The following is a 71,219-nucleotide window of genomic DNA, read 5'->3' on the forward strand; positions in this document are numbered from 1 at the left end:
ACTGAGGGAGCGTTGCACTATCGGAGAATCAGTACTGAGGGAGTGCTGCACTGTCGGAGGGACAGTACTGAGGGAGTGCTGCACTGTCGGAGGGGCTTTACTGAGGGAGCGCTGCACTGTCAGAGAATCAGTACTGAGGGAGCGTTGCACTGTCGGAGAATCAGTACTGAGGGAGTGCTGCACTGTCGGAGGGACAGTACTGAGGGAGTGCTGCACTGTCGGAGGGACAGTACTGAGGGAGCGCTGCACTGTCGGAGGGGCTTTACTGAGGGAGTGCTGCACTGTCGGAGAATCAGTACTGAGGGAGCGATGCACTGTCGGAGTGACAGTGGTGAGGGAGTGCTGCACTGTCAGAGGGGCAGTACTGAGGGAGCACTGCACTGTCGCACAGGCAGTACTGCGGGATCGCTGCACTGTTGGAGTGACAGTAGTGAGGGAGCGCTGCAGTGTTGGACAGGCAGTACTGAGGGAGTGCCGCACTGTCAGAGGGGCAGTACTGAGGGAGTGCTGCACTGTCGGAGGGGCAGTAGTGAGGGAGCGCTGCACTGTTGAGGGGGCCGTACTGTGGGAACACTGCACTGTCAGAGGGGCTTTAGTGAGGGAGCGCTGCACTATCGGAGGGGCAGTAGTGAGGGACGCTGCACTGTCGGAGGGGCAGTACTGAGGGAGCGCCGCACTGTCGGAGGGCAGTACTGAAAGAGCGCTGCACTGTCGGAGGGGCAGTAGTGAGGGACGCTGCACTGTCGGAGGGGCAGTACTGAGGGAGCGCCGCACTGTTGGAGGGTCAGTACTGACGTAGTGCTGCACTGTCGGAGGGGCAGTACTGAGGGAGTGCTGCACTGTCGGAGGGCAGTACTGAAAGAGCGCTGCACTGTCGGAGGGGCATTACTGTGGGAACGCTGCAATGTCGGAGGGGCAGTACGGAGGGAGCGCCGCACTGTTGGAGGGTCAGTACTGAGGGAGCGCTTCACTGTCAGAGGGGCTGCACTGACGGAGCGCTGCACTGTCTCAGGGGCAGTACTGAGGGAGTACAGCACTGTCGGTGGAGCAGTACTGAGGGAGTGCAGCACTGTCAGAGGGGTAGTACTGAGGGAGCACTGCGCTGTTGGAGGGGCAGTACTGAGGGAATGCTGCACTGTCAGAGGGGCAGTACTGAGGGAGCGCTGCACTGTCGGGGGCAGTACTTAGGGAGTGCTGCACTGTCAGATGGTCTGTACTGAGGGAGCGCTGCACTGTTGTAGGGGCTGCACTGAGGGAGTGCTGCACTGTTAGAGGGTAAGTACTGAGGGAGCGCTGCACTGTCAGAGGGGCAATACTGAGGGAGAGCTGCACTGTCAGAGGGGCAGCACTGAGGGAGAGCTGCACTGTCGGAGGGGCAGCACTGAGGGAGCACTGCACTGTCGGAGGGGCAGTACTGAGGGAGCGCTGCACTGTCGGAGGGGCAGTACTGAGGGATAGCCGCATTGTCAGAGGGGCACCTATCATCCCACAGAGTATCAATTTTGTCCGTGAAGATATTGTCTAAAAGCATTTTTGATCTTCCGATAACTGTCGGCAAGACGTGAGGTCTCATTAACTCCTTTCTCTTTCAGACTTTGAGAGTGAGAAGTTGATGAAACATCTGGGAGTGGACAATGATCAGGAAATCTTACTTCCTCCTGTCACTTCTCCAAGGTAATATCATCATCTGCTGGGACATATTTATGGTTAATACTCTTTGCAGAAAATCATTCTTATTGAGCTCTGATTGGGGTCAAATTCAGCAGTGACCCAGTGCACTAACTCACACCAAGTCCCGTTCACCCCTCACCCCTGTGCCCACTGACATACATTGGCTCTCAGTCCAGCAACAATTGGAGCACAGAGATCTCGGAGGGCCACCGGGCTGGAGGAGGTTACAGAGATAGGGAGTGGAGAGAGGCCATGGAGGGATATGAAATCGAAGATGAAGATTTTAAATTCAAGGCGTTGCCAATGAGCACAGGGTGTAATGGGTTGAGGAGAGAACGGGGATAAAACTGGTGGAAGAAATCTCTCCTGATGCTAGAGGTCCAATAACAAAGGCCTGAAATTTGTGTCTTTTGCTGATTTTAGTGAGAATTCACCATGAAGACAACACAGCAGCACTTAGAAAGTCAGGCAGTTCAGCCCTCACCCTTCCTGCCCATTCTCCCCATGATAAGGGGGCAAAAGAACTGGAAGGTAGAAAGAAGGCAAACCAGGAAATGTATCAAGGTTTCAAATAGACAGAGCTTCCCTGTTTGCCTCTGACCTGTTCTGCAGTTAAATTTCACAGAATCATAGAATCTTACAGCACAGGAGGCCATTCAGCCCATCCTGCCTGTGCCGGCTCTGTAGAACTATCCAATTAGTCCCACTCCCCCTGCTCTCTCCCCACAGCCCTGCAAATGTTTTCCCTTCAAGTATTTGTCCAATTCTCTTTTGAAAGTTACTATTGAGTCTTGTTCCACTGCCCTTTCAGGCAGCGCATTCCAGATCACAACAACTCGCTGCGTAAAAAACACTTATGCTGACTGCTTGTTGATGATTAGGCTCCAAGGCAAGGGGAGACAAGGAGAGTTTTTATTACACAGCGAGTTGTTGTGATCTGGAAAGCTCTGCCTGAAAGGGCGGTGGAAGCAGATTCAATAGTAACTTTCAGAAGAGAATTGGAGATGTAATTGTCGGGTAAAAATGTCCCGGACTGTGGGGAAAGAGCGGGGGAGTGGGAGCAATTGGACAGCACTTTCACAGAGCTGGCACAGGCGCGATGGGCCGAATGGCCTCCTTCTGAGCTGGAAGATTCTATGATTTAAGTTCCTTATCAGTAACTCTTTTTCTTTCCTGCTGAAATCAGGAACATTTCAAAAGAACAGGGAACAAGAGGCCTTTGCCATCAGCATTTCATGTGGGGCCCACTTGAGTTTTGACAAACCCGCAGTGAGACTGTCTGTGAATGGCGGGCGGGGGGAGGTGAAGAGTGCAGCCAGTGGCGGAGCCATGAATGACTGACCATAACTTCAGCATTTCCGCCGTTGGACAGCTAATATTATTCCTATATTTAAAAAGGGAGATAGAACATGTCCAGGGAACTATAGAACAGTTAGCGTAACGTCGGGGGTAGGAAAGATAATGGAATCTTTACTCAAAGATGTAATAGAAATACATCTAGAAACTGAAAATAGAATGAAGAAGTCAGCAGGGATTTCAAAAGAGGTCTTGCTTAACCAACCTTATTGACTTCTTTGAAGAAGTAACAGAAGGAGGAGATAAAGGAGTGCAGTAGATGTAATATAGTTGGATCTACTCGCCCATCGCTAGTTCCCGAAGGTGGTGGTGGTGGTGAACCATCTTCTTCAACTGCTACAGTCCATGTGCTGAAGGTGTCCCCACAATGTTTTTAAGAGAATTCCAGGATAATGACCCAGCGACGATGCAGGAATGATGATAAATGTCCAAGGCAGGACGGTGTTTGACCTGGAGGTGATGGGCACCCCATCACATTGCTGCTCTTGTCCTGGGTGGTGGAGGTCTCTGTGGAGGGAGGTGCTGTCAATGTAACCTTGGTGAGTTCCTCGTTAGTCCTGTAGATGGTACACACTGCAGTCACAGTGCACCCGTGGCAGAGGGGCTGGAGATCGAGTCTTGTGGAGCGACCAGCCATCCAATGTTAAATATTGATATTTTTCTCCTCAGCTGTATTGTCACAAGAGTGGAAAGGCGGCAGTCCACGAGATGTGACAGCCCAGGAAGGTTTGTGTGCACAGATTCCATGTCATTACAGTTATCCATCGCGTCTGGCAAACAATCCGCGAGCTGGAGTCTGGTTTAATACCAAGAAACAGAAATCATGGGCTCCCCTAGCCTTTCACTCAAAGAATCACGATTACGAGTCACTACAGTTCCACGGTCGGACCCGGCTGTCTGGAGACCTGAAAGGTGGCGACTGCTCCCTGATTATAAACAACATCACACCGCAAGATGCAGGGCCTTATTTTTTCAGGATAGAATTTGACGACTGGGATAACAATAATTACTACCCTGCAACACAGCTTCATGTTTTTGGTAAGTGCTGTGCTTTAATTACTCAACAATTCACATTCAACAGTCCATGGGAAATAACAAACTGTGGCGGTTACATATTAACACAAAACAAAACTCAGCCTCTGATTATCAATAACCTGGCGATACCTTTCAGTTCAGTCCTAAAGCATCCTCTGATACTCACTTTATTATCAATGACTAAATGTCCATCAATGTTATCAGCTTATCGACTCCCATCTAGCTCTGTACTCGTGTTGAAAAGTCTTACAGATAGACAAAAGAAAACTTGCATTTATTTAGCGCCTTTCAGGACCTCAGAATTTCTCAAAGGGCTTCACAGCCATTGAAGTGCTTTTTTGAAGGGTAGTCATTGTTGTAATGTAGGTAACGCGGCAGCCAATTTATGCACAGCAAGCTCCCACAACCAGCGATGTGATAAATGACCAGATAATCTGTTTTTGTTAGAGCTGTTGGTTGAGGGATAAGTTTTGGCCCCAGGGCACTGGGGAGAACTTCCCGCTTTTCTTTGAAATAGAGGCCATGGGATTTTTTATGTCCACCTGAGAGGGAAGATTTGGTTTAACGTCTCATCTGAAAGATGGCACCTCCGACAGTGCAGCGCTCCCTCAGTACTGCCCCCCGACAGTGCGGCGCTCCCTCAGTACTGCCCCTCCGACAGTGCAGTGCTCTCTCAGTACTGCCCCTCCGACAGTGCAGCGCTCTCTCAGTACTGCCCCTCCGACAGTGCAGCGCTCTCTCAGTACTGCCCCTCCGACAGTGCAGCGCTCGCTCAGTACTGCCCCTCCGACAGTGCAGCACTCCCTCAGTACTGCCCCTCCGACAGTGCAGCGCTCTCTCAGTACTGCCCCTCCGACAGTGCAGCGCTCTCTCAGTACTGCCCCTCCGACAGTGCAGCACTCCCTCAGTACTGCCCCTCCGACAGTGCAGCGCTCTCTCAGTACTGCCCCTCAGACAGTGCAGCACTCCCTCAGTACTGCCCCTCCGACAGTGCGGCGCTCCCTCAGTACTGCCCCTCCGACAGTGCAGCGCTCTCTCAGTACTGCCCCTCAGACAGTGCGGCACTCTCTCAGGACTGCCCATCCGACAGTGCAGCACTCCCTCAGTACTGCCCCTCCGACAGTGAAGCTCTCCTTCAGTACTGCAACTCCAACAGTGCAGCGCACCCTCAGTGCTGCCCCTCCGACAGTGCAGCGCTCCCTCAGTACCGCCCCTCCGACAGTGAAGCTCTCCTTCAGTACTGCCCCTCCGACAGTGCAGCGCACCCTCAGTGCTGCCCCTCCGACAGTGCAGCGCTCCCTCAGTACTGCCCCTCCGACAGTGCAGCGGTCTCTCAGTACTGCCCGTTCGACAGTGCGGCACTCCCTCAGGACTGCCCCTCCGACAGTGCAGCGCTCTCTCAGTACTGCCCCTCCGACAGTGCGGCACTCCCTCAGGACTGCCCCTCCGACAGTGCATCGCTCTCTCAGTACTGACCCTCCGACAGTGCGGCCCTAACTCAGGGCTGCCCCTCTGTCAGTGCAGTGCTCCCTCAGTACAGTCCCTCTGACAGTGCAGCGCACCCACAGTACTGCCACCCAACAGTGCAGCGCTCCCTCAGTACTGCCCCTCCGACAATGCAGCACTGCCTCAGTACTGCCCCTCTGACAGTGCAGCACTCCCTTATTACTGCCCCTCCGACAATGCAGCACTCCCTCAGTATTGCCTCTCTGACAGCGCAGCACTCCCTCAGTACTGCCCGTTCGACAGAGTAGAGATCCATTAGTACTGCCCCTCCGACAGTGAAGCGCTCCCTCAGTACTGCCCCTCTGACAGTGCAGCGCTCTCTCAGTACTGCCCCTCTGACAGTGCAGCGCTCTCTCAGTACTGCCCCTCAGACAGTGCGGCACTCTCTTAGGACTGCCCCTCCGACAGTGCAGCGCTCTCTCATATTGCCCCTCAGACAGTGCGGCACTCCCTCAAGTTTGCCTCTCCGACAGTGCAGCACTCCCTCAGTACTGCCCTTCCGACAGTGCAGTGCTCCCTCAGTACTGCTGCTCCGACAGTGCAGCACTCCCTCAGTACTGCCCTTCCGACAGTGCAGTGCTCCCTCAGTACTGCTGCTCCGACAGTGCAGCACTTCCTCAGTACTACCCCTCTGTCAGTGCAGCACTCCCTCAGTACTGCCCCTCCGACAGTGCAGCGCTCCCTCATTACTGCCCCTCCGATATTGAAGCGTTACCTCAGTACCGCCGCTCCGACAATGCAGCGCTCCCTCAGTACTGCCCGTCCGACAGTGCAGCACTCTCAGTACCACCCCTCCGACAGTGCGGTACTACCACAGGACTGCCCCTCCGACAGTGCAGTGCTCCCTCAGTACTGCCCCTCCGACAGTGCAGCACTCCCTCAGTACTGCCCCTCCAACAGTGCAGTGCTCCCTCAGTACTGCCCCTCCGGCAGTGCAGCGCTCCGTCAGTATTGCCTCTCTGACAGTGCTGCACTCCCTCAGTATTGCCTCTCTGACAGTGCAGCACTCCCTCAGTACTGCCCCTCTGACAGTGCAGCACTCCCTATGTACTGCCCCCCGAGAGTGCAGCACTCCCTCAGTACTGCCCCTCTGTCAGTGCAGCATTCCTTAGTACTGCCCCTCCAACATTGAAGCTCTCCTTCAGTACTGCCCCTCCGACAGTGCAGCGCTCCCTCAGTACTGCCCCACCGACAGTGCAGCGCTCCCTCAGTACTGCCCCTCCGACAGTGCAGCGCTCTCTCAGTACTGCCCCTTCGACAGTGCGGCCCTACCTCAGGGCTGCCCCTCCTACAGTGCAGTGCTCTCTCAGTACAGTCCCTCTGACAGTGCAGCGCACCCTCAGTACTGCCACCCAACAGTGCAGCACTCCCTCAGTACTGCCCCTCCAACATTGCAGCACTACCTCAGTACTGCCCCTCTGACAGTGCAGCGCTCTCTCAGTACGGCCCCTCAGACAGTGCGGCACTCTCTCAGGACAGCCCCTCCGACAGTGCAGTGCTCCCTCAGTACTGCCCTTCCGACAGTGAAGCGCTACCTCAGTACCGCCACTCCGAAGGTGCGGCACTCCCTCAGTACTCCCCCTCCAACAGTGCAGCGCTCCCTCAGCACTGCCCTTCCGACAGTGCAGTGCTCCCTCAGTACTGCTGCTCCGACAGTGCAGCACTCCCTCAGTACTACCCCTCTGTCAGTGCAGCACTCCCTCAGTACTGCCCCTCCGACAGTGCAGCGCTCCCTCATTACTGCCCCTCCGATATTGAAGCGTTACCTCAGTACCGCCGCTCCGACAATGCAGCGCTCCCTCAGTACTGCCCGTCCGACAGTGCAACACTCTCAGTACCACCCCTCCGACAGTGCGGTACTACCACAGGACTGCCCCTCCAACAGTGCAGTGCTCCCTCAGTACTGCCCCTCCGGCAGTGCAGCGCTCCGTCAGTATTGCCTCTCTGACAGTGCTGCACTCCCTCAGTATTGCCTCTCTGACAGTGCAGCACTCCCTCAGTACTGCCCCTCTGACAGTGCAGCACTCCCAATGTACTGCCCCCCGAGAGTGCAGCACTCCCTCAGTACTGCCCCTCCAACATTGAAGCTCTCCTTCAGTACTGCCCTTCCGACAGTGAAGCGCTACCTCAGTACCGCCACTCCGAAGGTGCGGCACTCCCTCAGTACTCTCCCTCCAACAGTGCAGCGCTCCCTCAGCACTGACCCTCTGACAGTGCAGCACTCCCTCAGTACTGCCCCTCCGACAGTGCAGCGCTCCCTCAGTACTGCCCCTCCGACAGCGCAGCACTCCCTCAGTACTTCCCATCCGACAGTGCAGCACTCCCTCAGTACTGCCCCTCCGACAGTGCGGCACTCTCTCAGAACTGCCCCTCCAACAGTGCACTGCTGCCTCACTACTGCCCCTCCGACAGTGCAGCACTCCCTCAGCACTGCCCCTCCGACAGTGCAGCGCTCCCTCTGTACTGCCCCTCTGACAGTGCAGCACTCTCTCAGGACTGCCCCTCCGACAGTGCAGCGCTGCTTCAGTACTGCCCCTCCGACAGTGCAGAGCTCCCTCAGTACTGCTGCCCCGACAGTGCAGCACTCCCTCAGTACTGCGGCTCTGACAGTGCAGCACTCCCTCAGTACTGACCCTCTGACAGCGCAGCACTCCCTCAGTATTGCCCCTCCAACAGTGCAGCCCTCCCTCAGTACTGACCCTCTGACAGCGCAGCACTCCCTCAGTACTGCCCGTCCGACAGTGGAGCTCTCCTTTAGTACTGCCCCTCCGGCAGTGCAGCGTTCCCTCAGTACCGCCTCTCCAACAGTGCGGCACTCTCTCAGGACTGCCACTCCGACAGTGCAGCGCTATCTCAGTACTGCCCGTCCGACAGTGCAGGACTCCCTCAGTACTGCTGCCCCGACAGTGCAGCACTCCCTCAGTACTGCGGCTCTGACAGTGCAGCACTCCCGCAGAACTGCCCGTCCGACAGTGCAGGACTCCCTCAGTACTGCCCGTCCGACAGTGCTGGACTCCCTCAGTACTGCCCCTCCGACAGGGCAGCACTCCCTCAGTACTGCCCGTCCGACAGTGCAGGACTCCCTCAGTACTGCCTCTCTGTCAGTGCAGCGCTCCGTCAGTAGTGCCCCTCTGACAGTGCAGCAGTCCCTCAGTACTGCCCCCTGTCAGTGCAGCACTCCCTCAGTACTGCCCCTCCGACAGTGCAGCACTCCCTCAGTACAGCCCCTCTGACAGTGCAGCACTCCCTCTGTACTGCCCCCCGAGAGTGCAGTAGTCCCTCAGTACTGCTGCTCCGACAGTGAAGCTCTCCTTCAGTACTGCCCCTCCGACAGTGCAGCACTTCCTCAGTATTGTCCATCCGACAGTGAACTCTCCCTCAGTACTGCCTCTCCGACAGTGTAGCGCTCCCTCAGTACCGCACCTCCGACAGTGCAGCGCTCCCTCAGTGCTGCCCCTCCGACAGTGAAGCGCTCCCTCAGTACCGCCCCTCCGAAAGTGCAGCGCTCCCTCAGTACCGCCCCTCCGACAGTGCAGCGCTCCCTCAGTACTGCCCCTCCGAAAGTGCAGCGCTCTCTCAGTACTGCCCCTCCGACAGTGTGGCGCTCTTTCAGTACTGACGCTCCGACAGTGCAGCACTCCTTCATTACTGCCCCTCCGACAGTGCAGCACTCCCTCAGTATTGCCCCGCTGAGAGTGCAGCACTCCATCAGTACTGGCTCTGACAGCGCAGCACTCCCTCAGTACTGCCCATCCGACAGTGCAGCACTCCCTCAGTACTGCCCCGCTGAGAGTGCAGCACTCCGTCAGTACTGCCGCTCTGTCTGTGCAGCACACCCTCAGTACTGCCCTCCGACAGAGTAGAGATCCTTTAGTACTGCCCCTCCGACAGTGAAGCGCTCCCTCAGTACCGCCCCTCCGACAGTGAAGCGCTCCCTCAGTACTGCCCGTCCGACAGTGCAGCACTCCCTCAGTACTGCCCCTTCGACAGGGCAGCACTCACTCAGTACTGCTGCTCCGACATTGCGGCTCTCCCTCAGTACTGCTCCTCCGATAGTGCGGCGCTCCCTCAGGACTGCCCTTCCGACAGTGCAGCACTCCCTCAATACTGCCCCTCCTTCAGTGCAGCACTCCCTCAGTACTGCCCCTCCGACAGTGCAGCACTCCCTCAGTACTGCCCCCTTTCAGTGCAGCACTCCCTCAGTACTGCCCCTCCGACAGGGCAGCACTCCCTCAGTACTGCCCGTCCGACAGTGCAGCACTCCCTCAGTACTGCCCCCTTTCAGTGCAGCACTCCCTCAGTACTGCCCATCCGACAGTGCAGCACTCCCTCAGTACTGCTCCTCCGACAGTGCAGCGATCCGTTAGTCCTGCCCAACCGACAGTGCAAGGCTCCCTCGGGACTGCCCCTCCGACAGTGCAGCGCTCCCTCAGTACTGCCCCTGCAACAGTGAAGCGGGGATCTCAGTACCGCCGCTCCGACAGTGCAGCACTCCCTCAGTACTGCCCCTCCGACAGTGCAGCGCTCCCTCAGTACTGCCCCTCCAACAGTGCAGTGCTCCCTCAGTACTGCTCCTCCGACAGTGCTGCACTCCCTCAGTACTGCCCCTCCGACAGTGCAGTACTCCCTCAGTACTGCTTCTCTGTCAGTGCAGCACTCCCTCAGTACTGCTCCTCCGACAGTGGAGCTCTCCTTTAGTACTGCCCCTCCGGCAGTGCAGCACTCCCTCAGTACTGCCCCCCCGACAGTGCGGCAATCCCTCAGGACTGCCCCTCCGACATTGCAGCGCTCTCTCAGAACTGACCCTCCAACTGTGCGGCCCTCCCTCAGGACTGCCCCTCTGACAGTGCATCGCTCTCTCAGTACTGCCCCTCTGACAGTGCAGCACTCCCTCAGTACTGCCCCTCTGTCACTGCAGCGCTCCGTCAGTATTGCCTCTCTGACAGTACTGCACTCCCTCAGTATTGCCTCTCTGACAGTGCAGCACTCCCTCAGTACTGCCCGTCCGACAGTGCAGCACTCCCTCAGTACTGCCTCTCCGACAGTGCAGCGCTCCCTCAGTACTGCCCCTCCGACAGTGCAGCGCTCTCTCAGTACTGCCCCTTCGACAGTGCGGCAATCCCTCAGGACTGCCCCTCCGACAGTGCAGCGCTCTCTCAGTACTGCCCCTCCGACAGTGCGGCACTCCCTCAGTACTGCCCCTCCAACATTGCAGCACTGCCTCAGTACTGCCCCTCTGACAGTGCAGCACTCCCTCAGTATTGCCTCTCTGACAGTGCAGCACGTCCTCAGTACTGACCCTGACAGCGCAGCACTCCCTCAGTACTGCCCGTTTGACAGTGCAGCACTCCCTCAGTCCTGCCCCTCCGACAGATTAGAGATGCATTAGTACTGCCCCTCCGACAGTGCAGGGCTCCCTCAGTACCGCCTCTCCAACAGTGCGGCACTCTCTCAGGACTGCCACTCCGACAGTGCAGGACTCCCTCAGTACTGCCTCTCTGTCAGTGCAGCGCTCCGTCAGTAGTGCCCCTCTGACAGTGCAGCACTCCCTCAGTACTGCCCCCTGTCAGTGCAGCACTCCCTCAGTACTGCCCCTCCGACAGTGCAGCAGACCCTCAGTACTGCCCCTCTGACAGTGCAGCACTCCCTCAGTACTGCCCCTCTGTCAGTGCAGCACTCCCTCAGTACTGCCCCTCTGACAGTGCAGCACTCCCTCTGTACTGCCCTCCGAGAGTGCAGTAGTCCCTCAGTACTGCTGCTCCGACAGTGCAGCACTCCCTCAGTACTGCCCCTCTGTCAGTGCAGCACTCCCTCAGTATTGCCCATCCGACAGTGAACTCTCCCTCAGTACCGCCTCTCCGACAGTGTAGCGCTCCCTCAGTACCGCACCTCCGACAGTGCAGCGCTCCCTCAGTGCTGCCCCTCCGACAGTGAAGCGCTCCCTCAGTACCGCCCCTCCGACAGTGCAGCGCTCCCTCAGTACCGCCCCTCCGACAGTGCAGCGCTCCCTCAGTATTGCCCCTCCGAAAGTGCAGCGCTCTCTCAGTACTGCGCCTCCGACAGTGTGGCGCTCTTTCAGTACTGACGCTCCGACAGTGCAGCACTCCTTCATTACTGCCCCTCCGACAGTGCAGCACTCCCTCAGTATTGCCTCTCTGACAGTGCAGCACTTCCTCAGTACTGCCCATCCGACAGTGCAGCACTCCCTCAGTACTGCCCCGCTGAGAGTGCAGCACTCCGTCAGTACTGCCCCTCTGTCTGTGCAGCACACCCTCAGTACTGCCCTCCGACAGAGTAGAGATCCATTAGTACTGCCCCTCCGACAGTGAAGCTCTCCCTCAGTACCGCCCCTCCGACAGTGAAGCGCTCCCTCAGTACTGCCCGTCCGACAGTGCAGCACTCCCTCAGTACTGCCCGTCCGACAGTGCAGCACTCCCTCAGTACTGCCCCATTTCAGTGCAGCACTCCCTCAGTACTGCCCCTCCGACAGGGCAGCACTCACTCAGTACTGCTGCTCCGACATTGCGGCTCTCCCTCAGTACTGCGGCGCTCCCTCAGTACTGCCCCTCCGACAGTGCAGCACTCCCTCAATACTGCCCCTCCTTCAGTGCAGCACTCCCTCAGTACTGCCCCCTTTCAGTGCAGCACTCCCTCAGTACTGCCCCTCCGACAGGGCAGCACTCCCTCAGTACTGCCCGTCCGACAGTGCGGCGCTCCCTCAGTACTGCTCCTGTGACGGTGCAGCACTCCCTCAGTACTGCCGCTCCGACAGTGCAGCACTCCCTCAGTACTGCCCCTCCGACAGTGCAGCGCTCCCTCAGTACTGCCCCTCCGACAGTGCGGCACTCCCTCCGTACTGCCCCTGTGATGGTGCAGCTCTCCCTCAGTACTGCCCCTCTGTCAGTGCAGCACTCCCTCTCTGACAGTGCAGCACTCCCTCAGTACTGCCCCTCCGACAGTGCAGTGTTCCCTCAGTACTGCTCCTCCGACCGTGCAGCACTCCCTCAGTACTGCCCCTCCGACAGTGCAGCGCTCCCTCAGTACTGCTCCTCCGACCGTGCAGCTCTCCCTCAGTACTGCCCCTCCGACAGGGCAGCACTCCCTCAGTACTGCCCGTCCGACAGTGCAGCACTCCCTCAGTACTGCCGCCTTTCAGTGCAGCACTCCCTCAGGACTGCCCGTCCGACAGTGCAGGACTCCCTCAGTACTGCCTCTCTGTCAGTGCAGCGCTCCATCAGTAGTGCCCCCCTGTCAGTGCAGCACTCCCTCAGTACTGCCCCTCCGACAGTGCAGCACTCCCTCAGTACTGCCCCTCTGTCAGTAAAGCTCTCCTTCAGTACTGCCCCTCCGACAGTGCAGCACTCCCTCAGTATTGCCCATCCGACAGTGAACTCTCCCTCAGTACTGCCTCTCCGACAGTGTAGCGCTCGCTCAGCACTGCACCTCCGACAGTGCAGCGCTCCCTCAGTACCGCCCCTCCGACAGTGCAGCACTCCCTCAGTACTGCCCCTCCGAAAGTGCAGCGCTCTCTCAGTACTGCCCCTCCGACAGTGTGGCGCTCTTTCAATACTGACGCTCCGACAGTGCAGCACTCCTTCATTACTGCCCCTCCGACAGTGCAGCACTCCCTCAGTATTGCCTCTCTGACAGCGCAGCACTCCCTCAGTACTGCCCATCCGACAGTGCAGCACTCCCTCAGTACTGCCCCGCTGAGAGTGCAGCACTCCGTCAGTACTGCCCCTCTGTCTGTGCAGCACACCCTCAGTACTGCCCTCCGACAGAGTAGAGATCCAATAGTACTGATCCTCCGACAGTGAAGCGCTCCCTCAGTACCGCCCCTCCGACAGTGAAGCGCTCCCTCAGTACTGCCCGTCCGACAGTGCAGCACTCCCTCAGTACTGCCCCATTTCAGTGCAGCACTCCCTCAGTACTGCCCCTCCGACAGGGCAGCACTCACTCAGTACTGCTGCTCCGACATTGCGGCTCTCCCTCAGTACTGCTCCTCCGATAGTGCGGCGCTCCCTCAGTACTGCCCCTCCGACAGTGCAGCACTCCCTCAGTACTGCCCCTCCGACAGTGCAGCACTCCCTCAGTACTGCCCCCTTTCAGTGCAGCACTCCCTCAGTACTGCCCCTCCGACAGGGCAGCACTCCCTCAGTACTGCCCATCCGACAGGGCAGCACTCCCTCAGTACTGCCCGTCCGACAGTGCAGCACTCCCTCAGTACTGCCCCCTTTCAGTGCAGCACTCCCTCAGTGCTGCCTCTCTGTCAGTGCAGCACTCCATCAGTACTGCTCCTCCGACAGTGCAGCGATCCGTTAGTCCTGCCCCACCCACAGTGCAGGGCTCCCTCGGGACTGCCCCTCCGACAGTGCAGCGCTCCCTCAGTACTGCCCCTGCAACAGTGAAGCGGGGATCTCAGTACCGCCGCTCCGACAGTGCAGCACTCCCTCAGTACTGCCCCTCCAACAGTGCAGTGCTCCCTCAGTACTGCTCCTCCGACAGTGCTGCACTCCCTCAGTACTGCCCCTCCGACAGTGCAGCGCTCCCTCAGTATTGCCGCCCCGACAGTGCTGCACTCCCTCAGTACTGGGCGGCGCTCCCTCAGTACTGCCCCACCGACATTGCGGAGCTCCCTCAGTACTGACCCTCTGACAGCGCAGCACTCCCTCAGTATTGCCCCTCCAACAGTGCAGCCCTCCCTCAGTACTGACCCTCTGACAGCGCAGCACTCCCTCAGTACTGCCCGTCCGACAGTGCAGTACCCCCTCAGTACTGCTTCTCTGTCAGTGCAGCACTCCCTCAGTACTGCTCCTCCGACAGTGGAGCTCTCCTTTAGTACTGCCCCTCCGGCAGTGCAGCACTCCCTCAGTACTGGCCCTCTGTCAGTGCAGCACTCCCTCAGTACTGCCCCTCCGACAGTGAAGCTCTCCCTCAGTACTGCCCCTCCGACAGTGCATCGCTCTCTCAGTACTGCCCCTCTGACAGTGCAGCACTCCCTCAGTACTGCCCCTCTGTCACTGCAGCGCTCCGTCAGTATTGCCTCTCTGACAGTACTGCACTCCCTCAGTATTGCCTCTCTGACAGTGCAGCACTCCCTCAGTACTGCCCGTCCGACAGTGCAGCACTCCCTCAGTACTGCCCCTCCGACAGTGCAGCGCACCCTCAGTACTGCCCCTACGACAGTGAAGCTCTCCCTCAGTACTGCCTCTCCGACAGTGCAGCGCTCCCTCAGTACTGCCCCTCCGACAGTGCAGCGCTCTCTCAGTACTGCCCCTTCGACAGTGCGGCAATCCCTCAGGACTGCCCCTCCGACAGTGCAGCGCTCTCTCAGTACTGCCCCTCCGACAGTGCGGCACTCCCTCAGGACTGCCCCTCCGACAGTGCAGCGCTCTCTCAGTACTGCCACCCAACAGTGCAGCACTCCCTCAGTACTGCCCCTCCAACATTGCAGCACTGCCTCAGTACTGCCCCTCTGACAGTGCAGCACTCCCTCAGTATTGCCTCTCTGACAGTGCAGCACTTCCTCAGTACTGACCCTGACAGCGCAGCACTCCCTCAGTACTGCCCGTTCGACAGTGCAGCACTCCCTCAGTCCTGCCCCTCCGACAGATTAGAGATGCATTAGTACTGCCCCTCCGACAGTGCAGGGCTCCCTCAGGACTGCCACTCCAACAATGTAGCGCTCCCTCGGTACTACCCCTCCGACAGTGAAGCGCTCCCTCAGTACCGCCTCTCCAACAGTGCGGCACTCTCTCAGGACTGCCACTCCGACAGTGCAGCGCTCCGTCAGTAGTGCCCCTCTGACAGTGCAGCACTCCCTCAGTACTGCCCCCTGTCAGTGCAGCACTCCCTCAGTACTGCCCCTCCGACAGTGCAGCAGACCCTCAGTACTGCCCCTCTGACAGTGCAGCACTCCCTCAGTACTGCCCCTCTGACAGTGCAGCACTCCCTCTGTACTGCCCCCCGAGAGTGCCGTAGTCCCTCAGTAGTGCTGCTCCGACAGTGCAGCACTCCCTCAGTACTGCCCCTCTGTCAGTGCAGCACTCCCTCAGTATTGCCCATCCGACAGTGAACTCTCCCTCAGTACTGCCTCTCCGACAGTGTAGCGCTCCCTCAGTACCGCACCTCCGACAGTGCAGCGCTCCCTCAGTACTGCCCCTCCGAAAGTGCAGCGCTCTCTCAGTACTGCCCCTCCGACAGTGCAGCGCTCTCTCAGTACTGCCCCTTCGACAGTGCGGCAATCCCTCAGGACTGCCCCTCCGACAGTGCAGCGCTCTCTCAGTACTGCCCCTCCGACAGTGCGGCACTCCCTCAGGACTGCCCCTCCGACAGTGCATCGCTCTCTCAGTACTGCCACCCAACAGTGCAGCACTCCCTCAGTACTGCCCCTCCAACATTGCAGCACTGCCTCAGTACTGCCCCTCTGACAGTGCAGCACTCCCTCAGTATTGCCTCTCTGACAGTGCAGCACTTCCTCAGTACTGACCCTGACAGCGCAGCACTCCCTCAGTACTGCCCGTTCGACAGTGCAGCACTCCCTCAGTCCTGCCCCTCCGACAGATTAGAGATGCATTAGTACTGCCCCTCCGACAGTGCAGGGCTCCCTCAGGACTGCCACTCCAACAATGTAGCGCTCCCTCGGTACTACCCCTCCGACAGTGAAGCGCTCTCTCAGTACCGCCTCTCCAACAGTGCGGCACTCTCTCAGGACTGCCACTCCGACAGTGCAGCGCTCCGTCAGTAGTGCCCCTCTGACAGTGCAGCACTCCCTCAGTACTGCCCCCTGTCAGTGCAGCACTCCCTCAGTACTGCCCCTCCGACAGTGCAGCAGACCCTCAGTACTGCCCCTCTGACAGTGCAGCACTCCCTCAGTACTGCCCCTCTGACAGTGCAGCACTCCCTCTGTACTGCCCCCCGAGAGTGCCGTAGTCCCTCAGTACTGCTGCTCCGACAGTGCAGCACTCCCTCAGTACTGCCCCTCTGTCAGTGCAGCACTCCCTCAGTATTGCCCATCCGACAGTGAACTCTCCCTCAGTACTGCCTCTCCGACAGTGTAGCGCTCCCTCAGTACCGCACCTCCGACAGTGCAGCGCTCCCTCAGTACTGCCCCTCCGAAAGTGCAGCGCTCTCTCAGTACTGCCCCTCCGACATTGCGGCGCTCTTTCAGTACTGACGCTCCGACAGTGCAGCACTCCTTCATTACTGCCACTCCGACAGTGCAGCACTCCCTCAGTATTGCCTCTCTGACAGTGCAGCACTTCCTCAGTACTGCCCATCCGACAGTGCAGCACTCCCTCAGTACTGCCCCGCTGAGAGTGCAGCACTCCGTCAGTACTGCCCCTCTGTCTGTGCAGCACACCCTCAGTACTGCCCTCCGACAGAGTAGAGATCCATTAGTACTGCCCCTCCGACAGTGAAGCGCTCCCTCAGTACCGCCCCTCCGACAGTGAAGCGCTCCCTCAGTACTGCCCGTCCGACAGTGCAGCACTCCCTCAGTACTGCCCCTCCGACAGGGCAGCACTCACTCAGTACTGCTGCTCCGACATTGCGGCTCTCCCTCAGTACTGCGGCGCTCCCTCAGTACTGCCCCTCCGACAGTGCAGCACTCCCTCAATACTGCCCCTCCTTCAGTGCAGCACTCCCTCAGTACTGCCCCCTTTCAGTGCAGCACTCCCTCAGTACTGCCCCTCCGACAGGGCAGCACTCCCTCAGTACTGCCCGTCCGACAGTGCAGCACTCCCTCAGTACTGCCCCCTTTCAGTGCAGCACTCCCTCAGTACTGCCCCTCCGACAGTGCAGCATTCCCTCAGTATTGCCTCTCTGACAGTGCAGCACTCCCTCAGTACTGCCCCTCTGTCAGTGCAGCACTCCATCAGTACTGCTCCTCCGACAGTGCAGCGATCCGTTAGTCCTGCCCCACCGACAGTGCAGGGCTCCCTTCGGACTGCCCCTCCGACAGTGCAGCGCTCCCTCAGTATTGCCGCCCCGACAGTTCAGCACTCCCTCAGTACTCCCCCTCCAACAGTGTGACGCTCCCTCAGTACTGACCCTCTGACAGCGCAGCACTCCCTCAGTACTGCCCGTCCGACAGTGCAGCACTCCCTCAGTACTGCCCCACCGACATTGCGGAGCTCCCTCAGTACTGCCACTACGACAGTGCAGCGCTCCCTCAGTACTGCCCGTCCGACTGTGCAGCACTCCCTCAGTACTGCCCGTCCGACAGTGCAGCACTCCCTCAGTACTGCCCCTCTGTCTGGGCGGCGCTCCCTCAGTACTGCCCCCCCGACATTGCGGAGCTCCCTCAGTACTGCCACTCCGACAGTGCAGCACTCACTCAGTACTGCTCCTCCGATAGTGCGGCGCTCCCTCAGTACTGCCCCTCCAACAGTGCAGCACTCCCTCAATACTGCCCCTCCGACAGTGCAGCACTCCCTCAGTACTGCCCCTCCGACAGTGCAGCACTCCCTCAGTACTGCCCCTCCAACAGTGCAGCACTCCCTCAATACTGCCCCTCCGACAGTGCAGCACTCCCTCAGTACTGCCCCTCCAACAGTGCAGCACTCCCTCAATACTGCCCCTCCGACAGTGCAGCACTCCCTCAGTACTGCCCCTCCGACAGTGCAGCGCTCCCTCAGTACTGCTCCTCCGACAGTGAAGCTCTCCCTCAGTACTGCCTCTCCGACAGTGCAGCGCTCCCTCAGTACTGCTCCTCCGACAGTGCAGCACTCCCTCAGTAGTGCCCCTCCGACAGTGCAGCGCTCCCTCAGTACTGCTACTCCGACCGTGCAGCACTCCCTCAGTACTGACCCTCCGACAGTGCAGCGCTCCCTCAGTACTGCTCCTCCGACCGTGCAGCTCTCCCTCAGTACTGCCCGTCCGACAGTGCAGCACTCCCTCAGTACTGCCGCCTTTCAGTGCAGCACTCCCTCAGTACTCCCCCTCCAACAGTGTGGCGCTCCCTCGGTACTGACCCTCTGACAGCGCAGCAATCCCTCAGTACTGCCCGTCCGACAGTGCAGCACTCCCTCAGTACTGCCCCCTTTCAGTGCAGCACTCCCTCAGTACTGCCCCTCAGACAGGGCAGCACTCCCTCAGTACTGCCCGTCCGACAGTGCAGCACTCCCTCAGTACTGCCACTCTGTCTGGGCGGCGCTCCCTCAGTACTGCCCCCCCGACATTGCGGAGCTCCCTCAGTACTGCCACTCCGACAGTGCAGCGCTCCCTCAGTACTGACCGTCTGACAGTGCAGCGCTCCCTCAGTACTTCCACTCCGACAGTGCAGCGCTCCCTCAGTACTGACCCTCTGACAGTGCAGCGCTCCCTCAGTACTGCCCCTCCGACAGTGCAGCACTCCCTCAATACTGCCCCTCCGACAGTGCAGCACTCCCTCAGTACTGCCCCTCCGACAGTGCAGCACTCCCTCAGTACTGCCCCCTTTCAGTGCAGCACTCCCTCAGTACTGGCCCTCCGACAGGGCAGCACTCCCTCAGTACTGCCGCTCTGTCTGGGCGGCGCTCCCTCAGTACTGCCCCCCCGACATTGCGGAGATCCCTCAGTACTTCCACTTCGACAGTGCAGCGCTCCCTCAGTGCTGACTCTCCGACAGTGCAGCACTCCCTCAGTACTGCCCGTCCGACAGTGCAGCACTCCCTCAGTACTGTCCCTCCGACAGTGCAGCACTCCCTCAGTACTGCCCCTCCGACAGTGCAGCGCTCACTCAGTACTGCCCCTCCGACAGTGCGGCGCTCCCTCATTACTGTCTCTCTGACAGTGCAGCACTCACTCAGTACTGCCCCTCCGACAGTGCAGCACTCCCTCAGTACTGTCTCTCTGACAGTGCAGCACTCACTCAGTACTGCCCCTCCGACAGTGCAGCGCTACCTCAGTACTGCTCCTCCGACCGTGCAGCTCTCCCTCAGTACTGCCCGTCCGACATTGCAGCACTCCCTCAGTACTGCCCCTCCGACAGTGCAGCACTCCCTCAGTACTGCCCCTCCGACAGTGCAGCACTCCCTCAGTACTGCCGCTCTGTCTGGGCGGCGCTCCCTCAGTACTGCCCCTCCGACAGTGCAGCACTCCCTCAGTACTGCCGCTCTGTCTGGGCGGCGCTCCCTCAGTACTGACCCACCGACAGTGCAGCACTCCCTCAGTACTGCCCGTCCGACAGTGCAGCGCTCCCTCAGTACTGTCCCTCCGACAGTGCAGCACTCCCTCAGTACTGCCCCTCCGACAGTGCAGCACTCACTCAATACTGCCCCTCCGACAGTGCAGCGCTACCTCAGTATTGCTCCTCCGACCGTGCAGCACTCCCTCAGTACTGCCGCTCTGTCTGGGCGGCGCTCCCTCAGTACTGACCCACCGACAGTGCAGCACTCCCTCAGTACTGCCCGTCCGACAGTGCAGCGCTCCCTCAGTACTGTCCCTCCGACAGTGCAGCACTCCCTCAGTACTGCCCCTCCGACAGTGCAGCACTCACTCAATACTGCCCCTCCGACAGTGCAGCGCTACCTCAGTACTGCTCCTCCGACCGTGCAGCTCTCCCTCAGTACTGCCCGTCCGACATTGCAGCACTCCCTCAGTACTGCCCCTCCGACAGTGCAGCACTCCCTCAGTACTGCCCCTCCGACAGTGCAGCACTCCCTCAGTACTGCCGCTCTGTCTGGGCGGCGCTCCCTCAGTACTGCCCCTCCGACAGTGCAGCACTCCCTCAGTACTGCCGCTCTGTCTGGGCGGCGCTCCCTCAGTACTGACCCACCGACAGTGCAGCACTCCCTCAGTACTGCCCGTCCGACAGTGCAGCGCTCCCTCAGTACTGTCCCTCCGACAGTGCAGCACTCCCTCAGTACTGCCCCTCCGACATTGCAGCACTCGCTCAGTACTGCCCCCTTTCAGTGCAGCACTCCCTCAGTACTGCCCCTGCGACAGTGAAGCGGGGACCTCAGTACCGCCGCTCCGACAGTGCAGCACTCCCTCAGTACTCCCCCTCCAACAGTGCAGCGCTCCCTCAGTACTGACCCTCTGACAGTGCAGCGCTCCCTCAGTACTTCCACTCCGACAGTGCAGCGCTCCCTCAGTACTGACCCTCTGACAGTGCAGCGCTCCCTCAGTACTGTCCCTCCGACATTGCAGCACTCACTCAGTACTGCCCCTCGGACAGTGCAGCACTCCCTCAGTACTGCCCCTCCGAAAGTGCAGCACTCCCTCAGAACTGCCCCCTTTCAGTGCAGCACTCCCTCAGTACTGCCGCTCTGTCTGGGCGGCGCTCCCTCAGTACTGCCCCACCGACATTGCGGAGCTCCCTCAGTACTGCCACTCCGACAGTGCAGCGCTCCCTCAGTACTGACCCTCCGACTGCGCAGCACTCCCTCAGTACTGCCCGTCCGACAGTGCAGCACTCCCTCAGTATTGCGCCTCCGACAGTGCAGCACTCCCTCAGTACTGCACCTCTGTCTGGGCGGCGCTTCCTCAGTACTGCCCCCCCCCCGACATTGCGGAGCTCCCTCAGTACTGCCACTCCGACAGTGCAGCGCTCCCTCAGTACTGACCGTCTGACAGTGCAGCGCTCCATCAGTACTGTCCCTCCGACAGTGCAGCACTCACTCAGTACTGCTCCTCCGACAGTGCAGCACTCACTCAGTACCGCCACTCTGTCAGTGCAGCACTCCCTCAGTACTGCCACTCCGACAGTGCAGCACTCCCTCAGTACTGCCCCTCCGACAGGGCAGCACTCCCTCAATACTGCCCGTCTGACAGTGCAGCACTCCCTCAGTACGGCCCCCTTTCAGTGCAGCACTCCCTCAGTTCTGCCCCTGACAGTGCAGCACTCCCTCAGTTCTGCCCGTCCGACAGTGCAGCACTCCCTCAGTACAGCCCCTCTGTCAGTGCAGCATTCCTTAGTACTGCCCCTACGACAGTGCAGTGCACCCTCAGTACTGCCTCTCCGACAGTGCAGCGCTCCCTCAGTATTGCCCCTACGACAGTGAAGCTCTCCCTCAGTACTGCCTCTCCGACAGTGCAGCGCTCCCTCAGTATTGCCCCTCCGAAAGTGCAGCGCTCCCTCAGTACTGCCCCTCCGACAGTGAAGCGCTCCTGCAGTATCGCCCCTCCAACAGTTCAGCGCTCCCTCAGTACGGCCCTTCGACAGTGCAGCGCTCTCTCAGTACTGCCCCTTCGACAGTGCGGCAATCCCTCAGGACTGCCCCTCCGACAGTGCAGCGCTCGCTCAGTACTGCCCCTCCGGCAGTGCGGCACTCCCTCAGGACTGCCCCTCCGACAGTGCAGCGCTCCCTCAGTACTGACCGTCTGACAGTGCAGGGCTCCCTCAGGACTGCCCCTCCGACAGTGCAGCGCTCCCTCAGTACTGCCCCTCCGACAGTGAAGCGGGACCTCAGTACCGCCGCTCCGACAGTGCAGCACTCCCTCAGTACTGCCCCTCCGACAGTGCAGCGCTCTCTCAGTACTGCCCCTCCGACAGCGCGGCACTCCCGCAGGGCTGCCCCTCCAACAGTGCAGCACTCCCTCAGTACTGCCCCTCCGACAGTGCAGCACTCCCTCAGTACTGCCCCTCTGTCTGGGCGGCGCTCCCTCAGTACTGCCCCCCCGACATTGCGGAGCTCCCTCAGTACTGCCACTCCGACAGTGCAGCGCTCCCTCAGTACTGACCGTCTGACAGTGCAGCGCTCCCTCAGTACTTCCTCTCCGACAGTGCAGCGCTCCCTCAGTACTGACCCTCTGACAGTGCAGCGCTCCCTCAGTACTGTCCCTCCGACATTGCAGCACTCACTCAGTACTGCTCCTCCGACAGTGCGGACATCCCTCAGTACTGATCCTCCGATAGTGCGGCACTCCCTCAGTACTGCCCCTCCGACAGTGCAGCACTCACTCAATACTGCCCCTCGGACAGTGCAGCACTCCCTCAGTACTGCCCCTCCGACAGTGCAGCACTCCCTCAGTACTGCTCCCTTTCAGTGCAGCACTCCCTTAGTACTGCCCCTCCGACAGGGCAGCACTCCCTCAGTCCTGCCCGTCCGACAGTGCAGCACTCCCTCAGTACTGCCCCTCCGACAGTGCAGCACTCCCTCAGTACTGCCTCTCTGACAGTGCAGCACTCCCTCAGTACTGCCCATCCGACAGTGCGGCACTCCCTCAGGACTGCCCCTCCAACAGTGCAGTGCTCCCTTAGTACTGCTCCTCCGACAGTGCTGCACTCCCTCAGTACTGCCCGTCCGACAGTGCAGCACTCCCTCAGTACTGCCACTCCGACAGTGCAGCACTCCCTCAGTACTGACCCTCCGACAGTGCAGCACTCCCTCAGTACTGCCCGTCCGACAGTGCAGCGCTCCCTCAGTACTGCTCCTCCAACCTGCAGCACTCCCTCAGTACTGCCCCTCCGACAGTGCAGCGCTCCCTCAGTACTGCTCCTCCGACAGTGCAGCGCTCCCTCAGTAGTGCTCCTCCGACAGTGCAGCGCTCCCTCAGTAGTGCTCCTCCGACAGTGCAGCACTCCCTCAGTACTGCCCCTCCGACAGTGCAGCGCTCCCTCAGTACTGTCCCTCTGACAGTGCGGCACTCCCTCAGTACTGTCCCTCCGACAGTGCAGCACTCCCTCAGTACTGCCCCTCCGACAGTGCAGCACTCCCTCAGTACTGCCCCTCCGACAGTGCAGCGCTCCCTCAGTACTGCTCCTCCGACAGTGCAGCGCTCCCTCAGTACTGACCCTCCGACAGTGCGGCACTCCCTCAGTACTGCTCCTCCGACAATGCAGCGCTCCCTCAGTAGTGCTCCTCCGACAGTGCAGCACTCCCTCAGTACTGCCCCTCCGACAGCGCAGCGCTCCCTCAGTACTGTCCCTCCGACAGTGCAGCACTCCCTCAGTACTGTCCCTCCGACAGTGCGGCACTCCCTCAGTACTGCCCCTCCGACAGTGCAGCGCTCCCTCAGTACTGTCCCTCCGACAGTGCGGCACTCCCTCAGTACTGTCCCTCCGACAGTGCAGTGCTCCCTCAGTACTGTCCCTCCGACAGTGCAGCACTCCCTCAGTACTGCCCCTCCGACAGTGCAGCACTCCCTCAGTACTGCCCCTCCGACAGTGCAGCGCTCCCTCAGTACTGCCCCTCCGACAGCGCAGCGCTCCCTCAGTACTGTCCCTCCGACAGTGCGGCACTCCCTCAGTACTGTCCCTCCGACAGTGCAGTGCTCCCTCAGTACTGTCCCTCCGACAGTGCAGCACTCCCTCAGTACTGCCCCTCCGACAGTGCAGCACTCCCTCAGTACTGCCCCTCCGACAGTGCAGCGCTCCCTCAGTACTGCTCCTCCGACAGTGCAGCGCTCCCTCAGTACTGTCCCTCCGACAGTGCGGCACTCCCTCAGTACTGTCCCTCCGACAGTGCAGTGCTCCCTCAGTACTGTCCCTCCGACAGTGCAGCACTCCCTCAGTACTGCCCCTCCGACAGTGCAGCACTCCCTCAGTACTGCCCCTCCGACAGTGCAGCGCTCCCTCAGTACTGCCCCTCCGACAGCGCAGCGCTCCCTCAGTACTGTCCCTCCGACAGTGCGGCACTCCCTCAGTACTGTCCCTCCGACAGTGCAGTGCTCCCTCAGTACTGTCCCTCCGACAGTGCAGCACTCCCTCAGTACTGCCCCTCCGACAGTGCAGCACTCCCTCAGTACTGCCCCTCCGACAGTGCAGCGCTCCCTCAGTACTGCTCCTCCGACAGTGCAGCGCTCCCTCAGTACTGTCCCTCCGACAGTGCGGCACTCCCTCAGTACTGCTCCTCCGACAGTGCAGCGCTCCCTCAGTACTGCTCCTCCGACAGTGCAGCTCTCCCTCAGTACTGACACTCCGACAGTGCAGCACTCCCTTAGTACCGCCCCCCCCCCCCCCGACAGTGCAGCACTCCCTCAGTACTGCTCCTCCGACAGTGCAGCGCTCCCTCAGTACTGCCCCCCCGACAGTGCAGCACTCCCCTGGAGTGTCGGCCTGGACTATTGGGTTTGAGTCTCTGGAGTGGGACTGGAACCCACAACCTTCTGTCTCAGCGGGACAGTCTAGTCACTGTTGTAATGTAGTAGACGCAGCAGCCAATTTGCACAGAGCAAGCTCCCACAAAGAGCAATGAGGTAACTGAGGAGATTTAATGTAACGTTGGCGGAGATCTCCGAGAACATGACGAGCCAGTGCTCCCTGAGCTACCCAATACTGTTAATTCACGGGTTTTTAAGTGAAAGTGCATTAAGCGCAGTGACAGACACGCCACCAGGCCTGAAAATAGGGAGGTACTTTCTCTTACCTAGTTACCCACAGTTCTCGTATGATCCTTGTAAAAGCACTTTCTCTCGCGGGCTGTGAATTCTATTTGAACTGATCTAATAGGATCCATTCTCTGTGTGTTAGGTTTCACAGATAAACCCACGATATTGCCGGCTGAATTTATTGCAGGAAAGCGTGTGAACGTAAGCTGCACCTTCAACACCACGTGCAAGGGCACAGCGCCTGCCTTAACCTGGGTCAATCCCACTGACATACCCGGGTCAGTCTCAAACAGTGTAACTCAGCACGGCGTCACTCTGACATATACTACTGTCCTGAGCCTGATCCCATCACTCAAACACCACGGACAAACTCTCACCTGCAGAGTCAGTTATCCATCTGTTTCATCAGAGCGGACCCTCGCACTAACTGTGCAATGTAAGTACGGACATTATTAATTCTACATTACCCGTAATAGTCTACATTGCACACAGCAAGATCCCACAAACAGCAATGAGGACCAGATCATCTGTTATTTACTGATAAATATTGGCCAGGACAACGGGGAGAACTCTTCTTTCAATAATGCCAGGGGATCTTTTACATCCACCTGAGAAAGACGCGGAGTACTGCCCCTCCGACAGTGCGGCGCTCCCTCAGTACTGCCCCTCCGACAGTGCGGCACTCCCTCAGTACTGCCCCTCCGACAGTGCGGCACTCCCTCAGTACTGCCACTCCGACAGTGCGGCACTCCCTCAGTACTGCCCCTCCGACAGTGCGGCACTCCCTTAGTACTGCCCCTCCGACAGTGCGGCACTCCCTCAGTACTGCCCCTCCGACAGTGCGGCACTCCGTCAGTACTGCCCCTCCGACAGTGCGGCACTCCCTCAGTACTGCCCCTCCGACAGTGCGGCACTCCCTCAGTACTGCCCCTCCGACAGTGCGGCACTCCCTCAGTACTGCCCCTCCGACAGTGCGGCACTCCCTCAGTACTGCCCCTCCGACAGTGCGGCACTCCCTCAGTACTGCCCCTCCGACAGTGCGGCACTCCCTCAGTACTGCCCCTCCGACAGTGCAGCTCTCCCTCAATACTGCCCCTCCAACAGTCAGCACTCCCTCAGTACTGCCCCTTCGACAGTGCGGCTCTCCCTCAATACACCCCCTCCGACTGTGCAGCGCTCCCTCGGTACTGCCCTTCCGACAGTGCGGCTCTCCCTCAATACTGCCCCTTCGACAGTCAGCACTCCCTCCGTACTGCCCCTCCGACAGTGCAGCTCTCCCTCAGTACTGCCCCTTCGACAGTCAGCACTCCCTCAGTACTGCCCCTCCGACAGTGCAGAGCTCCCTCTGTACTGCCTCTTCGACAGTGCAGCGCTCCCTCAGTACTGCCCCTCGACAGTGCAGAGCTCCCTCAGTACTGCCCCTCCAACAGTGCAGTGCTCCCTCAGTACTGCCCCTCCGACAGTGCAGAGCTCCCTCAGTACTGACCCTGTGACAGTCAGCACTCCCTCAGTGCTGCCCCTTCGACAGTCAACACTCCCTCAGTACTGCCCCTCCGACAGTGCAGAGCTCCCTCAGTACTGCCCCTCTGACAGTCAGCGCTCCCTCAGTATTGCCCCTCCGACAGTGCAGAGCTCCCTCAGTACTGCCCCTTTGACAGTCAGCACTCCCTCAGTACTGACTCTCCGACAGTGCAGAGCAGCACGGTGGCATAGTGGTTAGCACTGTTGCCTCACAGCGCCAGGGACCCGGGTTCGAATCCGGCCTTGGGTGACTGTCTGTGTGGAGTTTGCACATTCTCCCCGTGTTTGCGTGGGTTTTCTCCAGGTGCTCCAGTTTCCTCCCACAGTCCAAAGATGTGCGGGGTTAGGTTGATTGGCTATGATAAAAATTGACCCTTAGTGTTAGGGGGATTAAATACGTGGGGTTACGGGGATAGGGTGGGATATGTGTTGGTGTAGGGGTTACGGGGATCGGGTGGGATATGTGTCGGTGCAGGCTCGATGGGCTGAAATGGCCTCTATCTGTACTGTGAGGTTTCTGTGATTCTGTGATTCTGTGATACTGCCCCTTTGACAGTCAGCACTCCCTCAGTACTGACTCTCCGACAGTGCAGCGCTCCCGCAGTACTGACCCTCCGACAGTGCAGCACTCCCTCAGTACTGCCCTCCGACAGTGCAGAGCTCCCTCAGTACTGCCCCTCCGACAGTGCAGAGCTCCCTCAGTACTGTCCCTTCGACAGTCAACACTCCCTCAGTACTGCCCCTCCGACAGTGCAGAGCTCCCTCAGTACTGTCCCTTCGACAGTCAGCACTCCCTCAGTACTGACCCTCCGACAGTGCAGAGCTCCCTCAGTACTGTCCCTTCGACAGTCAGCACTCCCTCAGTACTGACCCTCCGACAGTGCAGAGCTCCCTCAGTACTGTCCCTTCGACAGTGCGGCGCTCCCTCAGTACTGCAGTAAAGTGTCGGCCTGGATTACGTGCTTTGTGATGAAGGAATTAATATCACACCTTTCACGGTCTCAGGATCTCTCAAAATGCTTCTCAGCCAATGTAAGTTAAATGACCTTTATTTGTTTTTAGATGCACCACAGAATCTCTCAATTACTTCTCTTAATATGAGTAACGATTCAGCGATCAATATAAAGGAAGGGAATTCTACCACCATACTCTGCTCTGTCGAGAGCTTCCCAGCTTCTAACCTGACGTGGCGACATCTTGGTGTCACAATGAACAGAACAAGTTCCAACAACGAGCTGTGGTTGGACTTTCCTCATGTTACATCCAGGGTCACTGGAGACTATCAGTGTGTGGCGGAGAATGAACATGGAGCTGTGGAGAGGACCATAACCATCACTGTGGAATGTGCGTTTACAGATACTTCTACATCTCTCCAACTACAAACAAATGAATATCCATGGGAGACTGTGGAAGTTACCATGTCTGTGCCACACATCCTGCACACGCCCAAACACACACATACACGCTCTGCCTCTCTACCACTCGCTCCTCCTGTTAGACGCCTCTTGAACCTACCTCTTTGACCAAGTTTTGGCCACCTGTCCTAATATCTCCTTATATGGTGTCAAATGTTGTCTGAGCATCTTAAGGAGGAGAGAGAGTGGAGAGGTTTATGGAGGGAATTTCAGGGCTCAGGGCCCAGGTGGCTGAAGGCCCGGCTGCCAATGGTGGAGTGAAGGCAATAAGGGATGGGCAAGAGGCCAGAATTGGCGGAACGCAGAGATCTCGGAAGGTTGTACGGCTGGAGGTGATTACAGAGATAGGGAGAGGGGCGAGGGCCGTGGAGGGGTTTGAACACGAGGATTAGAATTTTAAATTCGAACCATTGCTGGAGCCAATTGAAGTCAGCGAGAACAGGGGGTGATGGGTGAGTGGGACTTTGTATATGGGGCAGCAGATTAGGACAAGCTACAGTTTACGGAGGATGGAAGATTGTAGGGCCGGCCGGAATAGCATCCGAATTACCGGCTGACTATTCTCTGGTCTTGTTCCAGATCCACCCAAAGAGACGAAAGTGGCCATCAGTGGAGTCACGGGCGGAATAAGAGAGGGAAGCAACATCACGTTAACCTGCTCCAGCGAAAGCATCCCCCCAGCATCGAGTTACACCTGGTTCAGGATCGACAGAACCACGATCGTCCAGTTAAACACAATTGCTCGGTCCATCTACCTCAGTCACGTAACACGGGAGAATGATGCCTGCTTCTACTGTACAGCGAGGAACCAACTGGGTATCGGCAAGTCCACCATTGTACACCTGAGTGTGGAATGTAAGTAGTTTACTCTATCAGTCTCTTATTAAAGCTCAGGCACTTCCTGTCTGTAAAAAGCTTATTTCCTGTCATCACATTTCCAGTGTCCAATTTTCTAATAATAACTGCCTGTGTAAACGTCACGCTGTAATTACACACTCCCACCAGTAAGCAATTAAAGTCGACGATGCTCAGGAGGCCAGAATTGGAGGAGATCAAAGAGGAGGTTACAGAGATAGGGAGGGGCGAGGTCATGGAGGGATTTGAAAACAAGGATGAGAATTTTAAAATCGAGGCGCCCGGACAGCTCACCTGGCACCTCCCTCTTGCCAACGTCAGTGGCAACCAAACACGCGGCAACTTCGTGGCGAGGCAGATCAGTGACGGTCAACTGGTGACTGGCTCCCTGATCCTGAGGGTGAGGAGGGTGAAGAGGGTGAGGAGGGTGAGGAGGGATCGTGAGGGTGAGGAGGGTGAGGAAGGTGAGGAGGAAGCGATGATCTTCTACTCACTTAGAAACCGGCACCGAGAAGCCATGTTCAAGGTGTACCTGTGGGTCAAAGGTGGGAGCATTTTTCGGGATCGCTTTCCATTCTGCCGGTTAAGGGGAGATTTAATAGAGGTGTTCAAAATCATGAAGAGTAGATAGGGAGAAACTGGAGGTCGATTAATATTACATCTTTAGATATTACACATATAGGAATAACATATATAAATGTTATATCTATAAATGTTACATAGAAAAGGAAGATTGCATTTATATGATGCTTATATAGTCCCAAAGCACTTTACAGTCAATGATGTACTTTTGAACCTTAGTCACTGTTGTAATGTAGCAAACATAGGGAAAAATTCGGTTGTTTGCGCCACCCATTAGCACCTAAAGAGGTCGAGAAGTGGGGCGCTAACCAACTAGCGCCCGGGCGTAGCAAACCCTGCGCCTCTTCCCAAATTGAGCGGACATTTAGCGCCGGCGCTAAACCGTTGCACCCGCTCACCGGCGCACGCAGATCATGACGTCATTTCAGTGTGCAACGCCGTTGGTGCGCCCCAGACCGGAAATTCAGTGGCGCCCCCCTCCGTTCCACCTGGCACTACCAAAGACAGGTTACCTGGAACGTTCCCCAGTCGCTGTCGGGCTGGGGGGGTGCTATTTAAAGGGGACTCTTCCTGGATTATTAGTGTTAGCCATTTTTGGACCACACCTTCTGTGAGAGAGAGAGAGAGAGAGAGTTGCTCAGAGACAAACGGAGAGCCATTCCTGCAGTGAGCCAGCGCTAGCTGAGGAACTTTAGCCTTCTGAACATAACTTTGCAGTTGGTAAGCTTCTCAACCGGCATAACTTTCAGTGCACACTTACTATGGGGGCTGCATTGCATGGGAACGTCATCCTTCTCAATCATATTGACAGGGCACAGAGACACAGGGATAGCGTGGCAGGCATGGCCAGACGGAGGAGGGCCAACAGACGTCGCCACACGAGACCTTACGTTGCCAGGGTTTTCCGCCAACAGTTTTCGTATATCAACATGTCTGAGGAGCAGTGTTTCCGAAGGATTCGCTTCAGTAAGGAGGTGGTCACTGAGCTCTGCCACCTGCTTCAGCCAGATCTGCAGCCTCAACTAAGGTGCAGGACATCTCTGTCGGTGGCTGTGAAGATCACTGTGGCTCTAAACTTCTATGCCAGCGGCTCCTTTCAGGCCGCTACTGTGGAAATTGCCAATATCTCACAGTTCGCGGTGCATTGCTGCATCCGTCAAGTGACTAATGCCCTCTTTAAAAGGAGACGGCAGTACATCTCTTTCCCAATGACCCCGGACAAGCAGCAAGAGCGCGCAGAGGGCTTCGCAAGGATAGCGGGCTTCCCCATGGTGCAGGGCGCCATTGACTGCACGCATGTGGCTTTGCGGGCGCCTCTAGAGAATGTGGAGGATTTCTGCAACCGAAAGGGGTTCCATTCTATGACTGTGCAGCTGGTCTGTGACCACCGACAGCTGATACTCGCTGTCAATGTCCCCTTTCCAGGCAGCAGCCACGACGCCTTCATCCTGCGCCAGACTTCTGTGGCAGACCTTTTCGAAGTCCCGGCTCACCCAGGAGGCTGGATCTCAGGGACAAGGGATATCCTCTGTGCCCCTGGCTGATGACCCCGCTCCATTCGCCCAGCACCCCTGCTGAAGAACGTTACAATGAGAGCCATCAAGTGACCAGGAACATCATTGAGCACACAATCGGCGTGCTGAAGCAACGGTTCTGCTGTCTGGACCATTCCGGAGGAGCCCTTCAGTACTCACCTGAGCGAGTCTCCCACTTCGTGGTTGTGTGTTGCATGCTGCATAACCTGGCAATCCTCAGGACCCAGCCAATGCCACCAGACATTGAAGCACCAGCAGTGGAGGAGGAGGAAAAGGAGGAGGAGCACCAAGACGGGAGGGAGGCACAAACTGCAAGGGCCGCCCGTCAGAGGCTTATAGCAAGTCGCTTCTAGGCCCCGCTGAGGGAATGCTTTCTGCCATTCCAAGAACATGAATGGAACCGTTCTGCTACCCCTAAGCTGGTTAAGGCAACAATTTGTGCAAAGAACAGACATGGACATTGTGAATAAATAAACTTCTTTATTTAACAAAATGTGTATCCTTCCTACATGACAAAGCAATGGAAACAAACAGCAAAACAAACAGACTGCCACATAACTGTCTCTCACACCCTGGAGACAATGTCCAAAACATAACCAACATTCAGACCAGCATCCTCGGCCTTGAATGAAAGAAATAACATAATTTAGCAGCGCCTCCTACTTTTTGCCCCTCGATGGTGATCTGCTTCCCTTGCAGAATTGCCCCCTTCCCGCCCTGTAGCTCCTCCGTAATGGGACCCCAGTGGCTGCAACAAGGCTGGGGGAGGCCTGCTGACTGTCCAAAACTGAGACCGCAGATGCCCTTGAGGTATGGCCTGGACCAGCTCTGGGCCTGGAGGGCCTGGCTGCTGACTGCTCCAACCCCGCATGGGCGGAAGCAGTCTGTCCTACAGGTGGTGGCAGCTGCAGTGGAGAAGTGCCAGTGGTGGCATCAGGAATGCTGTCATCCTGAGAGCGGACAGCAGCTCCCTGGTTGGCCGACACACTGGCACTCTGACGGGGCAGCACCGCAGCATGCGCAGCAATCGGCTGGTGCACAGATTGCTGGCCTGCTGTGGCACGGCGAGGGCCCCGGGGAATCCTGCCTGATCCAGCGAGGGTGGCAGGAATCAGTGCTCGCATGGCCTCAATCTGCGTCTGCATGAGACCAGCCACTGACTGCGTGGCAGCACTCAGCACTTGCGTGGCAGGTGCCAGTGCTTCACCAAAGTCCTGGAGAATGCTTGCCAGTGCTGCGCCGAAGTCCTGGATACTCCTTGCCAGTGTCTCGGTGGAATTGGGCATCCTTGCCACTGCAGCCATGAGCTCAGTGTGCCTCAGCCCAGCCTGGGCACTCATTTCTGCGAGGGCACGCACCTCTTCTGCGTTCTGTGCAGCAGCACTCGCGGCCCGACTCGCCCTCCGGGGAGATGGCCCCCGAGCTTCCCTACCCCCCTCGCGTTGCTGCAGGCCGCTGGGTCCTGGAGCTGCATCCTCCTCAGACCATTCGCCCCCGCTCCCCTCCAGGGACGGTGTCTCTCTAGTCTGGACATGGGCTGGCTCGCCTGAGGGTGGTACGGATGGTCCGGCTTCCTCCTCCTCCTCGCCTCCAGAGTCACTCGCGCTGGCAGCTTGAGGGCCCGCCTCCCGAGCTGGTGATGCAGCATCTGAAAGCAGGGAGGTTCAAGAGTGGCTTTAGCGAAAGGACAGGGTGGCAGCAAGGGATGCATGAGTGCTGCAATGCTCTGAGTTGGCTCGAGAGTGAAAAAGCATGCTGGTGTGGGGAACAAGTGGAAGGAGAGAGGTCAAAAAGTTGATGACCTTACCATTGCTGTCCACAATGGGGTCGGCATCTCCAGAGGCGACGGGGCCAATCATCCGGCTTGCCACAATCCGATGGACTCGCTCCTCCAGGTCTGTGAGGGTCTGCAGGTGAGGCCGGCCTCCTCCGGTCCGATGCTGTTGCCTTCTATTATGGGCCAGCTTGGCCTGCAAGAGAAAGGACGGGGTGTAATGAAACCTGGAGCCCTGATCTGGGGTGACATGCCTCCCATGGTCGATTACCCCTTACATTATGCTGCCCTGATCTGGGATGACATGCCTCCCATGGCCGATTACCCCTTACATTATGCTGCCCTGATCTGGGATGACATGCCTCCCATGGTCGATTACCCCTTACATTATGCTGCCCTGATCTGGGATGACATGCCTCCCATGGTCGATTAGCCCTTACATTATGCACAGAGTTGAATGTGCGTGTGTGTTTCCAGAGAGGGCCATGGGTGCTGGATGACAGCTGGCCATTGGGGCTTTGCACGCCCTCTGGCCATAAAGTGAGGTCCAGATGGAGGGATGAAGATGATTCTGAAAAAGGCACTCACTCTGACAACCCGAGTGAGGTCGTTGAACTGCTTCCTGCATTGCACAGGAGTCCTGGGAACCATGCTGCTGGAGGTGGCTCTGTGGGAAACCTCCCTCCAAGCTCTGCGATAGTCGCTGTGTTGAGGCCTCCTGCCATTCTCTGGGTAGAGTACAGATCGCCTGCGCTCCACCGCGCCAACCAGAGCATCCAATGCCCCCTCGCTGAAGCGCTGTGCTCTCTCCCTGGCCCTCTCCATGTTCAGGCAGTTGTCGATGCCACAGGTAGGTTACCGCCGAGTTTGAGGCCTACGAGGCGCAGGGTGCAGCTGGAGATGATAATCGATCCGCCCCTTTAAGAGCTGGCCGGCACCAGCGTGTCTGGCTGAACTCGATAATTGACAGCACCTGCGCTGCGCCCGCCCGCGGAGAAATTGCGTCGCGCCGCCGGGTTAGCGCCTTAAGACTGTCGTGCAGCGCCTGACTTAGCGCCGCAATCACCTTCAGGGGTGCAGCTACCCAATATCGCTCAAAGTGGTGATAAATTGCGCCTGGCGCTAAACTTTGCGCACCGCCAATACTAGCGCCCCAAACGGGGCGATACCGAATTTCTCCCCCATAGAGTCATAACAGCACAGGAGGATGATATTCGGCCCATCGAGTCCGTGCCGGCTCTCTGTAGAGCAATCCAGTCAGTCCCATTCCCTCGCTCTATCCCCGTAGCCCTGCAAGTTTATTTCCCTCAAATGCCTATCCAGTCTCCCCTTGAAAACATTGAGTGTCTCCGCCTCCACCACTTGTCGGCAGTGAATTCCAGGTCCTCACCACTCGCTGCGTAAAAAAGTTTTTCCTCACATCCCCCCTGTATCTCTTGCCCAAAACCTTAAATCTGTGTCCCCTAGTCCTTGTACCATCAACTACTGGGAACAGCCTTTCTCTGTCTAGCCTATCCAAACCCATCATAATCTTGTACACCTCGATCAAATCACCCCTCAACCTCCTTTGCTCCAAGGAGAACAACCTCAGCTTCTCCAACCTGTCCTGGTAGCTAAAATCCCTCATCCCTGAACCATTCTGGTAAATCTCCTCTGCACCCTCTCAAGGACCTACACATCCTTCCTAAAGTGTGGTGACCAGAACTGGACGCAATACTCTAGTTGTAGCCTAACCAGAGCTTTATAAAGGTTCAGCATAATGTCCCTGCTTTTGTACTCAATACCTTGATTTGGGCTTCAGCACAAGATCCCATATGCTTTGCTGACCACTCTCTCAATATGTCCTGCCACCTTCAGGGACCTATGCACATTAACTCCCAGGTCCCTCTGTCCCCGAACACTCTGTAAAACTGTGCCATTAAGTGTATATTGCCTCTCCCTGTGCCTTCTGCCAAAATGCATCACCTCACACTTCTCTGTATTAAATTCCATCTGCCACTTGTCTGCCCATTCTGCTAGCCTTTCTATGTCCTGTTGCAGTCGATTGGTATCATCCTCACTGTGTGCCACACCCTCAAGTTTGGTGTCATTGGCAAATTTAGAAATTCTACTCTGTATTCCAATATCCTGGTCATTTATATATATCAAAAAAAGCAGTGGTCCTAGCACTGACCCTTGGGGAACACCACTGTCTACCATCCTCCAGTCTGAAAAACAACCATTTACCACAACTCGCTGTTTTCTGTCCTTAAGCCAATTCCTTATCCACTGCCACTGACCCACCTATTCCATGAGCCTCAATTTTGTTAACCAGCCTTCTATGTGGTACTTTGTCAAATGCCTTCCTAAAATCCATGTAGACAACATCCATTGCATTCCCTTCATCAATCCTCTCTGTTACTTCATCAAAAAATTCAATTAGATTAGTCAAACATGATCTGCCTTTTGCAAACCCATGCTGGCTCTCCTTAATTAGTTTAAACCTCTCCGAGTGCCTGTTAATTCTTTCCCTGATTATTGTTTCTAAAACCTTACCCACCACTGATGTTAAACTGATTGGCCTGTAGTTACTAGGATTGTCCTTACACCCTTTCTTGAACAAGGGTGTCACAGCACGGTGGCGTAGTGGTTAGCACTGTTGCTTCACAGCGCCAGGGACCCGGGTTCAAATCCGGCCTCGGGTGACCATCTGTGTGGAGTTTGCACATTCTCCCCGTGTTTGCGTGGGTTTCCTCCGGGTGCTCCGGTTTCCTCCCACAGTCCAAAGATGTGTGGTTAGATTGATTGGCTATGATAAATTGACCCTTAGTGTTAGGGGGATTAAATACGTGGGGATAGGGTGGGACATGTGTAGGGGTTACGGGTATCGGGTGGGATATGTGTCGGTGCAGGCTCGATGGGCCGCAATGGCCTCTATCTGCACTGTGGGGTTTCTGTGATTTCTGAGTTGCCACTTTCCAATCCTCTGGCACCTCCCCTGTACCTATGGAAGATTGGAAGATTATGGCAAGCCCTTCTGCTATCTCCACTCCCACTTCCCTTAGCAACCTGGGATGCAAGCCATCCAGACCAGGTGACTTATCCACTCTAAGCAGATCCAGCCTTTCCAGTACATCCTGCCCATCAATTTTCACCTCATCCATTACCTCTACCATCTCCGCTTCAGCATCCTCTACCTTAGTAAACACCGATGCAAAGTACTGATTAAGTATTCTAGCCTTGCCCTACGCTTCTAAGCATGCATCGCTTTCTTTGTCCCTAATAGGCCCCACCCTGCCTCTTCCTACCCGCTTACTATTTACATGCCTGTAGAAGATTTTTGGGTTCCCTTTAGGTTAATTGCCATTCTACTCTGATATTCTCTATTTGCCAATCTTATTTTCATCTTCACTTCCCCTCTCAATTTATTGTAATTGGCCTGGTTCTCACTTAAAGAATTCACCTGACATGCATCATACACTCTTTTTTTGTTTCATCATCTTCTCTATCTCCCTCGTCATCCAAGGAGCCCTTGCTTTGGTTCCGCTACCTTTCCCTCTCATTGGAATGTACCTAACCTGTACCTGAAACATCTCCTCCTTAAAGATAACCCATTGTTCCGTTACAGCTTTTCCTGTTGATCTTTGGTTCCATTTTACCCTGGCTAGATCCCCTTTCATCCCATTGAAGTTAGCCCTCTTCCAATTTAGAAGTTCTACTTTAGATTGTTCTTTGCTCTTCTCCATTACTAATCTAAACCTTATGATACGATGATCAGTCTTACCCAAGTGTTCTCCCAGACACTTGGTCCTTGGCCCACCTCATTCCCCAGCACCAGAACCAGCAATGCCTCCTTCCTAGTTGGGCTGAGAACATACTGGTCAAGGAAGTTCTCCTGAACATATTTCAGAAATTCTCCCCCCTCCTTTCCCTTTACCCTAACATTATCCCAATCGATATTTGGGTAATTAAAGTCCCCCAATATCACCACTCTATAGCTCTTGCATATCTCTGCGATTTCCCTGCAGATTTGCTCCTCTACCTCCCCCTCACTATTTGAAGGCCTATAGAATACCCCCAATAGCATGATCAGACCCTTTTTGCTCCTCAACTCTAACCAAATGGATTCTGTCCTTGTCCCCTCAACAACATCCTCCCTTTCCAACACTACAATGTCTTCCTTAATAAAGAATGCCACCCCACCTCCCTTTTTCCCTTCTCTATCTTTTCTGAACACCATTATCCGTGAATATTAAGTGCCCAGTCCTCACCATTTTTAAGTCACGTTTCCGTTATTGCCACAACATCATATTCCCACATGGCTAATTGTGCTTGAACTGCCCAATAAATCATTACACAACACTTATATACCGGTGTGGTCACCACCGGTATTACAGTATACAGCAGCCAAGATAAAGTAGTGCATCTCTTAAAATAGTTCTCTTAAAGGTGGAACGGTTACATACACCACACTCTCCATGATGTCCTTTACCCTGGCACCAGGGAGGCAACGCACCATGCAAGACTCACAGTGACACTTACAGAAACGCCTGTCTGTTCCCCTAACCATGAAATCTCCTATAACGACTGCATTTCTACACTTTGCTGCTCCCCCCTGTGCAGGCCCTTGCCCATTGGTGCCATGGTCTGGACTGCACTCCTTCACGGTGTCGTCATTCCCAGCAGTCTCCAATGCGTACAACACCCCGAAGACTCCTGCACTTCCAGCCTCTTCCTACTCTTTCAGATGGCCACCCATTTACTATCCTGAACTCTCTGTGCCTGTGGGGTGGCCACCTCCTGGAACATACGGTCCAGGAAACTCTCAGCCTCCTGGATGCGCTGCAGCAACTCCATATCCTCAAATTTGCACACAGCAAGATCCCACAAGCAGCAATGTGATAATGATCAGATAATCTATTATTTTAGTGATGTTGGTTCATACATAGATATTACGTATATAAGGTGGTTTACTAGTATCCCTTGAGGGAAAGAAACATAGATACATAGATACATAGAAGATAGGAGCAGGAGTAGGCCATTCGGCCCTTCGTGCCTGCTCCGCCATTTAATGAGATCATGGCTGATCCTTTAATTCAGTATCCCGTCCCCGCCTTCTCTCCGTAACCCTTAACCCCTTTTGCCCGTAGAAATATATCTAATTCCCTCTTAAATATATTTAATGAGCTGGCATACACTGCCCTCTGTGGCAATGAGTTCCACAGGTTCACCACTCTCTGAGTGAAGAAATTCCCCCTCATCTCTGTCCTAAATGGTTTAGCCCTTATCCTTAAATTATGTCCTCTAGTTCTGTTCTCACCCGCCAAGGGAAACATTCCTTCTGCATCCAGTCTGTCTAGACCTGTCAGAATTTTATACACTTCTATGAGGTCCCCTCTCAATCTTCTAAACTCCAGTGTGTACATCCCTAAACTACATAGTCTCTCCTCATAGGTCATTCCCGCCATTCCTGGTATCAGCCTGGTGAATCGCCGCTGCACCCCCTCCATGGCAAGAACATCCTTCCTCAGATGAGGCGACCAAAACTGTACACAGTACTCGAGGTGTGGTCTCACCAGTGCCCTGTACAGCTGCAGCAAGGTATCCCTGTTCCTGTATTCTAACCCTTTTGCTATGAAGGCCAGCATACCGTTTGCCTTCTTGACCGCCTGTTGCACCTGCATGCTCGCCTTCAGTGACTGGTGTACAAGAACACCCAGGTCTCTCTGTACTTCCCCCTCTCCCAATCTATTGCCATTTAAATAATAATTTGCCCTCCCGTTCCTGCACCCAAGGTGGATAACTTCGCACTTGTCCACATTATAGTGCATCTGCCATTTATCCGCCCAATCGCCCAGTCTGTCCAAATCGCTCTGGAGCTTCCTGGTCTCTTCCTCTGAGCCCACCCCCCCTCCTAGTTTAGTGTCGTCTGCAAATTTGGAAATGCTGCATCCGACTCCCTGATCCAGGTCATTAATGTAAATTGTGAACAGCTGGGGGCCCAGGACAGATCCCTGTGGTACCCCACTTGTTACTGCCTGCCATTCAGAAAATGAGCCGTTTATTCCAACTCTCTGTTTTCTATCTGACAGCCAGTTCCCTATCCACGCCAAAACTTTCCCCTTTATCCCATGAGCCTCAATTTTCCATGCTAATCTTTTATGTGGGACCTTATCGAAGGCCTTTTGGAAGTCCAGGTACACCACATCTACTGGCTCTCCCCCATCTATTCTACCAGTTACTCCCTCAAAAAATTCCAATAGATTAGTCAAGCACGATTTACCCTTTGTAAATCCATGTTGACTCTGTCCTATCCTGTCCCCATTTGCTAAGTGCTCCGCTATTTCATCCTTAATGATGGACTCCAGCATTTTGCCCACAACTGATGTAAGGCTTACAGGTCTGTAATTACCTGCTTTTTCCCTACCCCCCTTTTTGAATAGTGGGGTAACGTTAGCTACCCTCCAATCCATCGGCACTGTTCCCGAGTCTAATGAATTCTGAAAAATCATCCTTAGTGCATCCGCTATCTCTAGGGCCACCTCCTTCAGTACCCTAGGATGCATGTTATCAGGCCCTGGGGATTTGTCCACCTTCAATCCCTTTAGCTTCCTTAACACCATATCCTTAGAGATATTGATTTGCGTCAGTTCCTCCTTTGCCAATGTCCCTATTTTTCCCGATATCCCAGGGAGGTTTTTTGTGTCTTCCTTCGTAAAGACTGACCCAAAGTATGCATTTAGTTGATCTGCCATTTCCTTATTTCCCATTATATATTCCCCCGTATCTGACTGCAATGGACCAACTTTGGTTTTCACCAGTCTTTTCCTTTTGATATACTTATAAAAGCTTTTGGAGTTAGTTTTTATATTTTCCGCCAGCTTGTTTTCGTAAGCTATTTTGCCCCTCTTGATTATGCCCTTTGCCCTCCTTTGCTCTATCTTAAACTGTTCCCAATCTTCCGCTCTGGCGCTTTTTTTGGCTATTTTATACGCCCTATCTTTGGATTTTATGCTGTCTCTAATTTCCCCTGTTATCCACGGTTGAGTCACCTTTTTAGATTTCCTTTTATGCCAGATTGGTATAAACAATTTTTGCAATTTTGTCATTCTATCTTTAAATGTTTGCCATTGTTTATCTACCTCCAGTCCTCCCAGGAACGTTGTCCAATCAGACCTACTCAGTTCCTGCCATCTTTACCCAGTCTGGGCCTATATGTGACTCCTGTCCCACACCAATGCGCCTGACTCTTAACTACCCTCTGAAGTAGCCACTCAGTGTGTATCAACCCAACTAGCAGTGGTTCAAGAAGAAGTTCCACCACCACCTTCTCAAGGGGCAACCATGGATGGGCAATAGATGCTGGCCTTGCCAGAGGCGCCCACATCCCAAGAATAAACAGTCAAAAATTGAGCGAGTGTATCACTTCTTGAGGTACATCAGACCTCCGTCAACCTCCGTTGCCTCCAGTCTAGATCGAAGCTCATTCCATCCTCTGTCGTTGAATTACAGTATGCAGACGACGCTTGCGTCTGCGCTCACTCGGAGGTCGAACTCCAAACCATCGTCAACACCTTCACCGAAACGTACGAGAGCATGGGCCTTACACTAAACATCCGTAAGACAAAGGTCCTCTACCAACCTGCCCCCGCCACACAGTACTGCCCACTGATTATCAAAATCCACGACAAGGCCTTGGACAACGTGGACCACTTTCCATACCTCGGGAGCCTACTGTCAACAAGGGCAGACGTCGACGACGAAGTCCAACACCGCCTTCAGTGTGCCAGTGCAGCCTTCGGTCGCCTGAGGAAGACAGTGTTTGAAGACCAGGACCTCAAACCCGGCACTAAGCTCATGGTCTACAGGGTAGCAGTGATACCTGCCCTGCTGTATGCCTCAGAGACATAGATCATGTACAGCAGGTACCCCAAAACACTGGAGAGGTACCACCAATGCTGCCTCTGCAAGATCCTGCAAATCCATTGGCAGGATAGGCGCACCAACGTCGGTGTTCTTGCATCTCCAGCATCGAAGCTTTGACCACGCTCGATCAGCTCCGATGGACGGGTCACATTGTCCGCATGCCCGATACGAGACTCCCAAAACAAGCGCTCTACTCAGAGCTCCGGCACGGCAAGAGAGCCCCAGGTGGGCAGAGGAAACGCTTCAAGGACACCCTCAAAGCCTCCTTGAAAAAGTGCAACATCCCCACCGACACCTGGGAATCCCTGGCCCAAGGCCACACAAAGTGGAGGAGAAGCATCCGGGAAGGAGCTGAACACCTCGAGTCTCTTCGCCGGGAGCAAGCGGAAGCCAAGCGCAGGCAGCGCAAGGAACGCACGTCAACCCAAGCACCCGACCCACCCGCCCCTTCAACCACCGTCTGCCCCACCTGTGACAGAGACTGTAGGTCCCACATTGGACTCATCAGTCACCTGAGAACTCATTTTTAGTGTAGAAGCAAGTCATCTTCGGTTCCGAGGGACTGCCTAAGACATCAGAGCACCATTCCAAAACTGTACTGCAGTAATTAATGGCTGTTTTTACAGGTAGAGACGCCAATGAATGGAAAGTAGGATTGCTTGTGGCTGGGATCATGTTGAGTGTTGAACTGGCTGGATTCCTAATCTTCAAGTACGTGAGAAAGTAAGTGTGAAGGTTTAACTTTGTTTTTTTATCAAAGTCTTTACTTCAATCTTCTCTTCTTAAATCAATGACTGATTCCCACTGGTTCAGCGCCTGACGCCACTCATGTAAGTGGTCCCTGTGTCCCCTATGATCTGGAGTGCGTCTTTCACGACCTAGTATCTAGGAGAATGCTAATGAGACTCAGAGATCCCTCACTATGCATGCTAGCTGCTGGACTGCATCAGGTCACCTTGTGATTCGATAAAACCACGGTGAATACACTCTGATAAACAATTGTCTGTGGAGCACTTTGGGGTTTCCCAAGAATGTGAATAAATAACGACACATTTGTATGTTCTATCTTTCACTCTCTGATTTAGATTCACAGGGATGATACCAGAACTGAGAGGTTATAATGATCAGAAAGGACTGAACGGGCTTGAAAAGTGATGGCTAAGGGGTGATCTGATAGAGGTCTTTAAGATTAGGAAGGGACTCGATAGGGTTGGCGTAGAGAAGATGTTTCCATTTGTGGTGGAGTCTTTAGATTAGAGGTCATAGAAACATAGAAACATAGAAACATAGAAGATAGGAGCAGGAGTAGGCCATTCGGCCCCTCGAGCCTGCTCCACCATTCAATGAGATCATGGCTGATCATCCAAATTCAGTACCCTGTCCCTGCCTTCTCTCCATATCCCTTGATCCCTTTAGCCTTAAGAAATATATCCAACTCCTTCTTGAATATATTTAATGAAGTGGCCTCTACTGCCTTCTTTGGCAGAGAATTCCACAGGTTCACCACTCTCTGAGTGAAGAAATTCCTCCTTATCTCTGTCCTAAATGGCTTACCCCTTATCCTTAGACTGTGACCCCTGGTTCTGGACTCACCGACCATCGGGAAAATCCTTCCAGCATCTAGTCTGTCTAGTCCTGTTAGAATTTTATAAGTTTCGATGAGATCCCCTCTCATTCTTCTAAACTCCAGCGAGCACAAGCCCAATCGACCCAATCTCTCCTCATACGTCATTCCTGCCATCCCAGGTATCAGCCTGATGAATCTTCGCTGCACTCCTTCCATGGCAAGAATATCCTTCCTCAGATAAGGCGACCAAAACTGCACACGATACTCAAGATGTGGCCTCACCAAGGCCCTGTACAACTGCAGCAAGACATCCTTGTTCCTGTACTCGAACCCTCTTGCTATGAAGGCCAACATACCATTTGCCTTCTTAACCGCCTGCTGCACCTGCATGCTTACCTTCAGCGACTGGTGCACAAGGATGCCCAGGTCTCGTTGCACTTCCCCTTCTCCCAATCTATTGCCATTTAGATAATAATCTGCCTTCCTGTTTTTGACACCAAAGTGGATAACCTCGCATTTATCCACGTTATATTGCATCTGCCATGCTTCTGCCCAATCACCCAACCTGTCCAAATCATACTGGAGTTTCTCGGCATCCTCCTCACAGCCCACCCAGCTTTGTGTCGTCTGCAAACTTGGAGATATTACATCTAGTTCTCTCGTCCAGATCATTAATATATATTGTGAATAGCTGGGGTCCAAGGACCGATCCCTGCGGTACCCCACTAGTCACTGCCTGCCACTCGGAAAAAGAGCTGTTTATTCCAACTCTTTGCTTTCTGTCTGCCAACCAGTCATCAATATAAGATAGTCACTAATAAATCCAAGAGGAAATTCAGGAGAAACTTCTTTACCCAGAGAGTGGTGAGGATGTGGAACTCGTTACCACAGGGAGTGTTTGAGGCGAATAACACAGACACATTTAAGGGGAAACCAGATAAACACATGATGGAGAAAGGCGGTTAAGAAGGCAAATGGTATGTTGGCCTTCATAGCAAGAGGGTTCAAGTACAGGAACAAGGATGTCTTGCTACAGTTGTACAGGGCCTTGGTGAGACCGCACCTTGAATATTGTGTGCAGTTTTGGTCGCCTTACCTGAGGAAGGACGTTCTTGCCATGGAAGGAGTGCAGCAAAGATTCACCAGGCTGATACCTGGGATGGCAGGAATGACGTATGAGGAGAGATTGTGTCGATTGGTCTTATACTCACTGGAGTTTAGAAGATTGAGAGGGGATTTCATCGAAACCTATAAAATTCTGTCAGGCCTGGACAGACTAGATGCAGGAAGGATGTTTCTGATGGCCGGGGAGTCCAGAACCAGGGGTCATAGTCTAAGGATAAGGGGTAAGCCATTTAGGACTGAAATGAGGAGGAATTTCTTCACCCAGAGAGTGGTGAACCTGTGGAATTCTCTGCCACAGAGGGTGGTGGAGGCCAGTTCATTAAATATATTCAAGAAAGAGTTGGATATATTTCTTAAGGCTAAAGGGATCAAGGGGTATGGGGAGAAAGCAGGGACTGGGTACTGAATTTGGATGATCAGCCATGATCTCATTGAATGGCGGAGCAGGCTCGAAGGGCCGAATGGCCTACTCCTGCTCCTATCTTCTATGTTTCTATGAATAGAAGGATATGTTGATAGGGTTAAATGAAAGAGGGGCGGGAGGAGACTCTTGTGGAGCATAAACACTGACATGGACCAATTGGGTCAGTTAAAGGGAGATTTAACAGAGGTGCTCAAAATCAAGAGGGGTTTTGACAGAGTAAATAAGGAGAAACTGTTTCCACTGGCAGGAGGGCCGGTAACCAGAGGACACAGGTTTATGGTCATTGGCAAAAAGCCAGCGGGGTCGATGAGGAGCAATATTTTTACGTTGTGAGTTGTTATGATCTGGAATGGACCACCTGAAAGGGCGGTGGATGCAGATTCAATACTAACTTTCACAAAGGGATTTGGATAAATACTTGAAGAGGAAAAGGTTGCAGGGCTATGGGGAAAGAGCAGAGGGGAATTTGGACTAATTGGAGAGCTCTTTCAAAGAGCAGGCACAGGCACGATGGGTCGAATGGCCTCATTCTGTGCTGTGTGATCCGATGACTCAATGTATGTGGACAGAAGTGATTTAAAGAGAGAGTCCAGTAGTTGTTGTAGCGTTACAGTGGGGTCTGGGCCTGCCCTGCACTGACAGTCTGATATATGATAATCACAACACGATATTCTGCTATTTCAGGAGAAAGGCAGCGACTGAGGAGAGAGCTTCAGGGACCAGTGACATTGCAATGGCCTCCAGTCCACTCCCCGAGAAGCACCAGGTACAGCAGCTGTTTGCACTTAGTCCAAAGCCTCAATCTCAGCGTGCAGACAAAACGTGTCGGAGATTCCCAGTTAGGTTGTCAATGAATTGCTGCCTATGGTGTCAGCCGTGGCTCCGTGGGTTTAGCTTTCTCTCTCTCTCTCTCTCTCTCTCTCTTTTGCCTCTGAGTCTGAAGGTCGTGGGTTCGAGTCCCACTCCAGAGACTTGTGCCCCATAACCCAGGCCGACACTCCCAGTGGCTGTACAGAAGTAGTGCTGCACTGTCGGAGAGGCAGTACTGAGGGAGCGCTGCACTGTCGGAGGGGCAGTACTGAGGGAGCGCTGCACTGTCGGAGGGGCAGTACTGAGGGAGCGCTGCACTGTCGGAGGGGCAGTACTGAGGGAGTGCTGCACTGTCGGAGGGGCAGTACTGAGGGAGTGCTGCACTGTCGGAAGGGCAGTACTGAGGGAACGCTGCACTGTCGGAGGGGCAGTACTGAGGGCGAGCTGCACTGTCGGAGGGGTAGTACTGAGGGAGCGTTGCACTGTCAGATGGGCAGTACTGAGGGAGCACTGCACTGTCGGAGGGGCAGTACTGAGGGCGAGCTGCACTGTCGGAGGGGTAGCACTGAGGGAGCGTTGCACTGTCAGATGGGCAGTACTGAGGGAGCACTGCACTGTCGGAGGGGCAGTACTGAGGGCGAGCTGCACTGTCGGATGGGCAGTACTGAGGGAGACTCCGAGGCGAGAGAGGGCTACCCACTGAGCCATGGCTGACACTAGCAGGTCTATGCAACAATTTAACCTTATCAGCCCCGAGATATGATGTGAGAATGTCTTGTGCTTCCATTTTCTTTGTAGGGTTCGCAGAGCGCCGTGGTTGTTGACACCTGGAACACAACCAGTGACGTAACTAGCAAGCCGAAGACACCAGCTCCCCAGAATCTCTCTGAAGGTGCGGCGGGAGGAGATGCTGGACATGGACAACCCGCCAAGTACGAGGACCTTCTGTATGCCAACATCAACTTCTTGAAGCTGCCCAGTGGTGACAGGACTGTCCACAGTGGCGAGGACACGGAATACGCAGAGATTAAATTCCAGTGAAACTAATTGTGAAACGGGGAGAGGGGTCAGAGGTGAGGAGGTGAGGGGTGAGGGAGGGTTTGAGTTTCATTGCTGGGGGAGATGTTGGGAGGAGGGAAGGGACTGAAAGGCTTTGCACTTGGTTTGATTGGGAAGAAATGCTTGACCAGGGATAACTTGATGCTGACCCATTGGGGCAAGAGATTCAAAGGTTCGCCTCTCTCCGCACAAACACCTCTCACGTACAAACATCAAATGTGATTGGTGGAGATGGTGATATGAGCTCACTGCGAACAGATAGGGAATTCTATAGCACAGGAGGAGGCCATTTGGCCCATCGCAACTGAAAGAGCCATTCCCTTAGTCATATTCCAACACCCTTTCCCCCATTCAGACCCCCTGCCCTGTACTGCCCGTCCGACAGTGCAGTGCTCCCTCAGTGCTGCCCCTCCAACAGTGCAGCGCTCCCTCAATACTGCCCCTCCGACAGTGCAGCGCTCCCTCAGTACTGCCCCTCCGACAGTGCAGCGCTCCCTCAGTACTGCCCCTCCGACAATGCAGCGCTCCTTCAGTATTGCCCCCCCCCGACAGTGCAGTGCTCCCTCAGTACTGCCCCTCCAACAGTGCAGCGCTCCCTCTGTATTGCCTCTCCAACAGTGCAGTGCTCCCTCAGTACTGCCCCTCCGACAATGCAGCGCTCCTTCAGTATTGCCCCCCCGACAGTGCAGCGCTCCCTCAGTACTGCCCCTCCGACAGGGCTGCGCTCACTCAGTATTGCCCCCCCCCCGACAGTGCAGTGCTCCCTCAGTACTGCCCCTCCGACAGGGCTGCGCTCCCTCAGTATTGCCCCCCCCCTGACAGTGCAGCTCTCCCTCAGTACTGCCCCTCCGACAGGGCAGCGCTCACTCAGTACCGTCCCTCCGATAGTGCAGTGCTCCCTCAGTACTGCCCCTCCGACAGGGCAGCACTCCCTCAGTACTGCCTCTCCAACAGTGCAGCTCTCCCTCAGTACTGCCCCTCCGGCAGTGCAGCACTCCCTCAGTACTGCCCCTCCGACAGTGCGGCACTCCCTCAGTACTGCCCCTCCGACAGTGCAGCGCTCCCTCAGTATTGCCTCTCCAACAGTGCAGTGCTCCCTCAGTACTGCCACTCCGACAGTGCAGCGCTCCTTCAGTATTGCCCCCCCGACAGTGCAGCGCTCCCTCAGTACTGCCCCTCCGATAGTGCAGCTCTCTGAAAGAACTCTCCCCAGTCCCTTCCCCCACTTGGCCCCTCTCCCTGAACATCTGGTCAGTGTGCATTGTACAAAGCGAAGTACAGATGAGAGAGGCCATTCGACCCATCTAGCTAAACATTCCACATAATCCTGGGATCCTCCGTCACCCAATCCCTCCACCTCATGAATGACTGCAAGGTTTTTGACACCAGACGTTGACCTGGAACCAATCCCAGATTTTGATCGCTCTCCCTGATTTACTTCAGTCCTGAACTCGCCGATTTCCTTTGCTCTGTCATTTGCATCCGTGCCTTCAACTGCCTCGGCCCTAAGCTCTGGAATTCCCTCCCTAAACCTATCCGCCTCCCTCTCTCTACCTCCTTTAAGATGTTCCTTAAAACCTAGCTCTTAGACCAAGCTTTTGGTCACCTGTCCTAATATCTCCCTCTGTGACTAGGCGATCTTTTTTTTGCCTGATTAACGCTCCTGTAAAGCACCTTGGGACGTTTTACTATGTGAAAGGCGCTATATAAATGCAAGTCCTGTTGTAACTTTGGTCTGAGCAGAGTCATAATGGAACCAAGGAGGGTCCTTCAACAGGACGTACAGCGTGCGAGCAATAAAAGCGTTGCAAGCCAACAAATAAACATGCCCTTTGAACCTGGTGTGCCCCAGCCCTGCTGTGTGGCCACATCTCAACTGAGGCACTGCCCCACTGCGTGCAGCGAACATGGCCAAATAGTAATGAACAGAAATGTGGCGCCACTCAACTTTGATATTTGATGTGAACGTACCTTCTGATTATTGCATATTTTTTATGCTGTGAAAGATTGCAAGAAGCATATGAGTTATAGATATTACATTTATTAACACAAGGGATTAAAATGCTACGACAGTTATGTACAGATGTATCTATATTAAACATTGCACATCTGTGCACAATTTGTCCAAAACATTGCTTCCTGTTGTTGTATTTACCTCCCCCTCCCATTATGTAAATTCCTGTGTCCACCCTCCTAGCAGTAGTGGTGCTGTAATTTTGCAGTTTTGCATTTCAGTGGAAATCTTCCCACTTTGTTCATGATATTCTTAACACACAGCGACCAGGGGGAACCTTTCTGCTGTGTTTACGATGTTCTGAAGACACAGGGACCAGGGTGGGGCGGGTCTTCTTCCGACAGTGTTTCCGAGGTTGTTAAGGCACAGTAACCGGTGGAAATTGTCCGGCTGTGTTTACAATTTTGTTAAGACAGATGATTGGGGAAATCTTCCCTCCCCTGCAACTGGCAGGCAGGGCCAGGCCTGGCTGTGAGGCCGCCCCCACCCTCCCTGGCCCTGCTCAAACTTGCGAGCCTTATGCTGAAGAGCGGGCACATAGGACAACTATTGAAGGGCTGCCCAGTCTCGCTGGAGCCAAAAAAACCGGCAGGAGAGTCGCAGGAGAGAATTGGGGAACAGCGGAGTAAATATCCTCCTTTTCCCGAAACCGCCATTGCTGTCTCTACCGAGAGGGAACAGCAGTCTCGAGTCAGAGGCCAGAGTGCTGCCAACTGAGCCAAGCTGACACTGAACCCAGCACCAAATTGTCTGCTCACACACAGTATAGTAACACAGACTGTGGGCCAACATTTGCAATCGAAAGCTTCCCGCGGGCGGACGCCTCCGACCTGCAAAATGTCTAGGAAAGTACCTGGTGGCCTGGGAGGTACGGCGGCTTGTGCTCCTGGGCCTCTCCGGGTCCGCGCGGGCAGAGCCCCACGTATCCCAGGGGCGCATGTGGTTTGTAGGCGCTCCTGGGATCACGTGGACCGGCCCAACCAAAGAAGGGAATCCCCATTCATACTTTTCACAGTTCCATACGTACGGAATGGTCATAAGTATGAATGGGGATCACTTAAAAAATACACCAACACATGAAATAATTTTTTTTTATTACATGTTTAAAATTAATTGAAGTGCCATGTAATTAAATATTTTAAACAAATATTTAAATTTAATGTTTTTACTGGGCTAAAAATAAGCTTACCTTTTTGAAGAGTATTTTTAATTTATAAATGAGTGATGAAATTTAATTTTTCTATTTTTTAAACTCTTATGCTGGTAACAGCTGGCCGTATGTCTGCATTTACCGGGCATAAGAATTTCACAGGCATTCAGCGGGCGGAAGTTGTGCAAATAGCGCAACTCTCCACCCACGATGGCCCATCTCCCGGCGATGTGGAGGATCTGTCAAGAGGATTTTTGACAGATCGCAAGTGCCTGATTTCAGCACATGCGCCTCGCACGCCTAAACCCGGAAATTGCGCGGCCCCTACGGGCGCGTAAACACCTCGTATGCACCCGTGGGGGCCGCAAAATATGGCCCATTGTCTCAGTGCTCACACAGCTACTGCTAGAGAACCAAGCAAGACATTGTGAAGCCAGCACTCTAAAAGTGGCTTTTGACCTGTTTTATTCCCCGCCATGGTCTTGGAATTAGGATTGCACGCAGTGCTGTCTGTCTGTTTCCCTTCTTCTTTCACTCTCTCATTCACCCTCTCCTTTCTCCCCTTATCCTCTCTCTCTCTCCGTCTTTCACATTCTCCAGTCTCTCACATTCCCCATTCCTCTTGTCTCAGAGAGAAAACACGATTGAGAGTGTGTGGGTGTAAGTAGGGAGATGTGAGAGTGCAGGAACCGAGGTTCCTATCAGAAAGACTGAGTTCGACTCAGGCAATTAAATTAATGAACTTTAATGAAATGAACGAGTTTAAACTGGAAACTGCTAGAACACATCAGTAACAGGTCGACTCTCCTTGAGGGCTCCACCAGGACTGATCCTCTGGTCACAAGACTGACGTCATGACGTCATCACGTTCTTCCCGGCATTGGGGCATCACGTGATTAACGGCATGATGTCATCACGTTGAAACCGCGCTGTAAAGGTAACTAGACATTGTACAGTCAAACAGTGTCATTAAAGGGACAGGCACAGACAGTAACTACATTGCTGTTAAAGGAATTATGTACAACCGCTCTGGGTCCTTTGGTGGCTCCGCCACAAGAGAAGGATGATGAGTGTGAATGAATGGGTGTGTTACAGTGCGCAAAAAATAGTGAGTGTGAGTAAGTGGATGTGTTACAGAGCGAGAAAGATGATGTGTGTGAATCAGAATCTGTGTTAAGGAAAGTGAGAGGGTAGTAACTGTATGAATGAGATTATAGAATCAAAGACATTTACGGCTCAGAAGGAGGCCATTTTGCCCATCTTGTCCGGGCCGGCCGACAAAGAGCTCTCCAGCCTAATCCTACTTTCCAGCTCTTGGTCCGTAGCCCTGTAGGTTCCGGCACTTCAAGTGCACATCCAAGTACTTTTTAAATGCGATGAGGATTTCTGCCTCTCCCACCCTTTCAGGCAGTGAGTTCCAGACCCCCACCACCCTCTGGGTGAAAAAAGTTCCCCTCAACTCCCCTCTAATCCTTCTACCAATTACATTAAATCTCTGCCCCCTGGTGATTGATCTCTCTGCTCGGGGAATAGGTCCTTCCTATCCACTCTATCTGGGCCCCTCATCATTTTATACACCTCAATTAAATCTCCCCTCAGCCTCCTCTGTTCCAAAGAAAACAACCCCAGCTGATCCAATCTTTCCTCATAGCTAAAATTCCCCAGTCCCGGCAACATCCTCGTAAATCTTCTCTGTACCCTCTCTAGTGCAATCACATCCTTCCTGTAATTGCGTGTGTGAAAGACTGAGGACAGTGAGAGCGTGTGCTTGTGAGTGAGAGTGTCTGTGCACAAGTGCGTGTGCATGCGGGAGTACCCATGCATCAGATTAGTGTTTGCACCAGATTTCTCCGTTTTATGTGTAAAGGTTTGAATGTCCCAGGGAGTCGAGCCCTGGGCACCATCTGTTCCTTCAGGTGGAGAGAGAGGGTCCCCACAGTAGGACCCATCCCCTCGTGACTCAGCATTCAATATCAACCTGCATTTATTTAGCGCCTTTCACAGCCTCAGCGCGTCCCAAAGCGCTCCACAGCCAATGAAGTACTTTTGAAGTGGAGTCACTGTTGTCGCAAACAGAAATGTGATAATGAGCAGATCATCTGCTTTTTAGTGATGTTGATTGATGGATCAATAAATATTGGCCCCAAGACACCGGTGATAACTTTTTCTTCACCTGAGAGGGCAGACTCAGTTTAACTTCTCATTTGAAAGACGGCACTTCCGACAGTGCAGCACTCCCTCAGCACTGCACTGGAGTGTCAGCCTAGATTATGGGGCTCAAGTCTCTGGGGTGGGACTTAGAACCCACGACCTTCTGACTCAGAGGTGAGAGAGAGAGAGAGAGCTAAACCCAGTGAGCCACAGTTGAAAATCCACATCAACGGCTGCCCAGCTTTGAGCAGAATTATCGTCACAGTGTCAGGACTCAAAGGGTTAACAGCAAACAAGGCAGCACAAAGTGACATTCTCTCAGTTGTTCCCCATTTCCACATATAGAAATGCAAGTTTTTCTTTGCTTTTCTTTCTTAAAGCCTTGTAACTCACTGCAGAGCATCTATCACCCCACAGAAAATCAAATTAGTCCATGAAGACATTATTTAATAGCAGATCGGACCAGGGAGCAGTGAGGCGGAGCCCGGTATAAAAACCGGCGACCAGCGAGGCCCGAGACCAGATCGGACCAGGGAGCAGTGAGGCGGAGCCCGGTATAAAAACCGGCGACCAGCGAGGCCCGAGACCAGATCGGACCAGGGAGCAGTGAGGCGGAGCCCGGTATAAAGACCAGCGACCAGCGAGGCCCGAGACCAGATCGGACCAGGGAGCAGTGAGGCGGAGCCCGGTATAAAAACCGGCGACCAGCGAGGCCCGAGACCAGTTCGGACCAGGGAGCAGTGAGGCGGAGCCCGGTATAAAAACCGGCGACCAGCGAGGCCCGAGACCAGATCGGACCAGGGAGCAGTGAGGCGGAGCCCGGTATAAAGACCGGCGACCAGCGAGGCCCGAGACCAGATCGGACCAGGGAGCAGTGAGGCGGAGCCCGGTATAAAAACCGGCGACCAGCGAGGCCCGAGACCAGATCGGACCAGGGAGCAGTGAGGCGGAGCCCGGTATAAAAACCGGCGACCAGCGAGGCCCGAGACCAGATCGGACCAGGGAGCAGTGAGGCGGAGCCCGGTATAAAAACCGGCGACCAGCGAGGCCCGAGACCAGTTCGGACCAGGGAGCAGTGAGGCGGAGCCCGGTATAAAGACCAGCGAGGCCCAAGACCAGTTCGGACCAGGGAGCAGTGAGGCGGAGCCCGGTATAAAAACCGGCGACCAGCGAGGCCCGAGACCAGATCGGACCAGGGAGCAGTGAGGCGGAGCCCGGTATAAAGACCAGCGAGGCCTGAGACCAGTTCGGACCAGGGAGCAGTGAGGCGGAGCCCGGTATAAAGACCAGCGAGGCCCGAGACCAGTTCGGACCAGGGAGCAGTGAGGCGGAGCCCGGTATAAAAACCGGCGACCAGCGAGGCCCGAGACCAGATCGGACCAGGGAGCAGTGAGGCGGAGCCCGGTATAAAGACCAGCGAGGCCTGAGACCAGTTCGGACCAGGGAGCAGTGAGGCGGAGCCCGGTATAAAAACCGGCGACCAGCGAGGCCCGAGACCAGATCGGACCAGGGAGCAGTGAGGCGGAGCCCGGTATAAAAACCGGCGACCAGCGAGGCCCGAGACCAGATCGGACCAGGGAGCAGTGAGGCGGAGCCCGGTATAAAGACCAGCGAGGCCTGAGACCAGTTCGGACCAGGGAGCAGTGAGGCGGAGCCCGGTATAAAAACCGGCGACCAGCGAGGCCCGAGACCAGATCGGACCAGGGAGCAGTGAGGCGGAGCCCGGTATAAAAACCGGCGACCAGCGAGGCCCGAGACCAGATCGGACCAGGGAGCAGTGAGGCGGAGCCCGGTATAAAAACCGGCGACCAGCGAGGCCCGAGACCAGATCGGACCAGGGAGCAGTGAGGCGGAGCCCGGTATAAAAACCGGCGACCAGCGAGGCCCGAGACCAGTTCGGACCAGGGAGCAGTGAGGCGGAGCCCGGTATAAAGACCAGCGAGGCCCGAGACCAGTTCGGACCAGGGAGCAGTGAGGCGGAGCCCGGTATAAAAACCGGCGACCAGCGAGGCCCGAGACCAGATCGGACCAGGGAGCAGTGAGGCGGAGCCCGGTATAAAGACCAGCGAGGCCTGAGACCAGTTCGGACCAGGGAGCAGTGAGGCGGAGCCCGGTATAAAAACCGGCGACCAGCGAGGCCCGAGACCAGATCGGGCCAGGGAGGAGTGAGGCGGAGCCCGGTATAAAAACCGGCGACCAGCGAGGCCCGAGACCAGATCGGACCAGGGAGGAGTGAGGCGGAGCCCGGTATAAAAACCAGCGAGGCCCGAGACCAGATCGGACCAGGGAGCAGTGAGGCGGAGCCCGGTATAAAAACCGGCGACCAGTGAGGCCCGAGACCACTCGGACCAGGGAGCAGTGAGGCGGAGCCCGGTATAAAGACCAGTGAGGCCCGAGACCAGTTCGGACCAGGGAGCAGTGAGGCGGAGCCCGGTATAAAGACCAGCGAGGCCCGAGACCAGATCGGACCAGGGAGCAGTGAGGCGGAGCCCGGTATAAAAACCGGCGACCAGCGAGGCCCGAGACCAGATCGGACCAGGGAGCAGTGAGGCGGAGCCCGGTATAAAAACCGGCGACCAGTGAGGCCCGAGACCACTCGGACCAGGGAGCAGTGAGGCGGAGCCCGGTATAAAGACCAGTGAGGCCCGAGACCACTCGGACCAGGGGGCAGTGAGGCGGAGCAAATCAACAGCAGAGGAGAGAGGTAAAAAGTAATCAGAGTGTGACGTCATCAGGGAGCAGGTAAGTGATTGGTTGGCGAGTATTTCTCTTTTTTAAACTTTAACTCTGTAGTTTATAGTTACTCGGGTCTTTTCTGGTATAGCAGGGACTGTTGGTAGACTATACAAGCGCCTTAGTGATATCTTTAATTGGTGATAGTAAATTAATTTAAATTAATTAAAGGGAAGGTCATGCCAGGAGAGCCCAGCCCCGTGATATGCTCCTCTTGCTCTATGTGGGAATTCAGGGACACTGCCGGTGCCCCTGATGACCACGTGTGCCGGAGATGCATCCATCTGCAGCTACTAGCAGACCGCATTGAGGCGCTGGAGCTGCGGGTGGATGGGTTGTTGAGCATTCACGATGCTGAGAGGGTCGTGGATAACACGTTTAGTGAGTTGGTCACACCGCAGGGTAGGGCTGCACAGGAAGAAAGGAAATGGGTGACCACCAGGCGGAGCAATAGAAACAGGTAGGTAGTGCAGGAGACCCCTGTGACCATTCCCCTCTCAAACAGGTATACCGCTTTGGATACTGTTGAGGGGGATGACTCACCAGGGGAAGGCAGCAGCAGCCAACTTCCTGGCACTGGGGGTGCTCCTGCTGCCCAGGAAGGGAGGAAAAAGAGTGGGAGAGCAATAGTGGTAGGGGATTCTATAGTAAGGGGAACAGATAGGCGTTTCTGTGGCCGTAGACGTGAATCCAGGATGGTTTGTTGCCTCCCTGGTGCCAGGGTCAAGGATGTCACTGAGCGGCTGCAGGGCATTCTGGAGGGGGAGGGTGAACAGCCAGATCGTGGTCCACATTGGTACCAACGACATAGGTAAAAAGAGGGATGAGGTCCTGCAGCAAGAATTTAGGGAGCTAGGTGGAAGATTAAAGAGCAGGACCTCAAAGGTTGTAACCTCTGGATTACTCCCGGTGCCACGCGCTAGTGAGTGTCGGAATAGGAAGATAGAACAGATGAATGCATGGCTAAAGGGATGGTGCAGGGGGGAGGGCTTTAGTTTCCTGGATCACTGGGTCTGCTTCTGGGAAAGGTGGGACTTGTACAAGTCGGACGGTTTACACCTGAACCAGAGGGGGACCAATATCCTTGCGGGGAGGTTTGCTAGCACTGTTAGGGGGGGTTTAAACTAACTTGGCAGGGGGATGGGATACAGAGTGGAGCTATAGTAGGGGGTGATTTACAGCCAAATACGGAGGAAAAAACAAGTCAGCTGGGAAGGCAGAGCAAATATGTGAAGGCAAAAGGGAATATGGCAGGGCTGGAAGGCATTTATTTTAATGCAAGGAGTCTTGCAAATAAGGTGGATGAACTGAAGTTGTTGTTGAACACATGGGAGTACGATATTGTTGCTATCACGGAGACATGGTTGAGGGAGGGTCAGGACTGGCAGCTCAATATTCCGGGGTATAGAATCTTCAGGCGAGACAGAGGGGGGTGTAAAAGGGGAGGGGGTGTTGCAATATTAATTAAGGAGTCAATTACTGCTGTAAGGAGGGACGATATATTAGCGGGTTCCTCTAATGAGGCCATATGGGTAGAACTTAAAAACAAAAAGGGGGCAAGCTGGGAGTGTACTATAGGCCCCCAAACAGTCAGGGGGAGATAGAGGAACAGATATGTAGGCAAATCTCAGAGAAGTGCGAAAATAATAGGATAATAATAGTGGGGGATTTCAACTTCCCCAATATTAATTGGGATAGTCAGAGTGTGAAAGGCTTAGAGGGTGCAGAATTCTTAAAGTGCATCCAAGAGAGCTTTTTGAGCCAACATGTAGAAAGTCCTACAAGAGAGGGGGCGGTACTGCACCTAATTCTAGGGAATGTAGCCGGGCAAGTGATGGAAGTGTCAGTAGGAGAGCATTTTGGCGACAGTGACCATAATTCGGTGAGATTTAAGGTGGTCATGGAAAAAGACAAAGACGGCCCGGAAATAAGGGTTCTAAATTGGGGGAAGGCCGATTTTAATATGATAAGGCAGGATCTGGCCAAAGTGGACTGGGAGCAGCTACTTATAGGAAAATCCACATCAAAACAGTGGGAGACTTTCAGAAGGGAAATAGAGAGAGTACAACGCCAACATGTTCCTGTAAAGGTCAAGGGTGGGACCAACAAGCAAAGGGAACCTTGGATGACAAGGGATATACAAAAATGCATTAGGAAAAAAAGGGGGGCTTTTGGCAAGTACAAAAGACTGAAGACGGAGGAAGCCCTAGAGGAGTATAAAAAGTGCAGGGGCATACTTAAAAGAGAAATTAGGAGGGCAAGGAGGGGCCATGAAATAACACTGGCGAGCAAAATAAAGGAAAATCCTAAGATGTTTTATAAGTATATTAAGGGCAAGAGGATAACCAGGGAAAGGGTAGGGCCCATTAGGGACCAAAGTGGCAATCTGTGTGTAGAGCCAGATGATGTAGGCGGGGTTTTAAATGAATTTTTTGCATCTGTGTTCACTATGGAGAAAGACGATGTAGACATAGAAATCGGGCAAGGGGACTGTGACATACTTGAACATATTAGCATCGAGAGGGAGGAGGTACTAGCGGTTTTAGCAGGCCAAAAAGTGGATAAATCCCCAGGCCCGGACGAGATGTATCCCAGGCTGTTGTGTGAGGCAAAGGAGGAGATTGCAGGGGCTCTGACACAAATTTTCAGAACCTCTCTGGCCACAGGGGATGTACCAGAGGACTGGAGAACAGCTAACGTTGTACCATTATTCAAGAAGGGTAGCAGGGATAAACCAGGGAATTACAGGCCAGTGAGCCTAACATCTGTGGTAGGGAAATTATTGGAAAAAGTTCTGAGGGACAAAATTAGTCACCACTTGGAGAGGCAAGGATTAATCGGGGATAGTCAGCATGGCTTTGTCAAGGGTAAATCATGTCTGACCAATCTGATTGAATTTTTCGAGGGGGTGACTAGGTGTGTGGATGAGGGAAATGCTGTGGATGTGGTTTACATGGACTTCAGTAAAGCTTTTGACAAAGTCCCGCATAGGAGACTGGTCAAGAAGGTAAGAGCCCATGGGATCCAGGGTGCCTTGGCGCGTTGGATCCTAAACTGGCTGAGTGGCAGGAGGCAGAGGGTGATGGTCGAAGGTTGCTTTTGTGACTGGAAGCCTGTGTCCAGTGGGGTACCTCAGGGATCGGTGCTGGGTCCCTTGCTGTTTGTGATCCACATAAATGATTTGGATGAGAATGTAAAAGGTATGATCAGTAAGTTCGCAGATGACACGAAAATTGGTGGGGTGGTAAATTGCGAGGAGGAAAGCCTCAGGCTACAGGACGATATAAACGGGTTGGTCAGATGGGCGGAAAAGTGGCAAATGGAATTTAACCCTGAAAAGTGCGAGGTGATGCATTTTGGACAGACAAATAAGGCAAGGGAATACACAATGAGTGGTAGGACCCGAGGAAGTACAGAGGGTCAGAGGGACCTTGGTGTACATGTACATAGATCCCTGAAGGCAGCGGAACAGGTAGATAAGGTGGTTAAAAAGGCATATGGGATACTTGCCTTCATTAGCCGAGGCATAGAATATAATAGCAGGGAGGTTATGATGGAGCTGTACAAAACGCTGGTGAGGCCACAGCTGGAGTACTGTGTGCAGTTCTGGTCGCCTCACTATAGAAAGGATGTGATTGCTTTGGAGAGGGTGCAGAGAAGATTCACCAGGATGTTACCTGGGATGGAGCGCCTCAGCTATGAAGAAAGGCTAAACAGGCTGGGGTTGTTTTCCTTGGAGCAAAGAAGGCTGAGGGGGGACCTGATTGAGGTGTGCAAAATGATGAGGGGCATCGATAGGGTGGATAAAGAGGAACTTTTCCCCTTAGTAGGGGGGTCAATAACAAGGGGGCATAGATTCAGGGTAAGGGGCAGGAGATTTAGAGGGGATTTGAGGAGGAACTTTTTCACCCAGAGGGTGGTTGGAATCTGGAACTCACTGCCTGAAAGGGTGGTGGAGGCAGGAACCCTCACAACATTCAAGAAGCATTTGGATGAGCACTTGAAATGCCATTGCATACAAGGCTATGGACCAAATGCTGGAAAATGGGATTAGACTGGACAGGGATTGATGGACGGCGCAGACACGATGGGCCGAAGGGCCTCTTTCTGTGCTGTAAAACTCTATGACTCTATGACAGTGTTGATCTCTCGAGAGCTGCTGGGCAAGAGGTGAGGTGTCATGAACATCTTTCTCTTTCAGAGCTTGGGAGTGAGAAGTTGATGAAATATCTGGGAGTGGACAATGATTAGGATAGCTTACTTCCTCCTGTCACTTCTCCAAAGTAATATCATCGTCAACTCGGACATATTTATGGTTAATTATCTTTACAAAAGACCATTCTTATTGAGCTCTGACTGGGGTCAAATTCAGCAGTGACCTAGTGTATTAGGGGATTAGCACACTTGTAAGGAAGGATATTAGCTCTGATGATGTGGAATCTGTATGGGTAGAACTGAGAAATACCAAGGGGCAGAAAACGTTAGTGGGAGTGGTATATAGACCTCCAAACAGTAATGCGGAGGTTGGGGATGGCATTAAACGGGAAATTAGAGACGCGTGCAATAAGGGCACAGCAGTTATCATGGGTGACTTTAATCTACATATAGATTGGGCTAACCAAATTAGTAACAATACTGTGGAGTAGGAATTCCTGGAGTGTATACGGGATGGTTTCCTGGACCAATATGTCGAGGAACCAACTGGAGATAAGGCCATCTTAGACTGGGTATTATGTAATGAGAAAGGAGTAATTAGCAATCTTGTTGTGCGAGGCCCCTTCGGTCAGAGCGATCATAATATGATAGAATTCTTCATTATGATGGAGAGTGAAGTAGTTGACTCAGAGACTAGGGTCCTGAATTTAAATAAAGGAAACTACGATGGTATGAGGCGCGAGTTGGGTAGGATTGATTGGGGAATGTCACTCAAAGGGTTGACGGTGGATAGGCAATGGCAAACATTCAAAGACCGCATGGATGAACTACAGAAGTTTGGCACAAAAATAAAACAAAAAAGGTGACTCAACCGTGGCTAACAAGGAAAATTAGAGAAAGCATAAGATCCAAGGAGAGGACATATAAATTGGCCAGAAAAAGCAGTAAATCTGAGGATTGGGAGCAGTTTAGGATTCAACAAAGGAGGACAAAGGGATTAATTAACAGGGGGAAAATAGACTATGAGAGTAAGCTTGCAGGAACATAAAAACTGACTGTAAAAGCTTTTATAGATATGTGAAGAGAAAAAGATTGGTGAAGTCAAGCGTAGGTCCCTTGCAGTCAGAATCAGGGGAATTTATAATGGGGAACAAAGAAATGGCAGACCAATTAAATACATACTTTGGTTCTGTCTTCACAAAGGAGGACACAAATAACCTCCCAGAGATGTCGGGGAACATAGGGTCTAATGAAAGGGAGGAACTGACAGAAATCAGTATTTGTAGGGAAATGGTGTCAGAGAAATTGATGGGAATGAAGGACGATAAATCCCCAGGGCCTGATAATCTACATCCTAGTGTACTTAAGGAAGTGGCCCTAGAAATAGTGGATGCATTGCTGGTCATCTTCCAAAATTCGATAGACTCTTGAACAGTACCCATGGATTGGAGGGTAGCCACTGTTCAAAAAAGGTGGTAGAGAGAAAACGGGGAATTACAGACTGGTAAGCCTGACATCGGTAGTGGGGAAAATGCTAGAGTCCATTATAAAAGATGTAATAGCAGAGCACTTTGAAAACAGTGACCAGATCGGACAAAGTCAACATGGATTTACAAAAGGTAAATCGTGCTTGACTAGTCCAAAGATGTGCGAGTTAGGTTGATTGGCCATGATAAAAAAATTGGCCCTTAGTGTTAGGGGGGATTAAATACATGGGGTTACGGGGTTACGGGGATAGGGCTTGGGTGGGATGGCTGTCGGTGTAGGGACCGGGTGCTAGGGTTTGGATGGTCAGCCATGATCTCGTTGAATGGCGGAGCAGGCTCGAGGGGCCGAATGGCCTACTCCTGCTCCTATCTTCTATGTTTCTATGTAATCTACTGGAATTTTTTGAGGATGTAACTGGTAAAATAGATAAGGGAGAACCAGTGGATGTGGTGTATTTGGACTTTCAAAAGGCTTTTGATAAGGTCCCGCATAAGAGAGTAGCGTGTAAAGTTAAGGCACGTGGGCTGTAGGGGGTGGCGTGCGCCCAGTCAGCTTCACCTCTTGGACTGTGAGCGGTTCGAGTCGCTCCCACACCCCTGGGTTCTGGACACTGGACTTAGGTACAGGTGGCAATACAGAAAATCGAGTAGACAAGTGGTTTGGTGCAAGAAAACCAAAATTTTATTAAAGCAGAATAAAACACAATCTTATGAGAATTACTGGTATGAATACAGGCATACACAGTTACACTTATATGGGAATGGGGAACACACGGCACATCGAGGGAAAACAACTACATTAAAAATCCCCTTATCCTTATCCCACCCCCTAATACCTAACTAGATTAAGCTATGAGGGGCCAGGAATTCATGCTCACCAATCCGAAACCTGTTGCTTTAACTGGGTTGGTTTTGAGATCCGCTCTTTCTGTCCTTTGGGGTATCCCGTGGCCACATGGTCACAGGGTGCGGCGCTGAAGTTGTTGATGCTAAACACCCTCCTTTTCCTCAGCTAACGTCGCCGTCAAGTCGCAATGGGTTTTCTTCTTTTTCTTCCTCGGGCGGTCGTCAACGGTATTGCTGCGGTTGGGGGTCGGTTGGCGGTCTTTATCGTCTAAATGATTTTACTACCCATGCTTCGAACGCCAGTTTATTCGGCATGGACGCTGCTACCCATTCTTTGAATGCCAGCTTATTCTTAAAAACGGGGTTTTACCGTCCGTGTATGTAACACCAACTTATTCACCAAACACCAGCTTACAACTGGGCGTTTGTCCCCAATGCGTCTTCCGCTGCCCTTCTCTGCCTTTACCGGTTTACCTTCTTCTTCATCTCGTCTCGTCTCGTCTGCCCGTTTGTGGCCTGTGTGTCCTGTGTGGTTTTGAACTCTGGTCTCATTCTCCTCCTGCGTTTGGCCTCGGTGTAATGGGCGTCCTTGGTTGTTGAGCGGTGCGGGGAGCGAGAAGAGATGCCGCCACGAGGCCAGGGCACGAGAACGAAAGGCAGCAGGCCAAGGCCACAAGATTAGGGCAGGAGCAAGAGACAAGAGCGCGATCACCACTGATGGGCCTACAATTATACCCATTCTTCAATCCTTATCTGCGCGCCAAATCAGGTCAGTCCTTTGTCTAACTTTTGGTGGGCTCGTTTAAAATGATTACAGCCATTGACTTTACCGACTTGCGGAGTGGCCGTCTCCGGGTCTAATGGCCTCGATGTCCTGGTTGTTTGTCATGGATGAAACTTAATTGTCCCCATCCTGACTCGATGGCTACTGTGAGCTGTTACCAATTAAATATGCAGAAACCTAATGGCCTCAATTTGTGGCCCATTCTAGCTTGATCTGTTTCAAGGTGAATGAATGCATATTCTGTGTTTGCTTTGGCTGTCTGGCCCCACAAAGTCCTTTTCACAGATTCCTGCATTTTAAGTTTTGCCTCCAGGCCTGCCTGTCTGCAGGGCCCTGCTTTAGAATCCTGTCGGTTTTGGTCACGAGGTTACAGAAGCCATTTTGGGTACCCTGTTTTTAATAACTTGTCCAAACAGGGTACCTTGATCCATAATTTTGGGGGAATGAGGGAATTTTGAGAACCCTACACTCCCCCCTGTTGATACTAAACTCACTTTAAGTATCATCCTGATAAGGTGAGCAAAATTTCCGACCCTCCATAGTCCATCTTCCCCTGTAATTACCTATCTAATATACCCACGACACATGCATTTCCCATTCTGTAAAATGTAGCATACATAAGCATACATAGAATAATTCGACCCGAAACGTCAACTCAAATTTCTCTCCACGGATGTTGCCTGACCTGCTGAGTTTTTCCAGCATTTTCTGTTGTTATATAGAATAATTACAGTCATTTACACACATCCAAGCATGGAGGGGGTCCAACACCCCTGCAGCACTTGGTACACATACATCTTTATTAAAACAACACGTCAAAAATCTTTATTATAAACAACAAAACACCAAAAAACACAACAATCTTTAATCAGAAATGCAAAAAAATTCAAACAGGTTAACTCCACCTTAACAGATCCTCTGGTTTCGGAATTCTAGTATTTGACCTTTCCCCTTGCACTGAGTGCACACTAGGTACAATACTATCCCCCAGCTGGCACACCATGAGGATGTGGGAAGCCAGCCTAATCCACGAAGGGACCTCTATACTGTTGAAAATGTCCCAGCAGGTTGGAATCACAATGTCCAATATCTTAGCCCTATCTCTACCGTTTTCTGCTCTAACGTGTAGAAATGTTTCTGCGAGACTATTACTGCTTTGAGTATCTTGATAAGGTGTTCTGGGAGAGGGGGGATTTCGTAGCTGAAATGCGCTACATACTTTTGCAGGTTGGTAAAATTCTCTTTTACAGTGAGGTGAACAGTGGAGGGTTCAGGAATGGGGACAATTCATTCCTGGGCCACTTGAACTTCTGCCTCGGGTTTAAAGCAGAAACTGCTGTCACTTACCGGACACCAGCTATGCTGTCCATGCTGGTAGTGGGGTGCTCCTGTGGTGACACAATATGTCCCACCTCCTATATATGCTACCTGTGGGGGAACATGGCCTTGTGCCATTGCCTCCATGGTACAGTTTATAGGTTTCACGCCAACAGCTTTAAACCCGCACTATGGTTTTGAATAGGCATTCAAGTGCTGGGGACACAGTATTATGTGTGCTCCCCGGCTCCGGCACCCTGAGAGGTCAGTACCTGTCATAGCGTGCTCCCACTTTATGACGTAAGGTGGGATCGCTGTGAAACGAATGTGTGGACCCCCTTGAATGACTCTAATGTTCTCTACCCTGTATACCGGTGTGGGTCAGGCTATCCTACCCATGACTGGCATTCTCACTACTACCCCCATGATGGTGTGGTTGGACCGCCCACAATCCACTGGGACTGGGTAGGTCTCGGAAGCTAGCCGGAGTTGACATGGGCTTAATGCATTCTCAAACAGATGGAGGGCTGTGAGGTGCTTGTTGCTGATCCAGGAGGGGACTAAACCTTGTTTTAAATCCTCCAGATTAATGCGGCCCTCGCCCAGAAACCACGCCCCGTACAGCACGCACACCTCGTTCTGTGCAGCCTGGTCAGAAGCATTTCTGTCCTCTCTTATGAGGGCATTCACAGTCTTTGCATGCTTCTCCAGCTCCGCTATTATTTCCTTTAAATGGACCGTCATGGCCTGGTCCTCATGTAACTCCGAGCCTACTACCTTGTTCTCATCCATTAATATCTTCCTTAACTGTGTTTTTAAACCATTTACCTGGGTCTACAGCTCTATGTCATCCAGACTGTTGATGACAGAGGACCCTGTGTTAAACGCAGTAAAAACATCATTCCATACTCCCCTTCTTTGTCTCCCTGTATTACCAAAGTACTCGCGGTGTGTGGTGTACAGTTCGGTTTTGTCTACATTAGCGAAATCGAACTCGTAAAACTTCTTAAACATGTCCTTTAACAGGGCCTGGTATAGCTGCTCTGTCTCTTTGGGACACCACTCCGGTAAGTGTGCCTCGGTGAGGTTTAAAATCATGGAGGCTACCGCGTAGTGTACCCCCTGGTATAGTACCTGATCCGCAGGCACTAGTACCAGTCCATTCCCTGGTCCCTTGGTGGTGGTGGGGCACCCCTCTCTGTGTGTCCTTGCTGCCTGAGTCGTGGGCAGGGGCTTCCGGGTGTCTGCCACTAACTCAGTGGCTTTAACTGGGGCTGGGTAACGTGGGACTATGCGGGTGTGTAGCTGGGAATCCCACTCCACCCCCTTCCCCTTATCCTGCCATGATGCGGAGAAGATGATGGATATGCCTGTGGGGCAGGCCCTTTTTGACCCCCACATACAGACATAGATTCCCTGTTCTGACTCCCACCACTTATCCCAACATACACTAGTCCCTTCTTGGGTCCCGGTCACCGTCCGGTGGGTGTCGTTCCCCATTCATTCCCAGTCAGCTGTACGGTCCCCCATGTCGGTGCTCAGCTTCCTGAACCACCACCACCTTCCCAGGGGAACCTGTCCTTTACAAGTCAGGCACACGCGTTTCCCCTCAGTGACCCCGACCCGTGAGGCCACAACCTGTACGCTGGGGCAGGGGAGGGAGGCCTCCCCGTAGGTGAACCCGGTCTGGCTGGAGTACCAGGTGGAGTTGGATCCCAACCACCCAGGCCATCTTCCCTCATGGGCGTAGATGGCAGGCTCCTTCACACCTTGCTCGCTGCTCCCAGCAGTCACCACTGGAGCCTTTTCTCCTGAGCACCCGTAGATGTGAGAGTCCTCCACGTCGCCTCGCTTTCCAACGCTCATCCCTATCAGGGCGAGTAGGATTACGCGCCCCTTCATTCTGAAATCCTCTTTCTGCAAAGAGACACAAGAGCATATAGCCAGGTCCCAAGGAGATTCTCTGGCTTGGGTGAAGCATAGTCGAGTCTTGCGACCTCGACTTAAATACAAATATTCTTAAAACAACTACTACTGTATAAAACTACCCATCACCTTGTTTAAACTTAAACTAAACACCCAAACTTAACAATACAAACTTCCGTAAAACTATGTACATCCACCGCCCATCTCCGGGCGGCCAGGCTAATCTCTGTTTGGACTGCGGCACACCGCTCCCTTCGGCGTGGCCGCACCATCCTGCACTGTCGGTCCCTTGCATCCTGTGGCTGCCGGCTGGGGACCTCTGTCCTTGGACTTCCCCCTGACTCAGGAGGCTGTCCCTTTAAAATGTGGAGCCGGTGACCATGGTTTTCTTGGCTGGTGGGCCTTTAACCCGAACCGCTGCCCCCTCCGGTGCGGCCTGTGGGCTTACCACTGCCGCTGGCTGGGGATCATCTTCCTCAGGCTTTACCTCTCCCGAACCTGGGCTAGGGGCAGGTAACTCTTCGCAGCCTGGTGCTGCAGGCTGGGAGTCTCCGCCCCCAGGTCCCAAACCTGGGTCCGGGGCAGGGTCTTCGCCCTCAGGTCCCTCCTCCTCTAAACCTGGGTTAGGGGCGGGGTCTTCACCCTTGGGTCCCTCCCCATCTGGATCCCAGAAGAGTGGGGGGTTGTCCCAATCAGTGGGCGGGATGGCCCCTCCCCTTAAGCAAGCCACAGCGCCTGCCTGTGCAGTCTGTGAACTTGCTCCCCCTGCAGGCTGAGGATCTCTGTCCTCAGACCCTACCCCAACTGGCTGTTTTCTCTTTTCGGGTTTAAACAGTTTACACTGATTAATGTGAAATCATTTGGTGCACCGAGGCATCTTAACGGCATATACCATGGGGCTGGTCTTGTCTACAATGCTGTAGGGCTCCATGTACAATGGTTCCAGACTCCCTACTTGGGCATAGTTCCTCACCATGACCTGATCCCCTACCTCCCACTCGTGGTGCTTGCGGGGTTCGAGCAGCAATTGGTTACTCCGATGCTGCTTTCCCATGTTCCCAGCCATCTGCTCGTGGACCTGTTTAAGGTGCTCGAAGAGGTTTCAGACAAACCTGTCCTGGTTTACCTCTTGAGCTGACCTTCCGTGAGCACCGGGGCTAGTACATGGGTGGGGGTCCGCATAACCCTGCCAGTCATCAGCTCGTACGGGGAGTACCCCGTGCTTTTTGGCTGGCTGGCCCAGATCCCCATCAGAACCAACGGTAGGACCTCGGCCCATTTACGGGGCGAGTCCACCGTCTCCTTCCTCAACCTTTCCTTTAGGGTCTTATTCATTCTTTCCACAATCCCTGATGACTGTGGGTTGTGGGCCACGTGCCACTTCCCCTCGATGCCTAGCAGCATAAGGGTATTCTGCATCACCTGTCCAGTGAAGTGACTCCCTTGGTCGGACTCCACATACTGTGGTAGCCCCCACCGCGAGAACATCTCCCGGACCAGGATCCTGGCAGTACCCAGAGCTCTGGCTGTTCTGCAGGGGAAGGCCTCTACCCATTTCGTGAACATATCTACCAGGACTAGGCAGTACTTATAGCCTCCCTGGGCGGTGGGCAGAGGCCCGATGTAGTCGACCTGTATCGACTGCCATGGTCCCTCTACCCTCCTGATGTGTCCCATAGGGGTACCTTCCTTTTGTGGGGGTCGGGGTTATTTGCAGCGCACACCAGACAGCCGGCGCAGAATTCGCGGACACCTTCCCTGAGTCCCGGCCGCCATCCCGCCTGTTCCACCCGTTGCCAGGTCCGGGATGCCCCGCTCCTGGACCTTCATGGGCCAGTTGAAGGAATTCCCTCCGGTGTTGCTGCAGCACAACCCACTGTTCCCCCCGGAACAGCATGCCCTCTTTGACGGAGAGGGTTGCTGTGCCGTAAGGACACTCTACCCTTTTTCCCTCAGTCACTGCACTGAGGACCACCTTGAGGATGGGGTCTTGGGCTTGGACCGTCTTAAGGTCCGGGGCTAAAGCTACCCCTGCACTCCCTTGTGTCCCGCCCCTACCTCTGACCGCTGCCACGGGTCTGGGCCCATATGGGTTCCAGAAAGTGCCTGTGCGGGCGCCCTCCTTGGCGAGCATGTCAGCCTGCTGGTTGCCTTGGCTACGGGGTTCTGTGGAGGACTGGGCCTTCACCTTATGGATGAAAACCTCGCCTTCCTACCCCACTGCCGCTAGGATCTTTTCCAGCAGGGGTTTTACTGTGAGGGGTCTCCCGTCGGCGGAGGTGTATCCGCGGCGGGACCAGATGGCCAGGTACTCCGTACATGAATTGCATGTAAACATGCTGTCCGAGCAAATCGTGTATGGGGTGGAGAAGATTTTGGGGTGTGTAACGACGTACACCACTGCGGACAGTTCAGCCTGCTGGGCGCTCATGGTGCTGGGGAGCCTAATCGCCAGGGCAATGTTTGCCGCTGGGTCATAAACTCCACACCCCGTGAGACGCTAGCCAGCAGATACCGTGCTGGACCCGTCCACATAGATCTCGTGGCCTGTGGGGTGTATCCCGGCCCGTAAACCTATGTCCACTTCCCAAAACCCTTCTATGGAACACCGGTGGGCTGTTCCAGGATATACCAGGTTGGCTGCGAGCTTTGGCTCGCAGAGACCCTTCACCTTGAGGTCCATCTGTGAGAGAAGCAGGGTCCAGCGAGCAATGCGGGCACTGCTCATCGTTCCATCCTTGATCCTCCCATCCAGGAGCATCTGGGTGGGTGTGTGATGGGTAAGGAGGGTGATGGGAGAGGTGCCTGTGAAGATCAGCGATCTTTTCACAGCCCAATGTGTGGCCAAAAGATGCCGTTCACAATTGGAATAGCTCCTTTCCACATCTGTGAGTATCCTGGAGGAGTAGACCACCGGCCGCAGCCTGCCGTGCCGCTCTTGGAGCAACACAGCACTCAGGCTGTCCCCGCTGGCTGCTACCTCCAGGAAAAACTCTTTCCCCCCATCTATGGCCCCTAAAGCTGGCGCGGTCTGCAAGTCCTTCTTGAGCCTGACAAGTGCTGCCTGGCAACCCTCATCCCAAAGCCACTCCACTCCCTTGTGTAGGAGTCGGAGCAGAGGGGCTGCTGTGGCTGCATAGTCTTCAATAAAGTCCCTGCAGTACCCGGTTAGCCCTGGAAACGACCTCACACCCGTGACTGTGTTGGGGACTGGTAACTCTTGTACCGCTTCTCTCCTAGCCTTATCTATGGCCCTTTCTCCAGCGCGTACGGTCAGGCCTAGGAATTTCACCTCCTGCTGGCCGATCTGCACTTTCTTGGGGTTTACTTTAAAACCCTTTGCCCGAGCAGCTCCAGCAGTTCGGCCAGTTATGGGCCATGCTCCTCTTTCGAATCGGTGAACAGGAGCAGGTCATCCACATATTGGGGCAGTAATTCCTCCCCAAACGCGCGAGTACGGAAGGGGTACTCACGCGTCTGGCCAGAGGAAATGCCGGTTTTCAGCATGCACAGCGCATGCGCTGAAAACCGGCATTTCCTCTCCTCTCACCCAAGAGGTGAAGAGGCTAGCGTGTGCGCTGTAGGGGGCAGCGCGTGCGTCTTGGATTTCCTCTGTTTTGGGGGATTTACGCATGTGTAAAGGCCTCCGGTCTTTACGCTTGTAAAAAGCACACGTAAGTATTTATTTTTACAGGTAAGTGGTGTTTTAGTGCAATTTAGAATTTTTTTCCCACAGGTTTATTATTTTAAAGAATCTACAATAAGGTAAGTTTAGTTTTAGACCCTTTTTATTAAAAATTTATTTTTTTCAAAAAAAAAAATTATTGTTTAAATTATTTTGTTAAACTTATTTATACTTAATTTAATGATTGGGATGTTTTTTAAAATTTTATTTAAAGTTTAAGTGGTGTTTTGGGGTGCAGTACTTTTCATGAGTTTGACAGTTCTTACTCTCAAACTCATGACTGATACAGCACAGAAGGAGGCCATTCAACCCATCGTGCCTGTGCCGGCTCTTTGGGGGAGCAATTAAATTAGTCCCACTCCCCCGCTCTTTCACCACAGCCCTGCGAATGTTTCCGCTTCAAGTGTTTATCCAATTCCCTTCTGAAAGTTACTAATAAATCTTCTTCCACCAGCCATTCAGGCAGCGCATTCCAGATCACAACAGATATTGACAAGTTGCTGTGTAATTAAATTTCTCCTCACCTCCCCGTGGCTTGCAGCATATAATAACTGCAGGGCTATGGGGAAAGAACGGGGTAGTGGGAATCATTGGAAAGCTCCTTCAAAGACCCGAACGGCCTCCTGAGCTGGAAGAAGCTATGATTTAAGTTCCTTATCAGCAACTCTTTAACTTTCCTGCTGAAATCAGGAACATTTCAAAAGAACAGGGAACAAGAGATCTTTGCCATCAGCATTTCATGTGGGGCCCACTTCAGTTTTGACAAAACCCGCAATGAGACCGTCTGTGAAGTCATGAGACCAACACAGCTGCACCTCCGACACATTCAGAGCTCAGGCTAGAGACGCTATGCTGCTGTGCGCCAAAGTGTCTGCTGGAGTAGGGCCAGTGCTGAGCCTGGGGACAAGCCAGTCTACAATGCTGTATCGGAATCAAAGTACAACAATATTGGTTTTGTATCTAATGAGGATCCAAAATAATTCCCTAGACAATGAGGATCCAAAGTGGTTCCTTAGACAATGAGGATCCAAAGTGATTCCTTAGACGATGAAGATCCAAAGTGATTCCTTAGACGATGAAGATCCAAAGTGATTCCGTAGACAATGAGGATCCAAAGTGGTTCCTTAGACAATGAAGATCGAAAGTGGTTCCTTAGACAATGAGGATCCAAAGTGGTTCCTTAGACAATGAAGATCGAAAGTGATTCCTTAGACAATGAGGATCCAAAGTGGTTCCTTAGACAATGAAGATCGAAAGTGATTCCTTAGACAATGAGGATCCAAAGTGATTCCTTAGACGATGAAGATCCAAAGTGATTACTTAGACGATGAAGATCCAAAGTGATTACTTAGACGATGAAGATCCAAAGTGATTCCTTAGACAATGAAGATCGAAAGTGATTCCTTAGACAATGAGGATCCAAAGTGGTTCCTTAGACAATGAGGATCCAAAGTGATTCCTTAGACGATGAAGATCCAAAGTGATTACTTAGACGATGAAGATCCAAAGTGATTCCTTAGACAATGAGGATCCAAAGTGGTTCCTTAGACAATGAAGATCGAAAGTGATTCCTTAGACAATGAGGATCCAAAGTGGTTCCTTAGACAATGAAGATCGAAAGTGATTCCTTAGACAATAAGGATCCAAAGTGGTTCCTTAGACAATGAAGATCGAAAGTGATTCCTTAGACAATAAGGATCCAAAGTGGTTCCTTAGACAATAAGGATCCAAAGTGGTTCCTTGGACAATGAGGGTCCAAAGTGAATCCTTAGACAATATAAGAAATGGACATCATCATCTAAAGCCTTTCACTCCAAGGACCACTCCACGGTTATGCCATCGGGCACAGCTATCTGGAGATCTGAAAGAAGGCTACTGTTCCCTGATTAGAAACGCCATCACACCGCAAGATGCAGGCCTTATTATTTCAAAATAGATTGTTGCAGCAAGAATAGCTTCAGTTACTATCCTGCAGCACAGCTTCCTGTTTCTGGTAAGTGCTGTGTTATAATTGCTCAACAATTCACGTTCAACTGTCAATGGGAAATAACATATTGTGGTGGTTACATATTAATACAACCACTCCCTGTGGTAGCGATTTCCACATTCTCACCACTCTCTGTGTAAAGACGTTTCTCCTGAACTCCCTATTGGATTTATTAGTGATGATCATATCGATGGCCCCTAGTTCTGGACTCCCCCAACAAGCGGAAACATCTTCTCCACGTCTACCCTATTGAACCCTTTCATCATTTTAAAGACCTCTATCAGGTCACCTCACCCTTCTCTTTATTGATAAAAGAGCCCCAGCCTTTCCTGATCGTTTTAACCTCCCTCAGTTCTGGTGTCACCTTCATAACAACACTTTCTCTTGTGGACTGTGATTTCTATTTGAACTGATGCTTCACGTTATATTGATCTAAAAGGATCCATTCTCTGTGGGTTAGATTTCACAGATAAACCCACGATATTCCCGGCTGAAATTATTGCAGGAAAGCGTGTGAACGTAAGCTGCACCTTCAACACCACGTGCAATGGAACAGCACCTGTCTTAACCTGGGTCAATCCCACTGACATACCCGGGTCAGTCTCAAACAGTGTAACTCAGCGTGGCGTCACTCTGACATACACTACTGTCCTGAGCCTGATCCCATCACCCAAACACCACGGACAAACTCTCACCTGCAGAGTCAGTTATCCATCTGTTTCATCAGAGCGAACCCTCGCACTAACTGTAAGTTAATTCATTAATTCTACATTACCTGTAACAGTCTACATTGCGCAGAGCAAGATCCGACAAAGAGCAATGTGTTGCAAACCACAACATCTGTTTTTTACTGAAAAATATTGGCCAGGACACCGGGCAGAACTCTTCTTTGAATAGTGTCATGGGATCTCTAACGTCCACCTGAGAGGGCAGATGGAGCCTCGCTTTAACGTCTCATGAAAGACAGCACCTCCAGCAGTGCAGCACTCACTCAGTACTGCCCCTCCGACAGTGAGGCGCTCCCTCAGTACTGCCCCTCCGACAGTGCGGCGCTCCCTCAGTACTGCCCCTCCGACAGTGCGGCCCTCCCTCAGTACTGCCCCTCCGACAGTGCAGCGCTCCCTCAGTACTGCCCCTCCAACAGTGCAGCACTCCCTCAGTACTGCCCCTCCGACAGTGCAGAGCTCCCTCAGTACTGCCCCTCCAACAGTGCAGCACTCCCTCAGTACATGGCCTTCTTTGATCTCACAAAGGCCTTCGACACTGTCAACCGTGAGGGATTATGGAGTGTCCCCCTCAAATTCGGCTGCCCTCAAAAGTTTGTCACTATCCTCCGCCTGCTTCACGACGACATGCAAGCCGTGATCCTGACCAACGGTTCCACCACAGACCCAATTCACGTACGAACCGGGGTCAAGCAAGGCTGTGTCATCGCACCAACGCTCTTCTCGATCTTCCTTGCTGCAATGCTCCATCTCACCCTCAGTAAGCTCCCCACTGGAGTGGAGCTAATTTACAGAACAAACGGGAAACTGTTCAACCTCCGTCGCCTCCAGTCCAGATCCAAGGTCATCCCATCCTCTGTCATCG

At 53.7% G+C, this 71,219-nt stretch overlaps 1 protein-coding gene across 1 annotated transcript; it reads left to right on the plus strand.

Moving 5' to 3' along the window:
• Positions 1-27,440: 27,440 nt before the first annotated feature.
• LOC147098154 (uncharacterized) lies at positions 27,441-45,410 on the plus strand. Its single transcript, XM_085970835.1, has 6 exons — positions 27,441-27,687; positions 28,338-28,617; positions 28,935-29,158; positions 41,036-41,132; positions 44,210-44,291; positions 45,134-45,410. The coding sequence occupies exons 1-6, from the start codon at positions 27,441-27,443 to the stop codon at positions 45,374-45,376; spliced, it is 1,173 nt and encodes a 390-aa protein (XP_085826961.1). The 3' UTR covers positions 45,377-45,410.
• The last annotated feature ends 25,809 nt before the right edge of the window (positions 45,411-71,219 follow it).

The sequence above is a fragment of the Somniosus microcephalus genome, chromosome 30 (genome assembly GCF_052327205.1).
Source record: "Somniosus microcephalus isolate GS21.2 chromosome 30, FLI_Smic_1.0, whole genome shotgun sequence".
In the NCBI taxonomy this organism is placed as follows: domain Eukaryota; kingdom Metazoa; phylum Chordata; class Chondrichthyes; order Squaliformes; family Somniosidae; genus Somniosus; species Somniosus microcephalus.

What these genes read in the sequence shown, in the direction of transcription:
- LOC147098154 (XM_085970835.1), top strand. Translation starts at nt 27,441, where the DNA reads ATGAGTAACGATTCAGCGATCAATATAAAGGAAGGGAATTCTACCACC. An exon ending in CACCTGAGTGTGGAATGTAA is followed by an intron (nt 28,618 to 28,934) that starts GTAGTTTACTCT and finishes TGCCAACGTCAG; the next exon opens with TGGCAACCAAACACGCGGCA. An exon ending in CACTCCCCGAGAAGCACCAG is followed by an intron (nt 44,292 to 45,133) that starts GTACAGCAGCTG and finishes TTTTCTTTGTAG; the next exon opens with GGTTCGCAGAGCGCCGTGGT.